The 62667-nt window shown below is 38.8% G+C and overlaps 1 protein-coding gene across 2 annotated transcripts; it reads right to left on the bottom strand.

Moving 5' to 3' along the window:
- Positions 1-7364: 7364 nt before the first annotated feature.
- Positions 7365-54492, bottom strand: YWHAE (tyrosine 3-monooxygenase/tryptophan 5-monooxygenase activation protein epsilon). Of its 2 annotated transcripts, XM_049859082.1 has the most exons (7): positions 54310-54486; positions 32332-32518; positions 26817-27016; positions 22985-23091; positions 22093-22299; positions 19187-19323; positions 7365-14706 (listed from the first exon to the last, which is right to left on the bottom strand). In XM_049859082.1, exons 3-7 carry the CDS (start codon positions 27012-27014, stop codon positions 14654-14656), a joined length of 702 nt encoding a protein of 233 aa, XP_049715039.1. In that variant the 5' UTR covers positions 27015-27016; positions 32332-32518; positions 54310-54486; the 3' UTR covers positions 7365-14653. The 2 variants fall into 2 exon arrangements, with proteins under 2 accessions (XP_049715039.1, XP_049715038.1); XM_049859081.1 differs by lacking the exon at positions 32332-32518 and having other exon boundaries at positions 7385-14706; positions 54310-54492.
- Between the last annotated feature and the right edge of the window lie 8175 nt (positions 54493-62667).

Below are 62667 nucleotides of genomic sequence, written 5' to 3'. Positions count from 1 at the left end.
TAGTGGTGTTAACTATTTTCATCACATTTTACAAGCATCACCATTCACAATGCAATTTTAAATATTTTCTCTTCTCTCACCTTCCATCAGGCTGAAGACTTCAAGAGGCTTTAGGACACTCACGCTTGGGAGTGAATGCAATGTGAAGGGTGTATTTTTGACTGCTTCTTAGAGAGAGCCAAGTTAACAAAGGCTTAAATAAGATGGAGGTTTAGTTCTCTCATTAACAGTCATAGCAGCCCAGAGCTGCTATGGTGGTTACTCGTGTCTGGGACCAGATTCTGTCTCATTGCTCCTCCATCCCCAGGCATTGCCCTGATCCGCAAGATCCAAAATGGCGCCCACCACAGCCATGTTATAGGTGCATGTTGGAGAAGGGCATGCCCCTTCCCTTGAAGGGAATAATCTGGAAGCAGCACATATCACTTCTGCTCACCTCATTCCCTGAAATGTAATTGCATGGCCAGGCCTAACCACAAGAGAAGCTAGAAAATATAACTGTTAGCAGGACAGCCATGTAGCTAGCTAAAAATTCTATGACTGTATATTTATCTATTGCCAGAACAATGCTACATAGCAAACAACCATAAAACTTCACTGGCATGCAACTATACACATTTGTGTTCATGAGTCTTCAAATCAACCAGACAGTTCTACTGATCTGAGCGTGGCTCGGCAGAGCTCCTTTTTTCATCTACAGTCGTTTTGCTAACCTTGGCTGGGTTCCTTCATATGAGACTGGGCCTGAGTTGATAAAGCTCTGGTCCATGTGGTCCCTCATCATCTAGCAAGCTAGATCAGGCTTGTTCTCATGGCATGGCAGGGGTCTAGGAGGGAGAGAAGTCTCAGAATTGGCATACCACCCTCCTACTGTGTATTATCCAAATCAAGTCACAAGCCTGGCCCAGACTGAAGCAGTGGAGACAGTCTCTTCCTCTTGATTGGAGGAGCTTTAAAAGTTACATGGCAATGAGTGTAGACATAGGCCAGTGATTGGAGGCACCAATGCAATCAGTCTACCTCCCTATATTAAAAGGGAAGAATGGATATTAATAAACCAGTGCCAGTTGTCACCCATTAGCTACGAAGTATCAGCTGAATCAAGCTTAGAAATCAAAACAGACATGATGGGCAGATAAGCTGTGTTCTGGTTCCAAACAGAGAAAATTACATACGACTGTCAGGGAATACTTAAACATGGAAATACACTTTATGGGTGGGATTATTCTTTTAAATTTTGTTATTGTATGGCCTTCATAAGTAAAAAACAAAACCCTAGTCTAAATTGTAGGAATCTATTCTAAGGCAGTAATTTCTTAAGTGCAAAAATGACTGCACCAAAGATGTTCATTGGTTTGTCCTTTATAGAACAACTGGAAATAGTCTAAATGCCCAATTGATGACTTGTTACATCAACTATATAAGCTACAGAACATTCAAAACACGGATAGTGATGTAGATCTTTATTTATAAAAAGGAAAAGATGTTTACATCATATAATGAAAATGCAGATTATGAAACAGTATGATTTCATCACTTCTACAAACATATTTGTGTGTGTGTGTGTGTGTATATATGAACCCACGGCAAGCCCATGTGTTGCAGCCTAGAATTGCTCCACAGGGTTTTCCAAGCTGGGACCTCGCAGAGGCAGATCATCAGACCTTTCTGTTGAGGCACATGTGGATGGGTCCAAGCCGCTATTTCTCTGCCAGTGCTTCTTGGCGTCTTTAGTGTTACAGCGCTCTCTGTCTCCTCATCCAGGAGTTTCTCAGAGCAGGGATCCCGCTCTTCACTCTTCTTCCTTGGTGGAGGTGAGATCCTCTTTTTGCTCTGGAATTGGTTCTTTTAAGCCTAATGGGATGACAAAACTGACCAATTCCCTTGGTGGGCTACAATTACCTTCTTTGCACATGCCCACCCGATCACTTGGGTGGGAGTTACAAGACTATGCGAGAAAGGCTACACAACAAAAGCGATTCATCACACAGCACCTACCTTGTACCATCCGAAAAAATTAATTCAAAATGGACCATGACCTAAATATAAGACCTAAATCCATAAAATCCTTAGGAAAAAAACACAATAATCTTCATGACCTCAGATTTGGCAACAGATTTTTGGATATGACAACAAAAGCATGAGTAACAAAAAAAACAAACTGACTTCATAAAAATTAACTTTTGTGCATTCAGGAACTTTATCAATAAAGTTAAAACACAGCCTACTGAATGTAGAAAATAGTTGTAATTGTGTATCTGATAAGGGTCTAAGATCTAGAATATATAAAAAAAACTCTTAAAACTCAACAAAAAGACAAACCGCCCAATTAAAAAACGGGCAAAGAATTTGAATAAACATTCTCCCAAAGAGATATGCAAATGGTCAAAGTACATGAAAAGATGCTAAACATCAATACGGAAATGCATCAAAACCACAATGAAATACCACTTCACACCCACTAGGACGACGTCCACAATAAAGAAGACTGACAATAACGAGTGTTGGTAAGGATGTGGAGAAATCGGAAACCACATCCATTGCTGGTGGGAGTGTAAAATAAGGACAGCCACTTCAGAAAGGTTTCACAGTTCCTCAGAAAATTAAACATAAGACTTACCATATGACCCAGAAAATTCCACTCTTAGGTATATACCCAAAGACTTGAAAACACATATTCAAACACTTATACACAAATGTTCATAGGAGCCCCATTCACAATATCCAAAAGGTAGAAAACCCAAATGTCCATCAATGGATCAATGTATAAACAAAATATGCTATATATATACAATGGAATATTTTTCAGCCATAAAAAGGAATTAAAGTTCTAACACATGCTACAACAGATGAACCTCAAAAACGTTACGCTAGACACAAAAACCATGTATTATGATTCCATTTGTATGAAATGTCCAGAATAGGCAAGTCTATAGCAAGAAGGTAGATTAGTGGTTGCTAAGAGCTGAGTGGCGGGGCGGGGGCAGGGGGAGCAGGGATTATGGGAGGATGAAAGCTAAAGGGTTTTGAAGTGATGGAAATATTTTAAGATTAATTGTGGTGATGGTTGTATAATTACTCTGTAAAAATACTAGAAACCACTGAATTGTACACTTTAAATAGGTGGAATTTTTGGCATATGAATTCTCTCTCAATAGAACTGTTATTTAAAAAAAAAAAGTAATTCCTGCCAGCCTTCCAATAAATGAGAGGGCTTTGATGGAAAAAAAATTGATGAGTTTCCAGGAACAGCTGCCCTAGGTCCTCAAGGGCAATTTCATGTGAAACTGGCTGGTAAGCTTGTTTTGCTCAAGGCTAACTGAAAATGCAAAGTGTTTCTGGTTTTTGCTTTTGTTTTTTGGCTAAGTGAGGTTGGGTTTTAAATCCTCAACTTCCAAATGAAGTAATTCTTTTGGAATGTCTACGTCAAACTTGGTAAGACTTGTTCTATTATTAAGTGGAAAACTAAGACAATATTCCATTTTCTCAACATTTTTCTTATTTCTGACTCCTTGGGGATGAGGACAATTTTGACATAAAATTGAAATAACTGAAGCAGAAGTATTTGTATGTACATGGTGGTGGTGGTAGGTAGAACTACTTGAACATACCAGTAATTAGCTGTTTTCCACTTTTGTTACTGATTTCTAATCTAATTATACTGTGGTCAGATAACATTCTGATTATTTCAGTCATTTTCAATTTCTTAAAATTCTCTATGGTCCAGCGTATGATCTACCTGGTTTAACAAACCACGCATACCTGAAAACAACGTGTCTTCTGTATTTCTGAACCATTCTGATCCATTCAGTGGAACTGTACAGGGTTCTCACCTTGCCAGGATGCTGAACATGCAGCAATTTGTTGATTAGATGTTCACAGTAAAAAAAGCAAAATACACAGAATGGTAGACGCTCCTGAGGTAATCAGTGCTAAAAATTCTAAGTAAAAATTTCCACTCCTGGCCAAGATGGAGTAACGGGGACCAAATTTACCGTATTTTTACACAAATAACGCATGCCCTCTACACTTGTTTGCTGAGGGCACGGCTGGCAAACAAACGTCGAAGGTGTGCATTAATTGTGTAAAAATATGGTATTCTCCTGCCCGAGATGACCAAAAAACACTGGACAAAATACATGTCAAGATGCTGGACATCAGACAAAAAAGGACAATAATCCCTGAGAAATAAGGTAATCCCTACAACTGCCCCAGTTTACTGCCTTGAGAAAATTTCTACGCCACAATGCGGAGAAAAGACTGAGGTGGAGGGCAGCAGGCCCCGAGTTGAGGAAACAGAACTGAGACAGAGTGGGGAGACCAAGGCAAACAGAGTTTATAGGAAAGTGTATCGAAGAGAAGGGAGCTGCAGAAAGACAGAAAACCCAGAGATATACAGATGGTCCCACTTAAGTATTCAGTAGGGTACCGATCAACACATGCCCGTGAAGCCTACCCGAGGCTGGATAAATAACCATCGGAAAAAACTAGAGGGAAGAGAACCTGGTGCTCACACAGGGCTGGGTACAGTGTCTGCTCCCACCAGCCAGACTGGAAAAGCTCATAATTCATGGGGCTTTGGTAGTGTACTCCAGAAGTTTCTTCGCAATATAGGGGAATAATTAGCTGTAGTCTGAGCACTACTCCAGGCCTGCCTAATTATAAAAGCAATACCCAAAAGAATCAAACTATCTCCAAATAACTTGACTGCATCCTAAACCAAAGTGCAAGAAGATTTTTATTAATAAAAAAATATTCAGCGCCCAATAAGGTAAAATTTACGTTGTCTGGCAGTCAATCAAAGATCACTAGGCATGCTGAAAAATGTAACCCATAAGAGGAAAAGTCTATCAACCAAAACAGACCCAGAACTCATACAGATGTTAGAATTAACGAAGGACATTAAAAATTACACAGAATATACAGAAAAGAATATAACTATATTCCTTTATTTTCCTAAAGTTTAAATACATGGAAGAGGCAGTAAAACCTGTGAAAGCCAGATCCTGTGTAAGGTGGAAACCTGTGAGAGAAGGAAAACTCAAATATTAGTGGGAACACTAAAACAAGTGATAGGAAAGTGGTTTAGACTGCATCCTGTCAAAGGTGGAAAACTTGCAAGACCCACAAAAATAAGGCAATCCCATCAAGTTCCGGCTCTCACAGGTTTCACTGTTTGTGTGTGTGTGTGTGTGTGTGTGTGTGTAAAAATGCACATTAAACCTGTAGAGATGAAAACTATTAAGTCTGAGATGAGAAATACACTGGATAGGATTAATGATTAAAAATTACAAAAGGAAAGCTAGTGAAGTTGAAGGCATGGCAATAGAAACTATCCAAAATAAAAACACCCAGAGGGGAAGAAAAAAAAAAAAAAAGCACCAGCGAAGGGGAGACATGACAGACCAGAAAATGTATTTGAAGAAATCATGACCAAAACATCCAAAACTTGATACAAATTATAATCAAAGATTTCAATACTTCTCTTCCCATAATCGATAGAAATAGCAATAGCTATGAGCAGACAGAAAGTCAGTTAAGATACAGATGTCTCAAACTATTAACCAACTTGATGTAACTGATATTACAGAACACTCCATCCAGCAACAGAGAACACACATTTTTCTCAAGTGTATACAGAACACTTACCAAGGCAGACCATATTCCTGGCCATAAGATAGCCTCAATAAATTTTAAAAGATTCAAATCACAGAAAGCATATTCTCCAACTACAGTGAAATTAGAAATCAGTAACAGAAGGATCCTTGGAAAATCCTCGAATGTTTGAAAACTAAGTAACACACTTCTAATAGCCCATGGGTCAAAGAAAAAAATCAAAAGGGGAATGAAAAAACACCGTGAACTGAATGAAAATGAGAATACAACATATCAAAATTTGTGGGATGATACTGCAGCAGTACTTAAAAAAAAAAGACCCCCGTTGCCAGAGTCAATTCCGACTTATAGCCACCCTACAGGACAGAGGAGAACTGCCCCAGAGGGTTTCCAAAGAGCAGCTGGTGGATTCAAACTGCCAATCTCTTGGTTAGCAGCCGAGCTCTTAGCCACTGCACCACCAGGGCTCCACAGCAGTACTTCGGGGGCCATTAAATGCCTATATTAGAAAAGATGGTTTCAAATAAATTACCTCAGCTTCCACCTTAAGAAATTGCAAGAGTAAATGAAACCCAAAATCTGCGGAAAAAAGAAATGATGAAGATCAGGGTGGAAATCGATGAAAACAGGAAAACGACAGAGAAAAATAAATGAAATCAAAAGCTGGTTCTTTGAGGCCATCAATACAACTGCTAAACTTCTAACCAGAGTGAACACGAAACAAAATACAAATTACCAATAACTTGATACAAATAACCAAAGCTCACTCAAAAACAAAAAATAGACACATAACCTGACTAGCTCTACATCTATTAAAGAAATGGAAATTTTAATTTAAAATCTTCCCACAAAGAAAACTCCAGACCCAAATGTCTCTACTGGAAAAATCTACCAAACATTTAACAAAGAAATACTAATTCTACACAAATTGTTGCCAAAACATTTTAGGAATTCATTCTATGAGGCCAGCATTACCCTGGTATCAAAACCAGACACAGATATTATAACACTACAGATCAGTATCACCTCACGAACACAAATGCAAAAAAATTAAAATTTAGTAAACTGAATCCAACAACCTTTTAAAAAAATACATCATAATAAGCGGAGTTTATCCCAGGAATGTAGTTTTAACATTCGAAAAGCAATGTAATTCATCATATTGACAAACTGGAAAAGAAAAACCATGTCATCATCACAATAGATGCAGGAAAAGCATTTGAGAAATCCAACTTCCATTCCTGACAAAAATTCTCAGCAAACTAGGAAGAAACTTTTTCAACCTGATAAAGGGCATCTTAGGCAAAACTTACAGCTAACATATTTAACGATGAAAAACTGAATGTCGTCCCCCTGCCCCCACCATAAGATCAGAACAAGACAGGGATGTCTGCTCTCACCATCTATTTTCAACATTGTACCGGAGGTGCTAGTCAGTGCAATCAGGCAAGATAAAACAGATCTACAGACCGCAAAGAAAAAGAAAACTGTTCCTATTCATAGACAACACCAATGTCTACGTAGACAATCTGATGGAATCTATGAAAAAGCTTCAAGGGTAGTGAGTTTAGCAAGGCTGCGGAATACAAGATCAACGCACAAAAATGAACTGTATGTATACTAACAAGCAATCAAAAATTAAAGTAAAAAAAGGTATTTACAATACTATCAAAAATTAGAAAATACTTAGGAATAAACCTGATAAAGGAAGCAAAAGACCTGTATACTGAATACTACAAAATACTGCTAAAATTAAACAAGGCTTAAACAACTACAGAAATAGAACTTGTTCATGGGTCAGAAAACTCGGTATTGTTATTCGAACATACACTTCACCAAAGAAAATATACAGATGGCAAATAAGCACATAAAAAGTTGATCAGCATCACTAGTCATAAGCGAAATAAAAACTAAAGGCATGAGACACCACTACACACCTACTAGAATGACAAAATTAATGACCATACCAAGTACTGGAGGGGATATGGAGAAACTGGAGTTTTCATACATTGCTGGTGGAAATGCACAACCACTCTGAAAAACAGTTTGGCCATTTCTTAAAAAGTTAAATATACACCAACCGTATGATCTGCTATTCCACTATTTATCCATGAACAAAAGAACTATATGCCCATATAAAGACTTGTACACAAATACTCATAGCAGTTTTATTTGTAATAGACAATAACTGCAACCAACCCAAATGTCCATCAACAGGTGAACAAATTGTGGTATATCATACAATGAAATACTTCTTCAGCAATAAAAAGAAATGAACTATGATAAAATCAACAACATGGATGAATCACGTAATAATTAAGCTGAGTTAAAGAGGCCAGAACCCCCCCCCCACAAAAGAGTACATACTGATGATGCCATTTATATAAAATTCTAGAAAATGCGAACTAAAGTAAGGGAAAGCAGATCAGTGGTTGTCTGGAGATGGGGGGGCGGGGACAGGGATGGATGGATGGGAGGAATTTACAAAGAACAACAAGGAAACTTTTGAGGTTGAAGGATATATTATCTTGATTGTGATTACGGTTTCACAGGTGTATACAAGTTCTCAAACCATACGTTTTACATACATGCAGTTTATTATATGCCAATTATACCCCAATAAAGCTGTTGCTAAAAGTTTGGGGAAAAAAAAAATTCTAAGTACACCCTTCAGAGATTTTCTAAGCATGTACAAGTACACATATAGGTTAATATTTTTCCAGTTTTATACATGAGATTATGCATGTTCTATACCTTATTTTCACTTATTATACTGAGACATCGTTCTATATTAGCAGAAATAGTTTACTTAAGATAGTATACATAGTAAGGATGTACCATGATAGACTGGCATTTAGGTTATTTCTAATGTGCTATTATAATGCTGAAATAAACATACTTTGGATATATTTGTGGGCAAACACAAGCAATGGAGCATACATTTAAAATTTTTATTTATATTGTCGAATAATCCCCTGAAACACATGCCCCAGGATCTACATCAAACATTAAAATAAATGAATTTAGCAAAGTCACTGGATACAAAGTAGATATACAGTATTTCTAAAAGTATTAACAATTTGAAAGTTAATTTTTAAAATACTACTTAAAACATCAAAAATCAAGTGTCTAGAAATAAATCTAACATACGCTATCGGATCTCTACACAGAAAACAGAACATTATTGAAAGAAATAAAAAATATAAATAAATGAAGGGATATGTTGATGGATTAGCAGACTTAACTATGTGAATGTTAATTCTTCCCCCCAATTCTTCTCAATTCAATAAAATCCTAATCAAAACCTCGGCAGGTTTCTGTTGTTCTGTTAACTGAAGTCCCAGCCGATTCTAAAATGTGTAAGGAAATACAAAAAGCCAAGAGTAACCAAAGCCATCTGGAAGAACAAAAAAGATGGAGGGCACGCACAACCAGATACAGAATTATTTTAAAGCTACAGTAAGTAAGGCAGTGTGGCACTGGTGCTAAAACAGACCAACAGAACAATAAATAATGCTGGGTCAACTGGATATCCATATGAAAATATTAATATGTACCTCAAACCACACACAAAATATTCTAGATGATTCTAGACCTAGATAAGAATGGTAAAACAATGTTTCTAAAAATAACATAGAAGAACCTTCATTTTCTTGAGGCAAAGATTTCTTAAATAGGACTTAAAAAGGACACTTACCTTAAAGGAAAAGATGGCAAAATTGGACATTAATACTTCTGTTCATCAAAAGACACTGAGAATGAAAATGCAGGACACAGAATGGGAGAAGACAGTTACACAACACATATAGCCAAAAACTAAGCTGATACATAAAGCCTTCCAACAAACCAAAAAGAAAATGACAATAAGAAATAACAGGCAAAAGTGGCCCCTTAACGAGAGGATATCGAAATGTCCAATACACATATTTTTATGGGGCTCAACCTCATTAGTCATCAGGGAAATGCAAATTAAATCCAGAATGAGACATGACTACAGACCCAGCAGAATGGTTATAATTAAAAAGAGAGACTGTAATAACAAATGCCAGTGAGGATGTGGAGCAGCTAGAGCTCTCACGCTTTGCTGTTGGGACTGTGAATTAGTACCACCACTTTGGAAAACCGTTTTGCAGTTTCTACTAAAGCTGAACATATGCATCCCTTATGGCCTAGTTAATTCCATTCTTAAATATGTAACATAAATGTATACATTAAAAGACAAGTACAAAAATAACACTAACATCCAAAAACGAAGAACAATCCGAATGTCCACCCAGAAAACAGTGCAACATGAAGGCAAAGGCACACCGTATTCCAGCAACGGAAGCACGTTACCACCTAAGCAATGACGTGGACGAACCACCCAAGCATATTAAGAAACCAAAAAAGAGATTCCATCTATATCAAGTCCAAAACCAGGCGAAACTAACTGATGGTGATAATCAAGATACTATTTTCTGTTGGGGGAAGGGGGACAATGGCTGAAAAGGGGACATTAGGGAATCCTAGGATGCTGCCCTGTTCTTTGAGTGGTTGCTAAATAGTGTTCTTTGTGAAAACTCACTAGGTTGTACACTGGCGTTTTACTCTTCTGCTGTACTTGAACGCAAGATTTACCTTAAAAAAAAAAAGTCTCATCAACTTACACATCCACCGTGTTTCTCTACAACAGGGCATTATATAAATCTAATTTTTGCCAATTATAAGTGAAATTGGCATCTCATAATTGTTTTGGCTTATATCCCCCTTAATAATGAGGCTGAGTTATTAAAAAAAAAAAAACAAACTTTTTAAAGGTTGTTTGTTCCTAGAATTCTGTTCAAAGCAAATTACACCGGAGTTCGGTAGTTTCTGTGATGCTATCATGGCTACAAATGTTCCAAAAGCCTTAGGCGCTGAGATCAGCCCTCTCCCAAACCTACAGCACCACAGCTTCACATGAAGAAGAAACGGTCTTTGTGGAAGACCCAGGAACAAGAAATTTGGGACAGAAATGTTAAGTGCCAAGAAAATAGGAGTTTCAGGACAACTGGAAAAATGGTCAATGACAGCTTTAGACAGGGGAAGAAAGCTTCTGGACATGATTCATACTGCCTGGGCTGTGTAATTTTACACATTAACTTCAACTATATGAGAAACACTTAGCCAAAATGCAAGGGGCTTATCTTAAAAACAACGTTCAGCCTTCCCACATACATAGCTAATACAAGAGTGAAGATCGAGGGTCTTCCCAAAGCAGTAACTTGAGACAGTGCAGGACCTGTTTCTTAAAAGGCAGGTAAGTAATACATGGCAGAAATGGTTCCACCAAAATTTGCTGAAAATGACTTTGACCTTTAAAGACTTTGGTTATCTAGAAAACTCAAGTCACAGTACCGAGGCAAAGTGACATCCCATTATCACTGGTTATCTTTGTGGATTTTGGCTCTACTTGTCTAAGCAAAACTACTTTAAATTGGAAGAATTGTTCCAACTGTAAAAAAAAAAAAAAAAAAAAAAGATTTCCAAATAAAATTTAATTGCCAAAACTTAACCAGTTTTAGAGAACATTTCAACAAAACACTAAATGTTTCAATGAAACACCACATGTTCCGATGAAGAACAAAAAGCAGAGCGGCTTAATGGTTAAGAGCATGCACTTGTAGTCACACACACCTAACTGAATCCTGTCTGAATCTGACTGTGGCTCTGGTCCAGTTCCGTAACTTCTCCCTGTTTTCCTATTTGCAAAATATTTAAGTGACAACTCATCTAATTATTACTGAGCACCTACTATGGGCTAGACTCCAGACACAGCTTAGTAATGAGCACAGTCCGTGGTACATAGCAGATACTCAACGTTAGCTAAGTATTACTTTTTACCAATATAAATTATAAGCCTAATAAAAAAGAAATGAAAGAAACACAATAGGGCTTCTCTTGGCTAGTAGGGGTTGGATCCAGGTATCACCACTTTCTCTTCAAGAGGTGCTCAGAAAGGATTCCTTTAATAACCCACCCTAGAAACTTCCCAGGGATTCGTGAACTTGTCACAACTTTCAAAACAAAGTTGAGGTTCACTTTCATCTCCATCTTTCAGCACGCTCCCTCTCCTCTCTCCTGTTCCAGGATCAAACAGCAGCTAATGGAGGGTTTTTTTAGCCACCTATCACAGACCCCAAGCACAGCCATAAATTCGTTTAATCGCTACTCTTACATTTTAGAAAGCCTAGGTAGGCTCCCTTTGGGTTGAAAACCTTTCTTTTTCAAGGCAAGATACTATGCCTTGTAATTAAAACACAAATTAACTACATTCAAGCTGTAATAACTCAGTTTCTTTGAAGTGAACTGATCAAAAGATGACTGAATCAAGAGCTGGAACATAAAGAAAACCCACCTTTCCAGCCCACAGAACTAGGAAGTAGGGGTGACACTGTGCTCACAGGGCTAAGCCACCTTCCTGCAGTCTCCCCTGTAACAGGGCTCTTCCCATCTGTAACAGCAATCTTTCTAAAGACCTGTACTAATCAACTCTTCCCTTCATAATCTCCTTCACCTGTTTCTCTGGATAGCAGGTTCTTTTTTCTCCTTACCAAGATTACTGACCCCTTGAAAATACTCATGGCATCTTGAATTTCCATACATACAGTCACGTCTACAGTTAACTAAGGACCCCTTTCTTTTGATTTCACAAAGCAAACTTACGCAGCCTAACTTGGACTGTACTTAAGTTTTGCACTCCCTCATTACAAAAAAAAAAAAAAAATAGAACTACGTTCACAAATCAGCCAGACTATTTTGTAGACGCATTATTACCTAAATGTTTACTGGGACTCTTCAAGTCTATGGGTTAGGGTTTAGTGGCCTGCAAAACCCTGCATCCTGTGAGTGGTTTTTTAAAACTGATACAATTTTATGAATTCTTTTAGTTTTGAACTGAGATGTGGCAGGCATCTACCCACCTTGACACTGGAAATGGAAGAAATCAACCTGAGCATCTCTTAGAGATAGCTTCATATGTATAGCAACGATCTACAATCATCTCCAACTCTTCACATGCTGGAAAAGCAACTCACAGAAACCTAACTGGTGATCCTAATTACTGACATGCACTTAGACTAATGTAATATTTTAGTAAAAACAAACAAACAAACAATTACATCATTATTAATCTGTTAACTACCTAAGTCTTTGCTACTGAGAACTCAAGCCCAGGGTATACATTCCAGGGTCAACATCTCACTTAGAAATTAGTTAAGTGCAGGGAGAAAAGTGGTATTGTAATATACTGCTGATGAGGCTATAAAGTGGAACGGGCTCTTCAGAGGGAAATACAATATTTACCAATTTAAAAATGTATGTTTTCTGACACAGAAAATCTAGAAATACACAGAAGCATTATGAAATATTTAGGCCAATTGTTACAAACATATTCACTGCAGCATCATTTACAATAGCAAGGCTGAAAACCTGAATACACAAAAGTAGGAAACTGGTTTAAAAAAAAAAAAAATCAGGGGTACATCAATGTTAGGTAGTCATTAGAATGAAACCCATCTATATGCCTCAACAGCGAATGACCCACAAGACACTAGCCAGCTATACACACTAATATACAGAGTATCTCTGGAAGAAACTACTTACATTGGTTCTGATAAGGGGGAATGCTATACTGAACATTTTACTGTGCATGTATTACTGAGAGTGAATTTATCCATCTCTGCTTCTGTCACTGACCTTTCATAAAACAATGGAGAACACACAGTTTTACCTCCTCCTAAGAATTATTTGCACACATTCAGACTTAAACTTGATTGTACAATCCAAAATCCATGCTATAAAACGATCCATCATTATACCTTGTATTAAATGTCCACCTGAATGACTAAAATACCGTGTTGCTGCCTGGTGCAGAAGACATACAAGGTATAACCAACTAACTGACTTGGACTACGTAAATGTTCTTTACGACCAGGTTACAGGTAATTGTTTTTCAAAATAAACAGCAGCTTTGGGACAGACAAATAATTTATGTGGGGGAAAAAGGGATCTTCCCATTCAGGCAAACATAATACTGTTGACTTGTTTGGACTAGAGATTTTATTTTAGAAGTATAAAGGATGGAGGCGCAATAATATTTGGCATTTTTAATTTAGGTTTGTTTTATTTAAGTTTAATGTTAATTCCATGCTGTGTTTCAGTAAGAACAATACAGATTCTGTATCTGTGGCTCCAGTCAGATATCCAGTAGTACAAATTAGCTTCAAGTTACACATACTGAAAGAAAGAGGTTGAGCGAGCGAAGAAGGGCAGGAGTGGGGGGCCCCAGAGGGAGAGGGAAGGAGAAGAAACAAAGAATTGAACACGCATGCAGGCTTTTCCATACCACCTTCAATGCTAACCTGCTTCAGAGGGAGTCAAAGTAGGCAAGAATGAGCAGCCACGGATTGTTGAACTGTTACCAGCACCATGCTTTTCAGCAACATCTCAGCATAGTTTTAAACACTTTTTACAGCAAAATCATTATAATAAACTCCCCAAACAACCTTTAACCATCTCAAACTAATACCCAATTAATTTTAAACATTGGTATAAAATTCAATTTAAACAATTAGAAAAAGGAAAAATGTTACCACATATGCCCTATAGTGTGATTAACCTCTCTCTTAGATGCTTGCATCACCTAGAAGTCTAATGGCTTTCGAATGCAATTTCCTTTCTAATGGTGACCTTGCCACATCTGGCACGGAGACAATACAGTAATGCTGAAAAAGCCTCTCTGCAGTCCTGTTAGTGTCTTAAAGAACCTAAAAGCTGGGACCAGTAAAATCCACAGAAATTCACTCTTGCCTTTAAGAACTTTTGAAAACTGGTTTTTTTTTTTTAAAAAAAAAAACAAAAAAAACAAAAAAAACCCAACAGGGCAGGAACCTAAATTCTGAGACCAAATGTAAAAGTCAGATTTGGTGGTTCTCAGTGACAATGGGGGAATTTCCAAGGGATGGGATGGGGAGGAGTGGGGTGGTCAGAGATGGTTTCTCTTGTTGGCTTTTGTGTCTCACTGATTCTCATCTTCCACATCCTGCAGCGCTTCTTTATTCTGCTCTTCGCCTATAGAAAAGAATGACAGTTCATCAATTCATACTAACTTAGGCTGTGTGGTCACAGACAAAGGTATCATTCCAAGCATCAGACTCCTTACATTTGCCACAATTTGTATTGAACACACAAAGGCAAAGAACTTCTACCATCCTGCACACCTGAGATGCCTAAGCCAAGAAGGGCTGCTTGATCAAGGCCCTGAAAGTACGGTCAAGAGTCAGGATAAAAAAAAACCTGATGCACGGTAAAAGTCAATGTACTAATGCTAAATAGCTTTTTAGAGTGGACAGCCAAGGTAACTACATTGTTAAAATGATTTTCAAGCATTCACATTATCTTGGGTCAAAACACTCTTTCTCAATAACCTCACCTCCAAGAACCAAGAGTATTTTACCACGTTTTTGCAAAATCGATCTCAGAAAGCTTAGTGAACTGAGCAGTAAAATGCTCCAAGGGAGTTTTGGCAAGGGGTGTTCCGCTGTTGTAAATGGCAATTTCACATTTTGCATCTTTGGCCAGTCACACCAAACAGTAACCAGACTTCTCACTCCAGGTGAAACAGCATGCTCAAACCAGACCACTGAGGTTATTAAAGAAGGGCATTTGGACCAGTTCTCTCATGCTATTTTTTCCCCTTTGAACGTGATGATTAGCCTGAGGAGTTCCAACTGCACTATGACATGCAAGAGAAAGCCAGCCTCTTCACTAGAGGGTCATCTACCTATTAATAAGCATTGAAGGAGTCAGCCAGAATCAAGATGCATGCAGGCTTTTGCTAAAAATGATAATGAAACAGGTTAAAGTTACATTCTTTTGTGTTTTAACAACTTATAATTCTATGCAGTTACTAGTCTCAATCAAAATAAATGAAAAATCAATTAATTAACTCAACAATCATAATATGCGACAGTTCAGACAATCCACCCGCACTACTTGTGAAATCACCTAATTGGGATGGACAAATGACACTAAGACTGGCTGCCTACAGGCATTAAGCTATTTACACTAAGAACAGCTTTTAGACAGCCTTTAAGACCTCGCTATGATAAATGATAAATGCTGCCATAGCAACAAGGGTTACACAAAAGACAGTTTTAGTAACTTTAAATTTTCTTTTGTAATAAATTAGTTAAGGTACACAAGGATTTTTGACTCATTAAAAAAAAAGTCAAGAAGGACAAAAATAGCCATTTAGTAAAGAACATAAACACTCAATTGTTCCTCACAGAACAATAATGTATTCAAACTCAAGAAACACGATAGGAACATTCATTCATTTGTAACAGCAATGCACTGCTGAAGTATAGCTAACACACTGCACTAGAACACGTTCTCACTCACTCGTAAGCAACCATTAGATCTGCCAAAAGTCCCAAGTAACTCTGGCATAAAAATATCATTGTCATATAAGTCCATCCAACCAGAAGGAGACAGGGTAACAGGCCATAAATGTCTTACAAGGTTTATCAGCGCCCTAGAATGTAGAACAGGCAGTTTTGTAAGCGACAGAACAATGATATGCAGGCATGATTAGTTAAGAACTGAAACTAAAATAAAAGCAGAATTCACTGTGCCATGGTAATGACTTACAAAGTAGAGTTTTTAGGAAAGGAAGAGTTGGATTTTCCTTTAGGAATCTATATTGCAAGGAGAAAGGGAGGGAGAACAATCATATGAAAGCAACATTACAAGAAGAATAAACCAAGAGAGCAGGAAAAAGGGAAAGATCAATGATTTAAGGAGTCAAATTTTGGTCCTTTGATTTTTATAAACCTCACTCTAAGAAATCACCTGTCTAATCCTTCGTTTTATCCTTAAGAGAATGTCATATTATCCTCCTGAAAGGTACACAGAAGGAAAAAAAAGGTTTCCTAGGGTATGGATTTCTTTGCCTATTATTTCTAGTTGGGGGAGGGGTGAGGGAGGATGTAAAATGGGCAGAGAGTATATATACATTTCCTCTATGTTCCAACACACTCAAGACAAACATACTATGTACTTAAAAAACACAAAAAGGTTATCAGTAAAAGCCTATGAACCACATACATTTCTTCCTTTAGAAACTCTTGATGTAGAAGTTTTATGACACTTTTCTATAGCCAGTAAAAAACGAGAAATACATTTAAATAATTCTTAAAATAAATACAAGTAAACACTCTGGAAAACTGCAAATTCCATGACAGCAATTCTATTATATTCAGCTTTAATTCTAAGTCACGAAACCAATTTAATAAAGCATATGATATTGTACCTTGTAGAAAAAGTTATTTTTTAGTGTATGTAATTTAATTCAGGTATTTTCTATTATTTTTGCTAAAATCTCAACAGACTACCTGATTTTTTCACTGTTAAAACTATTATGTTCCATGATTCCTAATATCTTATGACAAAGAAATAGAAACTAGTCTGTTTCATCCAAATTTAATCAATTATGCCATTTTACATAGTGAATAAGGAGCTGAAGCAACTGTATTTCACTAGATTAAAAGAAAAAAATTGTTCCAGGATTAAAGAGAAACCTGTGCTGAAATGTAACAAAACATCTTTGTACAAAGAATCTTCCCAACTATGAAAAGTTTTAAAGAAGGTATTACCCTAAATTAAAAATGACTCATTTAATAAAACTATGCTTGATAACCAAGAGTAGCTTGGTTCTGTATAAAAATGGAGTGTCATAATCTACTCCAATTAAAAGTAATAATGAATGAGAGTACACTAGAAAATATAAACTTTATTTTCTATTTAATTTTATAATCTGGTCAGTTATAAAAGCTGGCATATACTATCCTAAACAAATAGCATTTTAACCCAGGTCACCTTCTTTCATACTTTCACCCTCCAAAAAATGTGCCCTTAGGGTGGAAGGGTATATCTTATGTTATACCGCTTACCCAACTCTCCACATGCTTTCCTTTTATCCCCTCAAACAGGCAGAGATACTAGTCTTCTCTGAGATGGGAGTAACTGTGAAGAGTCCACAGCTGTATGGCCATTCTTCTAGGTTGTTATTGTTAGAATAGAATTTTAGAGCTGGAAGGAACCTTAAGTCATTAGTTCAGAGTAAATTGGCTTTGATTACCACAGACTGGTAGTGGCTGCCTGAAGTGTGCTGTGTTGGAAAATAGTCTGTGGTTCCATCCGGCTTTGTCGTAAAAGCGTGCAAGTAGGTCTTATGTATCACGTATCTCATGCCAATCCTCATGTAGCCAAATACCTAAATACTTCATAGAGCAAGTGAGCTTTAAAAGCTGAGTTGCCTAATTCTCACTTTAGTTATCACGTTGTTGTTATGAGGTGCCATCGAGTCGGTTCCGACTCACAGCGACCCTATAAACAACAGAACACTGCCCAGTCCTGTGCCATCCTCAAAATCGTTGCTATGCTTGAGCCCATCGTTGCAGTCGCTGTGTCAATCCATCCTGTTGAGGGTCTTCCTCTCTTTCGCTGATAAGTCAGAAATCTGACTCTACTCTTCTGGAGTAAAGAAATTGACAATATACATGTTCCAATCCCCACTTTCAAAGACATCTTAAAAAAGTATAATGCTTCCAAAGACAGTACATCATGTTGGTGACCTGAGCCTAGAGCTAAGCCTTAAGCAATACAATACATATTTCAGTGTCAGTAATGCATCTTTAATGAACAGCAGCTAAAATCACTAATAAATTTTTGGTTTCCAGTCCCCACATCACACAAGTGTGTTCTCCTCCCCCCGTTCAATGATCTACCCTAAACAGAAATGATGCCTTGGAAATGGGCAGAGTAAAATCTCCTTTACAATTAACAGATGTGACAATTTGGGCCTTTAAAGTAAATATTAAACAAACAAGATCAAATTTTCAAAGTTATCTTGGTAAATGCTTGCAATTGAAAACTAAAAAACAGAGTCCTCTTAAATAATGACCCAAGGGCTGGAGATTCCATTTGGACTACAGAACCCAGAGGGATATGAGTTCCTTTTTAGTTTAGTTTTAGTTTAGGTTTTCACACAGAGAAGATGCTTCATTAAGTGTCTCCTGATACTATCTCGTTTTAACCTGAGGGTACTACTCAGTCAAAACAGTAATCACGACATTCAAATACAAAATTAACCACAGCCCTCTAAAAGGGAATCTGAAGAAAATAAAATGAGCTGCTTCCTTTCTATCTTTCTTGCCCAACCTTCAAAATAGTTTGAGGTGAAGAGGTAAACTAGTTAAACAAAGCATCATTAATTAGAAACAAATCTTTGAAACCTCTGAATATTAACAAAAGGCCTCCTCCCCTTTTTCCCCCAAAATGGATTATATACTTGATTGTCTTACAGCCCGAAATGGAAGGCTATACTTCAGTAAAATTTCCTGTAAAGGCATTAATGAAAAATGACAATTTGGAGGCTAGGCTATGATCCCAAATTGTACCTTACTGTAAAGAAATACCAAGGAATTTCTGAAAGAACAAAAGGGGCCAAGAACTGAAAAAGATATGTTTAACTTCAGAATTTGCTTACCATCACCCTGCATGTCTGAAGTCCATAGTGTCAGATTATCACGTAACAACTGCATGATAAGTGTAGAGTCCTTATAGCTTTCTTCACTCAGAGTATCCAGTTCTGCAATTGCATCATCAAAAGCTGCTTTTGCCAACCTACAAGTATTTAGATAAATGCATTACAAAAATGAACTCAAGTCCAAAAACAGAGTTAGAAATGACAGTAAGTTAGCTATCAATCTTCTTCAGTTATCCCAGTGTGAAACACTGATATCTGAGTAAGTGGCTTAGGCAGGCACTGCTATAAGGGAAAAGCAGAAACAACTCGTGAATATTAACTTGGAATAAAAATATTATTTGGAGCACCACTTCTTATTAGGGCTTCTACAAGGCTATCAATAAATACACAGAACATACAGACCAAATTCCATCCTAAATCACCACCAAAATATATGCATAATAAAGGTTATTTCCAAGTTCTCGTTAATAGCTCACTTATTTAATAAAATTTTCATGTAAAAAGGGAGACTTTTGGACAATACCTCAGGGTTTAATTCAACAGAATTTAATGTTAATGGCAGCAAGGAAGCAAAAAAATGCAATACAGAACCCATGGAAATGTGATCATACAACCCATTCACAATAATTTAAACGAAACAAAATCCACACTGAGTGCTGCACGCCATGCACATAGAACGACACTGGACACTAGGGGGAGACTAAGAAAAGAGAAGACATAATCTGAGTCTACAATATATTTAAAAACATCTCAAGACAGTGGGCTGACACATAAATAACTATTGCAAAAGCAGAACGGGGGGAAATAGGAAGGTACTGCTTAAGGGGTACTGAGTTTTTCTTAAGGATGATAAAAAAAATCTGCAAATAGGATAGTGGTTATGGTTACATAACATGGTGAACATAAAGTCTCAGAACTGTACACACAAAGATGGCCAAAATAGTAAATGTCTTACTATTATATGTATTTCGCCACAGTAAAAATAAAGCAAACAAGCAGAATTAATTACTATCCTGGAGACAGTACTTCAGAGATCCAACAGGAGTAGCAATCAGTGGGGAAGTGAAATTTGAGCTAACCCTAGTGGGTAGGGGGATCACAAAGAGCACGCCAGATTAGAGCAAAAAGCTTGTGCAAAGGCATGGAAGTGACTTGAGTTGAAGCTATGTGCCAGACAGAGGGACATGGAGAATGACAAAGATTAATTCGACCAATGCAATCAACTGAACAGATAGTTATAACTTCTTCAGTCTAGACCTGTATCTGTTTAGACAAACTCAACAAGCCATTCAGAATCATTTTACATGAACTGATACCAGTTTGTATTCAAAGGAATCCACAGCTGGAAATCTCTCCTTTCATGGAATATCTGATTCCAAAAGAATACTGAATTTATAATTTATTAGTTAATTCCTCTTCTACAATTTTTAAAACTTTCATTTAAGAACCAAAAAAAAAATTTTTTTTTTTTTTTTTGGGCCAACAAGCACATGAAAAGATGCTCAACATCATTAGGGAAATGCCAACCAAAACCACCACGAGATACTACCTCACACCCACTAGGGTGGCTATGATTAAAAAACAGGTGCTGGCGAGGATGCAGAGAAATTCTAACCCTTACCCACTGCTGGTGGGACTGTAATATGGTACAGCCTCCATGGAAAAGTTTAGTGGTACCACAGAAAGTTTAACACAAATTACGATATGATCCAGCAATTCCACTGCTAGGTATATACCAACAGAACTGGAAGCAGAACACCGTACACCAGTGTTCAACTGCAGCACTATTCACAATAGCCAAAACTGTGGGAACAGCTTAAGTGTCTTTCAACAGATGAATGGATGAACAAAATGTGGAATATACACACAATGGAATTATTACACAGCCATAAAGAGAAATGCCATGACTTGGATGAACCCTGAAAATGTGCTGAGTGAAATAAGTCAGTCACAAAAGGACAATTTATTGTATGAACCCATTTATATGAAATAGCTTGACTAGGTAAGTGTATAGAAACCAAAGTTTATAAGGGTAGGTGGGAGGAAAGGGGAAAGGAGGGCTCACTGCTTAGGCAACACTGAGCTTTTCTTAAAGGTGATGGGAAAATCTGGGAACAAATAACAGTAATGGTTGAACATGATGAATGTCACTGCACTGTACATGCGAAGAATGTTCAAATGGCAAATGTTCTGTTACATATATATTTACCACAATAAAAAGAAAATTAGTTTTTTGCTACTGTAATATTTATCGTAAACCTATAAAGTAAAATTTCCCACAATGTCATCAAAAAGACCTTATGATTAGGAGTACAATAACATACCTACTCCTGAACGTATGCGGAAGACATAATTCAACAAAAAGAAAAAGCAATATGCATATATGAAGATATCCCTTAAATTTCTATCTACAATATAAAAAACTGGGAAAAACAATCTGAACTACAAATAGGGGAATGGTTTAGCATGTATCGATGAGATGAAAAATTATGATATATTAAAACAGAAATTACAAAATACATTCACTAGGAGCCTAGCTATATTGAAAACATACCTATAAAGACTAAAAGCTAACATACAAAAATTGAAATTATTGTCTTATAATTCAACTCATTCTCCTTCCCCACTCTCCAGCATGTAACATCTTTTCAATCTGCCCCGCACCCCAAAAAAGTCTTCCCAGCAGTCAGCAAAATTATCCTATCTGGGTAAGTGGGCAAATGGGCTGAAATAAGTCTACCTTTATGCTATCCAAAGCAGGTTTACTAACAGCCAAAAGAAACTCTTTGTTCACAGCCAAGCCTGCAAAAGCAGTTCCAGAAAACAAGACAGAGAAACAAGCAGCTCTTCTCCTTTGTAACCTTTTTCACTGTCACAGAGAACTTTTATTTTCTTTCATGACTTACCTGCAGGCACGGTCAGGGGAATTAAGAATTTCATAGTAAAATACGGAAAAGTTGAGAGCAAGTCCTAAACGAATGGGATGCGTTGGTGGGAGTTCTGTCATTGCAATATCACTAGCAGCTTTATAAGCCACTAGGCTGTTCTCCGCAGCCTCCTTCCTGTCATTCCCTGTAGCAAATTCAGCCAGATACCTGTGGTAGTCGCCTTTCCTTAAAAACAAATAAGTAAGTAAGAACAGAATTAGCTTTTTAAATAAAGGAAAATAAACTATTTGAAATTTTTTCTATATTATAGAAATGAAATGTGTGATTAAAAATGTATCTAATAAACAGATACACTCAATCATTTTTAAAATATTCTTTCAGGAGTCATTAACTCATCTATTTGGTTTTCCTCTTTAAGAGAGCTCATATTACCAAATATAAGCAAAATCCCAGATAAATTAACTGAAACCCCCCCCCAAAATCTGTCACTCAATAGTTTAGAATTAAATAAGGTAAGTGTTCGGTCCTAACGAATGGCACAACAGTTTGTCGATCATGAAATAAAATTTCTATATAAAATGTTAAGACTAAACTGTCAATGCATGGCTGTAGCTTGGGGGGGGAATTCACAAACACTAATAAGTATAAACAGGTAAGGAAAAATGCAGTACCCGTTGTAATAGTAACAGTCTGCTATCTTATACTGTAACAATTATGTTCTTCTTCCATTAGCAGTGAATTTGCTAGTATTATTCAAAAATTAATTCAAGTTTGAGAATCACTCCTCCCATATAGCTATTCTTCCAACGTTAAAAAAAACTTATTAATAATTAAAAACCTACATAGAAAAAGTCATGATTCTAAGAAAGCCAACTTTTAATCTTACATTTTCCCTTCTAGTGGAACCTACATTTTATAATAGAAAACCTTGGACTCGCCAGTGTTAGCTGCTGGGATGAGGTGTTTGTCCAGTACATCCAGAATGTCACAACAGATTAACTTTAGCTCAGTCTCAACCTGAAAAAGCAAACAGAGCGTTTAAGCCTAAGAAATAAATGATCATATATATCCCCCCACTCCGGACAGAGCATACATCCCTCTCCAAATCCTCTTCCCTCTCTTGATACAAAAACAAAGGCTGTCTTCAGGTTATGGGAAGTTTTCTTTTCTGTATGCTGTTTGTTAACTACTTTTAAAATAACAAAAACACCTAGCTCAACTACGGAATTATCAATGGATGGCACTGATTGGATTTTACTGAATGTTTGCAATTTACATGCCTTCTTTAGTGAAGCAGTTATAAGACCTAGGATCCGAACCCAGGCAGTTAGGTTGCATGCCTAACGTCACAGGTTGTAAGGCACAGAATCAAAATTCAAAGCCAGGCAGTTTGCCTCTGGTGTTCACATTCTCAACTGCTACCATGCTTGATAAACCATAAAAAAAATAGCTACCATCAAGTCAACCTTGACTCATGGTGACCTCACGCATGTCAAAGTAGAACTGTGCTCCACAGGGTTTTCAGTGGCTGATTTTTCACAAGTAAATTCACCAGGCCTTTCTTCCAAGGCACCTCTGGGTAGACTCAAACCTCCATCCTTTCAGTTAGGATTAACAGCTGGCATCTCCCAGGGACTCCCCGTGCTTGACAGTTAATCACTTTGGCGGTAAAGATCCATAGCCAGTTTAAAAAAAAAAAAAAACCAAACCTGTTGCCATCGAGTTGATTCCAACTCATAATGACCCGATAGAACAGAAAAGAACTGCCCTGTAGGGTTTCCAAGGAGCAGCTGGTGGATTCAAACTGCTAACTGAGCTCTTAACCACTGCACCACCATAGCCAGTTAGGTCACCATAAATCTACATACAAAGGTAAACATTGCCACTCTTCTCTAGATCATCCATTTTAATGTTGAAAATGCACACCACCTCTAAACACACATACATTCTACTCTTTATTTTCTATTTACTCACGGTGACGCTGCTGAACCTTTCCAACAAGTTCTCTTTATGCCCTCTGGAACCTCCTTTCCATTTTAAGTAATTTCCCACTCCCTCTTCTCCAGTCTTGTCATATCTTCATTGTGGCTTTTCAAGTAGACTGCTCTAGAAGGAGGTTTCTAAAGTTCTAAATTCTCCCAGGAATCCCTGAGTGATGCAAACAAGTTAACATGCTTGGTGGAGTGCAAGTCCATCTGGAGGTGACTTGGAAGAAAGTCCTGCCCGTCTACTTCTGAAAAAACCAGCAACTGAAAATCCACGAAGCACAGCTCTACTCTGACATACATGGGGTCGCTATGAGTCAGGATCAACTTGACAGCAACTGATAAATTCTCCTACCTCCTCCATACTGACTCCTCAGGTGACTGCTCTCACATTACAAGTCCATCCCTCCTCTGAAGCTCATACTCTCTACATTTTATTTCTTAATTTCTGTCATCAGTAGGTCTCTAGGTTCCTCTTCTACCTTCACAGCCTACCTCTCTAATTTCCAGTATCACATCAAGGTAATTTCATCATCCATGTTGCAGTCAACACAGTTACTTAATCTCAACTGCATGACCTTCACTTGTCAACACCCTTTAACTATACTGCTCTATCCTACAAGTCTTAAATTCTAGTACTATACATCCTTCTTGGACTACAACTTCCTTTTTTTGTTCCTTCACTCCTGTTATGCCTATTTAGGGACACATCAAGACCTCCAGCCTCATGAACCTTTAATATTCTCCCAATTCATCAGTCCCTCCCTTTGCCTACTGCTTCCTTCTCTACCTAGAGCAAATTCTACAATTTAACACATGGACTTCTTTCTCTCTCTTCAGAACCTTCAACTTTTTCATTTCCACATTCCCCTGGGACACCAAACTTGTCTGCTGACAATCCATTTTCCTTGTTGCAACATTTTTGAGGGTAATGATCTCATCAACAGCAGCTCATCACCTTCTGTGTGGCCTCAGATATATTACTCAACCTCACAGAACTTCAGCTTTCCTACCAATAAACTGGGATAATACCTACCCCTCCTGAGGATAATTTTAAAGATTACAAATACCTTGCATAAATATAAATATATACATACACACACACACACAAAGTATCTTCCCACTTATAACAGCCCAGTGGAGCTGGAGACAGTCAATAATTATGGCTTCTCCTCTCTCTCCCCCTACCAAGTTCACACCCCTCCGTGCTACTTCATGCCTTCTTCTGTAATTCCTCTCACTGTATTCTTAAGGGTGTTTATATGTCTGCCTCTTCAAGAGTTTCTCGAAAGCAACACTACTGACATTTTGAGCCAGATAATTCTTTGTGGTGGGGGGCTGTCCTGTGCATCACAGGATGTTTAGAAACATTCCACTAGATGCCAGTAGTACCCTCCAAGTTGTGACAACTAAAAATGTCTCTAGACATCACCAAATGTCTTAAGGGGCAAAATCATTGCTGGCTGAGAACCACTGCACTAGATCAATGGCTACCAAACTTCTCAAGACCCACAGTAAGAAAAATATTTTATACACGTATACGCACACACCTAAGATCTGAAACAAGAGCTTCATGAAATAATTCTGCCCTTACAGTGTCCAATGCCTCTGATATTTTCTATTCTGTTTAAAAGAGCAGTGACTACACTGAGCCTCCATAAGGCTATATCTATTTCGTCACTGCACCCAAAGCACCTAGCAAATTGTGCTGTAGACAAGATGCAAATACTTGTTAAGTTGACCTGAATGTTCAAATCATTCAATGAAGTATTTTACAGTTCCCACAATAAAAACAAAAATTCCATTAGTTTTCTACTTGTGCAGTGATCAAAACTGAACATGACCCGCTGCAGCTTCCAAGGGGAAAATGTTCTTCACCTCTGTCCTGAAGTATTGTATAGCCCATAATTCCTAATCCAGGTGAGTAACAAGCTCAAATCCATAAAATATAAAACGTATATTACATATGTATACATAACATGTGTGTACTAGGTTATAACATAAAATGTCCAACACCTAATAAATTGGTTAAATGCTTAACAGCTCTAGGACTAAAATATAAGCCAAAAAAAAAAAAAAACACCAAACCCGTTGCCATCGAGTTGATTTCGACTCACAGTGACCCTATAGGACAGAGTAGAACTGCCCCATAGAGTTTCCAAGGAGCGTCTGGTGGATGTGAACTACCAACCTTTTAGCTAGCAGCCATAGCACTTAACCACTATGCCACCAGGGTTTCCAGACATGGCCCTCGAAAAAAGCCAGCCTCCTCTCCCTTGGTGGTAATTTTTAACAATAAAAATTAAAAGCAAAAAGTAGGACACAGCATCTCCTGTCTGGAGGAGAGATGGGAGGGTAGAGAGGGTAGAAACTGGCAGAACAGTCACGAAAGGAGAGATTGGAAGGAGGGACCGGGCTGACTCATTAGGGGCAGAGTAAATGGGAGTATGGAGTAAGGTGTATATAAGCTTATATGTGACAGACTGACTTGATTTGTAACCTCTCACTTAAAGCACATTAAAAAAAAAAAAAAAAGGACATATTAAGGCAACAGCAATCCCTCCCCCCCCCAAAATCATTTATTTCTGTCGTATAAAATTCATACACAAAAAATACAACGTGGGATGTAAAAACACGGTCTTTCAAAACAAGCTCTGCACATTCCCCCCGTCAAAAAAAACCCAAAAGTTAATGCCTGGGTTTGAGTCACTTATCACCTTTCTTTAAAGAAAAATACCTAGAATACACCAATCTCACCATTTGCCGATATTCCCGAATCATTTTTAGTTTGTCTTCTCCTCCCTTGTTTTCTTCTTTCTGTTCAATGCTGCTGATTATTCTCCAGGAGGCTCTTCTAGCGCCAATCACATTTTTATACGCAACTGAGAGGAGGTTTCTTTCTTCAACTGTCAACTCCACATCCATCCCTGCCACCTTCTTCATTGACTCCACCATTTCTACCACGGAAAAGCAAAATCACACCTTACAAACTGAATGTTTTATTAGCACATCACTTCACAAGAGTTTTTTCCCCCCGTCAAGCTGATGGAAAGAAAAAATCAAAATTTTAACAACAAAAAATTTTTTTTAATAAAAAAGATTAAAAAAAATTTTTTAACAGTCATTAAAGCTAAAGTGAGTAAAAAAACTGAAGACATGTAAAAGAATCTAAGAGCCAAAACAAGAGAATACAGACTATAAACTGTATTAAATCACGAAGACTTCATCCGGTGCCTAGTGTAATTTAAAAGTATTTCTTTCACATAAAATAAAGGAGCTAGTAACACACATCTAATCCATTTTCCAGTAAGAATGAAGCTGGCAGTTTAAGATAAAGATTTACAGGCTATAAATGCATTTCCTTGCTTGAAAAACAAAATCCATGGAGGAAAGGGGAATTTATTCATACAGCAAACATACACTGAACATTTGGTTCATCACAAGCACAAACACATCTTTGGGTGTTTCAATTTTCCCTCCTTTAAAAAGGCCAGGCCCCTCCCTCCAAGAATTCACTCATTGGTAAAACCTTTAATGGTTCCTCCTTGTCACCACTAGGTGGCGAGCAGAGAAAGGGGCACAGACAAAGCATGGGAGAATCTAAGAATAAGAAAAAATAAGTAATAAGGGCATATGAATGCAAAGACACAAAAAGAGCTCAATAAATTCTAAGTGAATAAATATATTAATGAAAACCATGTTTGTTTGTTTGTTTTAAAAAAACAACGCCACACTACCATGTGGTTCTCTAGATGCAGAATCTTTGGCAACGATACCCAAGAATCTGCATTTTAACGAGCACTTTGGATATGTGACTTCATGAAACACTGCCCCATGGTCTGCTAAGTAAGAGCAGTCTTCTTAATGTGTAACTCCAGGGAAATGGAAAATATTTGTTACAAAAATTTTTCTTTCACATAATAAAAATATTAAGATGGTAAAGCATCTGGAAAAGTCTGGCAGTTTCTCATACAATTAAACATACACTTTCCCATTCGGCTCAGCAACCCCACTCCCACCCAAGAGAGAAGACATTTTCACAAAGAATTTTATACAAATATTCATAGCAAATGTAGTCACAATGGCCCGAAACTGGAAATAACCCAAATGACCATTAAGAGGGGAATGAATAAGTTATGATACATCCATACTGCTCAAGAATAAAAAGGAACAAATTACTTATACCAGCAACAGCATGGATGAACCTCAAAAACAACAAGTGATAAAAGCCAGACACAAAAGACTATGACTCCATTTGTATTAAATTACAGAAAATACAAAACTATAAACACAAAATAAACCAGTTACCAAAATACGGGGCGGGAGGGGGGAAGGTGCTTGTGTCCCCAAATGAGCACAAGGGAATTTTGGGGGGTAATGGAAATGTTCTACTGTGGTGGTTACACAAGAGTATATATTTATCAAAACCCACTGAATTATACACCTAAAAGTGATGCATTTTATTGTATACAAATTACAAGTCAATAAAGCTGATTTTTTTTAATGCAATTCTGAAGCATTACAAAACATGCTGAATTAATAAATGGTCTTATTACCATTACACTATTTCTGAAATCCTGAAACCATTCATTTGGAACATGTCTTTGTTGTTGTTGTTAAACCACGGTCATAACACAAACATAACGTATCCCACCTATACCAAAGACAGTACCACTGGGATTCTTTTAATTGTATGGCTTTGCAACATTATATACTGAAAAACCAGAAACAATATAAATATCTTAATACCACCAAAATTTAACAGGGATATATCTCTGGGTACTATACCAGTTCGTTCAGATTTTCTTCACTTTTCTGTTTTACAGGTTTTCAAAACAATGAATATTTAACAGTATTATAATATGAAGGAAAGAAAACATTTTAAACACTAAGTGATATTCTAGATTCCGGTGAAATACCACTATTCCAAATTCAATTAAGTATAAAAGTCCTTCACTTAGACAGTGACATAACAATGCACAGAGGGACTACGCAGCGCAACTATGAAAGCAGCAGTTATCTACTTTTTAAAATAACAGCTTTATTGATATATAATTCACATACCATACAATTCACCCATTTTAGGTGTACAATTCATTGGTTTCTGGTATATTCAGAGTTGTGCAGCCATCACTACATTTTCATCACCTTACCCTTATTTCCCCGCAACCCTAGGCCATTGCCAATCAATTTTCTGTCTCTGGGTTTACCTTTTCTGGGTATTTCATATAAATGGAATCATACAATACACGGCCTTCTGTGAGTGGCTTTTCACTTAAGTGTGATGTTCTCAAAGTTCATCCATGTCCTAGCATGTATCACTACTTCATTCCTTTGTATGGCTGAATAATTCTCCATTGTACAGATATACCAATTTTGTTTCCTCATTCACCTGTCAATGGGCATCTGGGCTGTTTCCACATTTTGGCTATTATGAATAATGCTGCTATGAACATGCACGTACAAGCTGTTGTGTGGACATATGCTTTCAATTCTCCAGGAGTAGAACTGGTGCAAACAGTTAACACACTTGGCTGCTAACAGAAAGGTTCGAGATTCAGGTCCACCCAGAGACACCCAGGAAGCGCTGCTGATCTACTTCCTATAAACCAGCCACTGAAACCCCTACAGAGCACAGTTCTCCTCTGACACACATGGGGTTCCATGAATCGGCATCGACTCCACAGCAACTTGTTAGTAGCCTGAGTTTCCTAGTCACCCTAAAAGTTCCACAATCAGTGCTTTGCATGGCAATTTGTATCCATTATGGCTATAATGAAACATAACCACTGCCTCACCAGGGCTCCTATGGTAACATTCATGTCACCCCTGTCCTTGTAACACCAGCAAAAGAAACATGACACTTACTATAATGTATTCCAAAACTGTGTGACAGCTGTAATTTATCCAAAACTCTAGTCACATTAAAACTTCCATCACTACAGGATTAATACCACATTATATATTGACAAATTCCTCAACACAACCAGTAATTCATGAAACGTGATCTAGGCATATTTCTATGGGACGGGGGGGTGTCAAATGTGTTTGCTACAGGTTATGATCAGGAGCCAGAGAGAGCTGCAACTCATGGTCAAGTCATTTATCCGTGGATGCACAGGCAGACTGGTACATGAAGTCTGACAAAGAAACACACATTTTGGGACTTTTGATAGTTTGGCAACAATGGATAGTTTTAACTAGAAATCACCGCTGCTAAACTCTGACGAGCCCTGGTGGCGCAGTGGTTAAGAGCTCAGCTGCTAATCCAAAGGTCAGCAGTTCAAATCTACCAGCCGATTCTTGGAAACCTTATGGGGCAGTTCTACTCTGCGCTATAGGGTATGAGTCAGAAACAACTTGACAGCAATGGGTTTGGTTTTGGTTTCTTGCAGAACTCTGAAACATATAATCCGTAAAAGTCACAGGAATCTTAATGATCAAACATAACAGCCACTCTTGGTTCCAGGTCATTTTCCCTTCATTGAGTCATTACACTCAAACAGCTTGGCTCTGAGACACCTCGATTTGTAACTCAACTATCCTGCCGGACAGAATGAGAGTGAAATGTTTTTCAAGCTGACTTTAATTTAGATTTGGTCCCTGGTTTTATTCTTTTAAGTACTTACACATTCATTCAACAAACTCATTCACAAATAAAACATCCATGCCAGGCATTGTCCCAAATACCTTGCATGTATTAATATTTATTCTTCTTAACAGACCTTTGAAGTAGGTACAAGTATTACTCCCATTTTATATGAGAAAACTAAAGAATATGAAGGTGAAGAAACTTGCTCAAGACCATAGTCAGTGGATTCCAACCCAGGAAATCGGACGCTAGTTGTGCTTTAATTTAATCACATTACCTCAGATTTGGCCATTTATTTAAATTTACCTGTATGGAGATCCCTTTGTTTGCGTCTATAACAACAGATGAAAATTACTTTCAATGACCATGAAAGAGAGAGATGCTTCATACATTAAAAATGTAGTTTATTTCTACCATAAAGAACCATGATGAGTCTGTGAAACATATGGACAGAGGGCATAATGCTAAGTGAAATAAAGTCAATCACATTAAGGACAAACAAAGACTGTTAGGATTCCACTTTTAGGAAAACAGGTATATATTCAGAGACTGTAAATGTCTGGTTACCAAGGGTAGGTGGGGGGATGGGAGCATATTTTTGATGACAGGAAAAGTAGCACAGATGTGGGTATAATCAGCATAGCATGACCAAAGTAAAGAATGCCACTAAGAAATGGGAGAAAAAATGTGGTTTATTTCTGCTTAAGACATCTTTTTCCATCTAGACGTTAACCCCTCCCCCAAAACATTATCTCCAGAAACCTTACTGCCAACACCTAGTAGAGTGCCAATACTCCCCATGCCCTTAACATCTCTACATCAACATACGACTAATCCGGATTCTCCCAAGACTGCTCTTACCAGCTGGTAAAACAAGTCTCTGAGTTTCAACAGTCTTTTAATCTTATAAAGACAGAGAATACAAAATACAAGAGGGGGAATGTCTCTACCCATCAGACTGACTACAAGTTCCCACAAGGCCCAATTCTGCAGTTCCTAATGAGATCCAGAATCAGGATGGAAGCGAACTGCTCAGGCTCAGTCCTGGGAAAAAGAAGAGGCTCTGTTATAACTGACAAGATTAACGTACCTCCCCCCTCCCAGCAACGCATAGGGTCATATCCATAATTTCTCCAAACACAGAAATTACATCCTGTAATTATGATTTTAAAAACAGTGAACTAAAGCTAAGAATAATCTGCCTTAAGTCAACACAGCTAATAAGTGTTAAGAAACAGATTTCAAACCCCAACACCTAACTTCAGAGCCTGAGCTTTTTTTTTTAATAAATTTTTTATTCTGAAAGAATTGTAGATTCACATAGTTACAAGAAATACTAGAATGAGATTCCATGTACCCATAACGCAGTTTACCCTAATGATGGTGCTGCTGTTATTAGTTGCCCCTGAGTTGGCTCTGGCCCATGGCAACCCCATGCATAATAGTCAAACCATATGGATCCTTAGGATTTTTGGAAGTTGACTGCCAGGCCTTTCTTCCACCCCAATGGTAACACCTTGCAAATTTAAGTAAAATATCACAACCAGGATATTGATACTGACGCGATCAAGGTACAGAACATTTCCATCACCACAAGGTTTCCTCAAGCTGTCCTTTCACAGCCACACCTACTTCCCTCCCACTTCTACCCCCCTTGTTTAACCCTGGGCAACCACTAACCTGTTTAATTTTTTCATTTCAGGTATGGTTACAAATGGAATCATACAGTAAATAATCTTTTGAAATTGGTTTTTTTCACTCAGTATAATTCTTCGGAGATTCATCTAGGTTGCTGCATGTATCAACAGTTCATTCCTTTTTATTGCAGAGCAGGTTTCCATGTGTGAATAGTTTCTTTAACAATCACCTGCTGAAAGACATATGAGGGGTTTCCAGTTTTTGGCTATTACAAATAAATAAACATCCAAGTACAGGTTTTTCTGAGAACATGTTTTCATTTCTCTGGGGAAAATGACCAGAAGTGCAATTGCTGGGTCATATGGTACCTGTTTAGTTTTTTTAACTGCTAGACTGTTCTCCAGGGTGGCAGTACCAGCTTACATTCTCAACAGTGTATGAGCAATCCATTTTCTCTGCATCCTCACCAGCATCTGAATTTCTTCTGGCAATGTTTTGTAGTTTTCAGTGTACAAGTCCTTTACTTCCTTAGTTAAATTTATTCCTACGTATTTTATTCTAGATGAGATAGTAAACTGAATTATTTTCTTTACCTCCTTTGTGGATTTTTCATTTGCTGGTTTATAGACTCACACCTGATTTTTGCATGCTGACTTTGTAACCTGCAACTTTGGCAGACTCATTTATTAGCTCTAGGGGTGGGTGGGTGGGTGGGTGGGTGTGGGTGTGGGTGTGGGTGTGGGTGTGTGTGTGTGTGGGTGTGGGTGTGTGTGTGTGTGTGTGTGTACACGTGTGGGTGTGTGTGTGGATTCTCTGGGATTTTCCTAGAATGTCATCTGCAAATAAAGATGGTTGTACTTCTTCCTCTCCACTTTCGATGCCTTTTCTTTTTCTTGCATAATTGCTCTGGCTAGGACATCCAGCACAATGTTGAATTACAGTGGTGAAAGCAGACATTCTGTCATGTTCCTCATCTTTGAGGGAAAGCTTTCAGACTTTCACTACTGAGTATAATGTCCGCTATGGGTTTTTCATAAATGCCCTTTATCCTGCTAAGAGCCTGCACTCTTTACCACCACACTAGACTGACTTCTCAAGCAGAGTGCTCAGAGAAACAAGAAATTCTTCAGCCCAAGAACACTGAAGGTAATTACCCCAAGAAAAAGAATATGACGTGCATCAGAAACTGCCTTAAAAAAGTTCTGTCAATCACGATTCTGGTAGATGCCTCTTTTTGTCTGTGAAACTTTCTTGTGCTTTCCAAATCCATATTCCCATTTCTCTGTATTAAGTACCAGTGTTTGTCTCAAAAAATATTATCTCCCTGTGCTTTTATCTTGGTAGTCCCAGAAGAGCACAGTAACTAATGTCACAGAAAGCACACAAATACTTGAGGAGAGAATGAAGATGCCAGGACAAACTATTTAAATAGAGACTGAGAAATGTATTTTGGTGGGCTTGACTGAATATGTCCTAGGTAAATGAAAATCTATTTAAGAATCCCCTCAATACAGAGCCAGATTCTGTAGTCCTTTCTAAGTAATTTCAGCAGCTCATTTTATTTAATGGAAAATGTCTGTCCTAAAGAAGTCTCTGAGACCCCAAGAATCATCCTGAAAGACTGAGGTTTGTTCATCAAGTATAGAATTAAACGGAAACTGAGTATAGACATTCTGTGTTAAATTTTAACAAAGTACCTATACAGCCAATGATATTTCTAATCAAAAAGACTACGGCATCTATGTTGTTGTTGTGTACTGTCGAGTTAACTCCAACTCACAGTGACACCATGTGACAGAGCAGAACTGCCCCATAGGGTTTTCTAGGTTGTACTCTTTACAAGCACATCACGTCTTTTTGCCCTCAGAGCCATTGGGTGGGTTCAAACCACCAACCTGTGGGTTAGCAGCCAAGCACTTAACCATTTGCATCATCAGGGCTCCTTATGACATCTATACCCACTGTCGTCTAGTTAATTCTGACTCATAGCAACCCTACAGGACAGAGTAGAACTGCCCCATAGGGTTCCAAGGCTGTAATCTTTATGGAAGCAGATACGTCTTTCTCCTGCAGAGCAGATGGTGGGCTCGAATCGCCAACCTTTCGGTTAGTAGTCAAGCGCTTAACCAATCCACCACCAGGGCTCCTTTACGGCATCTACAAAAAAAAAAAAAACATTGCCGTCGAGTCAATTCTAACTCCTATTTACCCTATACAACAGAGTAGAACTGCCCCACAGTTTCCAAGGAGTGGCTGGTGGATTCCAACTGCCGACCTTTTGGTTAGCAGCTGAGTTCTTATCCACGGCACCACCAGGGCTCCGTGATAAAAAAAAAAAATATTAGGTGCTGTGGAGTAAGTTCCAACTCATAGCGACCCTACAGGACAGAGAACTGCCCGCTGGGTTTCCAAGGAGCAGCCTGCAGATTTGCACTGCCAACCTTTTCGTTAGCAGGCAAGCTCTTAACTACTGCACCACCAGGGCTCCACAGATGACATCTACAGGACCTTGTAATATGAAGCATCTAATCTTGAATCATGTATACAAAATGACTGAAGTAGAACAAACAATGTTTCCTAATATCAGAGTCATTTGGGGATATTCTGAGAGCCTAGTATACTACAATCTATAAGGCTTACTGATTTGTGTGCCATGGGTTATCAAGAAAAGGAAGCCATAGTGTGTAGTTATAACTCGTCTTTTGTATGAAAAAGTATGAAATGTAAGAAAAAAAGGGGAATACATTCATCAAATCAATCTAAAACGTAGGACCAAAAAATGCTACTTTATAAAATGACCAGATTTTATTCCCACTCAAAGCCACCAAGGCTCATTTAGAACCAGATAGCTAAGGAAAAAACCTAGCTCTTTTCTTTAAGGTCTTTCTAAGCAGCTCTGCCTCAAACTCTGTAGTCTCTCCTTCTCAATGAAGGAAAAGTCATCCAGATCATAGACATGATGATGACAGTGAAATTCTTCAGACGACTGGGGAGGGAACACTGAAAAGGAACACTTCCAAAGATGCAAAATGAGAAGAGGTCTAAGATAATAAATTTATCTCTGGCTTGCATGAAGGCATGCTTCCCACATCACTGTATGTCAAAGTTATCTTAGGGATGACTCAGAATCATCACAAGAAAAGTCAGGTAAAAAAGCAGAGAATATCTCTGTAATTGAATTTTCTCCCTAGGCCACTTGTTAGTTATCAAGCCCAGCTGCCTAAAACTATTGTTTGAAATCTATCAGAATGTATTTTAAATGCATACAACTAGCCTGACGTATAAAGGTGTCCTTATTCCCCTGAGATCAACTAACGGAGTACCTCTATTAAATGAGATGGTCCCTACATGGTGCTAACAGTTTGCTCTCAGCTACTAACCGAAAGGTCTGTGGCTCGAAACTACCTATGGCAGCACCATGAAGGAAAGCCCTGGCAATGTACCTCCATAAAGATTACAGTCAGGAAAACTCTATGGGCCTCAGTTCTACTCTATAACACACGGGCTTACGAGCTGTAACTGACGCCATGCGATGGGTTTTTTGGTTTATTAAATACGCAATTCTTCAAGTGAGGAACCAGATCCATTGTTAGACAGGGGTAGCAGTGTAAGACCTGCACTTTTCAATAAAATGTTGTCATTACTCCCTCACATTGTATTTTCTTTTATCTCATGAAGATTATTACATCACAGACACATCACAAAGTAACTACAAACCGGAAAATAGGGATAAATATGATAAGAGAGTGACCACCACAGAAAGCCATTCTGCATTAGAGTACAGCAAGAGGAAGAGAACAAATACCTTCAAGTATTTTCCCAGTTCCTGTGTGGGGGAAAAAAAAAAGAATTATAGCCTTTGATGGTAAGGAAAGGTGAGCTAAGGAAGGAGGAGGGTGTCAACAGTCTAAATTTTAGGAATCTCCCCATCTTAGGATAATCAGAGAAACCGCTAACACTGAGTGCTGGAATCACTGTATGAAAAGGAGTGGCCGTTGAACTGTACACGGGAAAAACATTTGTTTTCTGCAATACAAGGGAGTAAAAAGTACAGCAGCAAAAGCCAGCCTGATGTTTGAGTTTGGTGGATTCCCAAAAGAATAAAAGAGAAGCTCAGACCTATGCCAACAATAAAATTATGAGACTAGCTAGACTGAGGACCAAAGGGAAAACTAAAACATCTAAAGAAAGGCTCAGGCTGGCCAGAGAACTTTATAAGATAGAATGCCTCCCTTAAAATCTCAATACCCAGTTCTGGAGAAATGTGATTTAAAAATTAAGGGATTAAAAAAAAAAAAACTACCAGAGAATTAATCTGCACATTACAGGAAGAATGGAAGAGAGGAATGTGAAGGATATGCCTTTTCATGACTCATTCATATGCTAAGCACGCCATGAAATCACAATGTCCTTCTTCATATGGCATTCACATATTTAATATACCAGCTAGGAGGATGCTTTTATTCATCTTTAGAGAAAGTGGCACGTAATTTTCACATAGTCCTGCCTCCTCTGAGATTTTAGAAGGCAGAGAAGACTGGATGTATTTAGCATCTCAAAATTGAGATCACAAAAGAGAAAAACATTGTTTTAAACCTTTTCTAAAGCACCAATAGCCCTGAATTGCAAGTGGAAATTCCATATTCCAAAGGACAGGCTAAGTGTGCTTCAGAATAAATTACTCTCAAAATATCAGTGGCTTGACACAACAAAGATTCATCTCTCGCTCACATGGCTAAGTGAGGGCCCATCATTTTGTAGCTGCGCCATCTGGTACCTGAGACTTCCCTGGTGAAAGAAGCAAGGGAGAACCAGGAAATGGCTTTTCACTGCCTCTGCACGGTTACAGCTGTAATTCATGCTCACATTTCATTGGCCAAAACTAGTCACATGACCCTGCCATACAACTAAAGGCTGAGCAAACCATGCTTTTAAAAAAGGGCATCATTTAAAAGGACAGATAGAAAGTACCAGAAAGTAGAATACAAATTTTGGCTATGTTTAATGGCAATAAGGCAACAATAAAATGTTCTGAGTTAAATTGCTTCACTGTATTTTGCAAAAAAGAATTATCCAAGTTTACTGGGAAAAAAAATTTCCAAGTACTAAATTCTAAGAGAAATTTACTATGTGGACCTTTATGTAAAAAGGAATAGTCCCAGAAAAAGTCTAACTAGATTTACAAAAGAGAAACACTGACCTCATTAATCAGTGAGACCGTTAAGTGCCCAGGTGTTGTGTTACTTTCTGATAAAGCTTAGACAACCTCCAAGGTGTTAATGAAGTAATTTTATCAGCTAGGCTAAATTCTGACAAGCATTAAATATAGTCAATTCCTAGATAAGTCAAGGACAATCAACGTTCTTCTTTATGGATTTCTAAAAGATCCGAAAGCTTGTTAGTGAAGATGATTATGTCAGCGCCTAGGAGCATACAGACAGGGACCAAATTGTTTCTCAAGTACCAAACGCCTTCTCTATCACACTGACGAATATTCTTTTGGAACCATCAGTTCTGTATCACGATGCAGAGGAAAGGAGTTTCACCTGAAGAATTTTAAGAGCAGGTAGTATCAATTATAAGACATTCAAGTATGATCCCTATGGAACATCTGATTTTTGATAGAGCTGTACTCTAATGAGCCCATCAGGTGAAGCTAGCTACAAACAACTCTGACTGCTAAGCTGACCCATACTGGTAGTTTACATACTAAATCCCTGCTAAATTTGACTATTTTAGTTTTTTCATGGTAATTCAGCTGCTTACTTTGGCTCAAAGTTGTGATGTTACAGTATGTCATCACCTTAACATCACAACTTTTAGCAGGCTGACTATTTGCACTAATGTGAGTGTGCTTCCAAATCACTTAAAGGGTTCTCTGGGACACTAAGACACAGCTTACAGTGCTCAAAACTGTAATTCCATTTTTGAAAAAAATTCCTAACTACTTTAATTCTAACACTAAATAACATGGAAAAGATCTAGCAATGCGATGAATACCCGGGGTTTGTAACTTAAGAAATCTTACATCACTTATATTTTCTTACAGATACAAAGTGCTATGATAGTAATCACTAGCACAACAGTTGTGCATAATTAAAACTACCACATATGATGAGATCAATCTTCGAGTATGTTAAGAAAAGTTATTCTAAAGGAAGGAATAACTTAAGGTAAACAATTTGGCAAGACCTAGGAACCACTCCTGGGGTTTGTTTTTCTTTAAGCAAAGTTTAGAATGGAGAGGGTAGTAAACAAACTGACATACAATCATGATGTGTGCTGACAAACAGGATGATGCAAGAGATATAATGGAAGGTCTGTAAAGCCTCTTTTTAAGAGGTCCTATTCTTTTATTTCAGGAAACCCTGGTAGCGAGCATAGCGGTTAAGTGCTACGGCTGCTAACCAAGAGGTTGGTAGTTCAAATCTGCCAGGCGTTCCCTGAAAACTCTATGGGGCAGTTCTACTTTCCTATAGGGTCGCTATGAGTCGGAATCGACTCAACGGCACTGGGTTTGGTTTTTTGGTTTTATTTTATTTCAGTAACTAACGTCTTCACTACTTTTGTCTTATCTACTTGCCACTTGTACTTATATTAGGTGGACGAAATGGCACACACCACACTTTGGGAAATACTGTGGTAGTGAAAACACCACCTGAAGAGCCAGGAAGATTCAATAAGGTTTTCACTCTTATTTATTTGCACGCTGTTTGGTCTCAGGTGTGTCACTTCACCTCTCTGAGCTTGTTCCCTCACCAATGACATAGGAAAAAATGATGCCCACCACTCTGTGGGCTTCGAGAATTAAAATGAGGTTGAGCAGTAAATTGCCGGGCACATTGCAGCAGTTTAGTATGTTAAATTCCTTTTCTTTGCTAGCCTCTCTTCCCAGGTTTAAAAAAACAAAAACAAAAAGCAGGAACCCATGAGGATCTAAGCACTCAGGAGTGTTAACAATGTGCTTAATGCAGTAAGGAGCCAAATAAAGAACACAGAGCCTGGAATCTAAGTCTCTAATAAGGCCTTCCATTTATTCTGGTTCCAGTTTTTCTTTCTAACCCAGATCTCCCATTCCTAGGCATCACAGGCTTTAATCCCCTATCTGTGCCTTTGATGATATATCTAAAAGAACCTCCCCTCTCCACCATCCAAATCTTTTCCATCTTCCAGTAACGTTTCCCTGCCAACTACAGTGCAGTGCCCTCATTCTCCTAAACCAAAAAACCCACTGCCGTCGAACCGATTCCAACTAATAGCGACCCTATAGAACAGAGTAGAACTGCCCCATAGAGTTCCCAAGGAGCGCCTGGCAGATTCAAACTGCTGATCTCTTGGTTAGCAGCCGTAGCACTTAACCACTACGCCATCATGGTTTCCCTCGTTCCCCTACTGATCTATTCCAGTGGTTCGCAACCCTGGCTGCACGTTAAAATCTCCTGGGAAGTTCTTCTCTAAAGGTAGACTGATCTACACAACTGGACTAAACCAAAAGCAAAGCAGTTTCCTGAATAAACTGAACACTTTGATGACCAGTGTAGCAGGGGTGCGGTTTGGGGACCATGGTTTATTGGCATAATAAAATCCAGGTCAACTGGCATAATAAAATCTATTAAGAAAATATTCTGCATCCCACTTTGGTAAGTGGCGCCTGGGGTCTTAAATGCTAGCAAGTGGCCATCTAAGATGCAACAATTGGTCTCAGCCCATCTGGAGCAAAGGAGAATGAAGAACACCAAAGACACATGGTAATTACGAGCCCAAGAGACAGAAAGGTCCACATAAACCAAAGAAACTACATCAATCAGCCTGAGACCAGACGAACTAGATGGTGCCTGGCTACAACCGATGACTGCCCTGACAGGGAACACAACAGAGAATCCCTGAGGGAGCAGGAGAGCAGTGGGATGCTGACCTCAAATTCTCGTAAAAAAGACCAGACTTAATGGTCTGACTGAGACTAGAAGGACCCTGGAAGTCATGATCCCCAGGCCTTCTCTTAGCCCAAGACTAGAACCATTTCCAAAGCCAACTCTTCAGACCGGGATTGGACTGGATTATAAAATAGAAAATGATACTGGTGAGGAGTGAGCTTCTTGGCTCAAGTAGACACATGAAACTATGTGGGCAGCTCCTGTATGGAGGGGAGATGAGAAGGCACAGGGGGACAGAAGCTGGCTGAATGGACACAGGAATACAGGGTGGAGAGAAGGAATGTGCTGTCTCATTGGGCGGACAGCAACGAGGAGTATATAGCAAGGTGTGTGTAAGACTTTGTGTGAGAGACTGACTTGATTTGTAAACTTGCACTTAAAAGCACAATAAAAAAATTTTAATTTTAAAAAATAAAGGTAAACTGATCTAGATGAACAAACCAGACTTTTAGTCTTCCTATTAGTCTAGCTAAAAAGTTCCGATTTTTGTCTTTGAAGTGTTTTTTAAATACTCACAATATCTTGTTTAGAGGAAAAGGCAAGCAGCAGAATAACAATGTTATTTCTATGAAAGAATAAACTGTACATGTGTACAGCATCTATTCTAGGAGTTCTTTTTTTCACATTTTAACTGTCAAGGTACAACTGGTAGCACTTTTCTTCATTAGTGTTACATAAAATAATGAAGCATCTAACATTGATGGCATATTAGTCAATAAATAAGGGGTGTTTGTGTGCACTTGCACAAAAAAAGTGGTTCTGGAAAAATACTATTAACAATAGTTACTTCTGGCAGGAATGAGTAACTTTCAGTATTTACTTGATACGGCTGTGCTTTTTTACATTCTCACATGTAATTCTTGCTTTTGTAATAAGAAAAATCAAAACAAAAGTGGGAAAAACTGAATTTCTCTTTTAACTACATTTTTAAATCTTAAGATACACGTTTTTGTAGGTTAAAAATTCTACACTGTACACTCGAATTGTTGATACCATAAACTGATAAAATCTTTACAGAAAACAATTGGATAACATGTCAAATGCTTAATATTCATTCATTTTGACCAGTGAATCAACGTCAGAATCTCTAAGTAAATAAATCAAGTTACAGTAAAATGATGTATGTGTGGATATAAATTCATTGCAGTGTTGTTATACTAGACAAAAACTCAAATCAGCTTGTTATTGGATATATTACATAGCCAATAAAAACAGTTACAGTTCATAATGTAATAAAATGTTCACATTACAAAATTAAGTAAAGTCAGATGTAAACAAACACACACACAATATAAGGAAATCATATAAGAACTCAAGCCCAGAAAACATTGGGTAATATGAGTACTTTTCTTCCCAGATAAATTGTTCAATGAATATATAAATACTTCTATAATTGAAAAAAATTTATAGGAAATACATCAAATAGATACATCACCTGGAAAATGTCCAAGATGCCCAAACTGATCTTAATGCAATTTAACCAGCTACTGTTCTTGGTAATGACTTGTGCTCCTAATAAAAGGTAAACATTATCTCTCTATACACACAAAGAATTCGTCTCTATTTCACAAGTATCTCTTGGTAAATCAGCTTCCAGTTTATTTTTAAATTTAAAAAACCTGGATGATATCAAATAAGGATAGAGGTATATTTTAATATATACAAATATATAAAACAGAAAGGTTTTAATATTTTAAACCACATCTTTCTGAGTAAAAACCCAGTGCCGTTGGAGTAGTAAGGTAAATCTACTTGCTAATATATCCAGACTTGATCTGAGGATCACAAAACAGGTGTAAATTAAATAGTCTCCTCATTATTTTCGGAGTCATGCTGGACTCAAATATACTGCTGAAGAGTACTATTTATGTCCCAAAATTATTTTAGGTTTTAAAATAGTTGAAACAAAAACACCTCATCAGATTTGGTTCCTTGGTTTGGAGGTTTAGGGTCATAGCTACATGGGACATTCCAGGTAACTCTCCGAGCTAGATGCATAGTGTCTGGGGTCTTAAAAGCTTGCAAGTGGCCATCTAAGGCACAATTGGGCTCTACTCACCTGGAGCAACGGAGGAAGGAGAGTCAGAAGTGGGAGGAAGATACTGAATGTGTGGCTAACTGCCTTTATGAGTAACTGCCTCCTCTGCCATGAGGCCAGAACTGAATGGGGCCCAGCTACCATTACTGAACATTTTGATCAGAGATCCCACAGAAGAATCCTGATCAAAAGGAGGGAAATGTAAAACAAAATCTCAAAGTCTCATAGAAGCCAAACTTACTGGAGCCGTGGAGGGTTGATGAACCCCTGAAACTACTGCCCTGAGATAATCTTTAAACCTTAAACCAGAAATATCCCCTGAAGTCTTCTTAAAACCAAACAATAGTTCAGCTTCATTAGTAAAAAAAAAAAAAAAAAAAGGTCTGCCTTTAGCATTATGCTCTTTTAAGATCTATATGGCATTAACCTGACAACAGCAATTCAAAAGATTAGATAAGAATCTTAGGGGACAGTGAGTTTATGTTAATAGGGAAGAACAGCTTAGAAAGGGAGGGTGAGAATGGTTGCACAACTCAAAAAATGTAATCAATATCACTAAATTGTACAAGTAGAAAATGCTGAATCGGTGTATGTTTTGCTGTGTGTATTCTCAACAAAATTAAAAATTCTTAAAACAGAAGAAAGATAAAACCTGTTGCCATCGAGTTGATTCCCTATAGGACAGAGCAGAACTCCCCCATACAGTTTCCAAAGACCGCCTGGTGGATTTGAACTGTCAACCTTTCTTTCAGTCAGCAGCCATAGCTCTTATACGCTTCACCACCAGGATTTTCACGCAGTGTGACAGACAAGGATAAATGGTAAAGACAAAATGAATAAAGAAATGTCAGCAACAGAAGAAAGGTGAAGGTCAAGAAAGTCGTAAGAAAAGTTATAGAAGCAGAAAAGTAGTTACAGAAGTAAAAGTATAGGGAACAAGTTAGTGGTGTACATTTATTAATTGTTGGAAAGAGGAAAAACATTTAACAGCAGTTGGTCTAGACGGAAAAGCCAACGTCCTCTGTTGCAATTTCCCCAACCTCCCGATCGACATGTCTGAAGAAGCCACTAAAAAAGTACATAAAGAAAAAGTAAAGGGCCATATCAACATGAGTATCACTAAGTTCCTAGAGCTTCTTATCCAGCCACTTCTAAAGCTTTTGTCCCACACCTCAGGGAGTTACACTGGTGTTTACCTTGTGCTCTACATTGTTTAATTTCTCTATTCCTTGATTAAACAGAAGAATATCTGAACATGTTAAATGACCATGCGAAAAAGCTAGGGTATTGAAGAATAAGAGCAAGCTCTATTTCAAAGCCAGAAACAAAGCATCTCACAAAGGGGGGGGACAGTTCTTAAATACAGAACAGTAAGAAAATTTCCACGTTGATGAAATGGGAATCTACCAGTTACAGCTGAAGAAGGGTATTACTATTAAACCCAGACATTTTCTTACAACTGCATTTTACAAACTGTGAAGTATACCACTGAGACCAATTCTCTAATGGACAGAAAACAAAGAAGTAGCCTTTTCCATTCTCTTTATGTCAATTCGGACAACTAACAAAACGGATAAATTCCATTTGTTTGAAAACAAAAAGTACCTGAGGGTCCCTATGTTGCACAGTTCCAGGGGTCTGTACAACATGATGACCCTAAAAGTGCTGCATTAAAAAAAAACTGCAAATAATTTTTTTAAAAACAGAACTGCAAAAATAGCAAATATGAACCCACTATTCCAGGGGAAGGCGGGGAGGCAGAAGATAGACCCGAAAAGTGAAATCAGGTAAAAAATCAAAAAGCAAAACCAACAGTATTTACGTACAGTCTGTCAAAAATCCCAGTGTTTCCTAAAAAGCCTTGAGGCTTTTATGGGTGTAAATGAATCCTCACCTTCTAGCTCTCACCCCAGGACAAAGGTAGGTCAAAAAAATGATTGAAACTGGCAGTTTCATATATTTCGACCTTTATAGTTCATTAAACACAATGGGTTTTTTTTTTTTTTTTTAAAAACACAAGTAGAAATATGAACACAAATTTGAAGAATGGAAGCTTCTCTATTATATGGACCAGTAGCTGAGTTGGCTGGAGTAGAATCCAAAATTGTAGACTCAATCCACAGCTGAATTAGATTTGTTTTATAGCCCTCCACCCTTGTAGTATGTACTCAAAATGTTTCAGCCTGTAAATTCATAATAGCTTTCAGAAATCTCTGGTTGTACGATGAGAAAACAGTCCTTGAAAGATTAAGTGGCATGTCTAAAGCGACAGAAGTCAAAGTAAAACTTGAAATAGACAAGACGCCCCTCCCTCCTAAAATGACTCCTGATCCAGTGCTCATTCCACTATCTAACATTTCCCCTCCACTGGAAAATACACTCAGCCTACCTATTCTTTTACTGTCTTCATACATGAAAGATGGCACTTTATTACTTAATAATTTAACAGAGAGAAATTAAGTCAAAAGACTGGTCAAAGCAACCTTTTAAAAAATCATAAAATTAAAATCTACAAAACAGAAAAAAACAAGGCTATCAAAAATTTCTGAATCACATCTATGTCTCTGAAAAGGGAACAGTTTAACAGGCTGATGACTAAGATTTAAGAGTTACCTAGCTACAGAAACGAGGCTGAATGATTCTAAGACCTGTTGGTGATATTTTTAAGATGCAATAAAATTCATCTACCGAAGGAAAAAATCTAAGAACAGAAATAAAGTTGCAAGCTGTCTGAATTGTTTACTGTTAATAGTATATACAGCAAATATGAAAGTGGAAGGAACACAGGCTTTGGAATGAAACAGACGTGCATGAATCCCAGTGATGTTACCTATTTGTTGTCATTTTTCCTAAAGTACTTAATCCGTATCTGTCAAATAGGGTGGTACCAATTTTGCAGGGTTGTTTTGAGGATTAAGTGACACTGGTAAGCACCTAACATAGTACCTAGCACAGTCTCCAAAAAATAGTAGGTGCCATTATTGTTGCAGGGTTTTATTATCAATGAAAATAATTGCTTAATGGTTTTTCAACTTGTCAGTACCACTTTAGGCTAATACTGAAGTAATGTAATCAATGTAGGCTTCCTACAGCCTTTGATATGGAGCAGGGACCAGCACCTGGTACAAACCAAAGCGAAATCCATCACTGCACAGTTGATTCCAACTCACAGGGACCCTATATAGTGCCCTCCATACAGCAGCCACCATTGGTGCTATTGACTAATTCAAATTAACTCTTAATTACACATACTAACGGAAGAGTGATTTTAAAAGCATTTATACATTCACTAGACTATAAACTCAGCGAAGAGATCTTTTGTCTATTTTCTTCACTGATTCCCCCAAAGAGCCTAGAACAGTGCCTAATACATGGTTGGCACTGAACGTATGTTTGTCAAATGTGTTTGGAACTTCCTTTTTAATCCTTCACTAAGGCTTTTCAAAACACTATTTTGAGACTAGTGTTATGTTTTGTTGTATATATTTTCATCACAGGAATTACGTAAAACTTTCTTCTTCACATACCAGCCTGAATAGAGATGCCTCTCCTCACTCTAAAATTAACTCATACCTTCCCTAGAAAGAGGAAAAATAAATCGTTTGGCCCTCTAATGAGCTTTAAAACCTTGCAAACTAGCTACTGCTAGGTTAAAAAAAAAAAAAAAAAAAAGACAATTTTTTATCCAAAGCCTACAATTTTGCCTACAGAAATGGATCTCTCCCATCAGACTCTATTTAAGGGGAGAGGGGCCTCTTACTCCACCAAAACAGAAGACTTCTCTTAGAATTGAAGACATTCCCTCAGGAAGTCAAATGTGTCTAGCTGTAGTAGAATCAAAAAGGCTCCACTGGAAGTAGACATGGAAAGGAAGAGGCTGAGGAAGTAAATGACCCAAAGCACTGAAGTATGGGGAAAAAGAGAGATCAAAGTCTAAATTTCTTTTTCCATTTTTTGTGAAACTAGAGAAGACATTAAAAAAAAAAAAAAAACTTAAAATTATGTTTTGGAATACATCAGGAAATAAATGACCAGAAGCAACAACTGCACTGACACAGCAAAAGCATAATACTATCGATTCAGATTTATTAATTTGACTTTTTTCCCCTAAGTCTTTGAATGGCCAAGAACCTCTCATCAAAATTTCAGTGCTTCTGTAGAGATGTAACCAGTCGCCATGGTGTCTGCACACATTCTGACTCATGGCGACCTCCTGTGTGTCAGAGCGGAACTGTGCTCCACAGGTTTTCAGTGGCTGATTTTTCACAAGTGTACTACCAGGCCTTTCTTTCAAAGCACCTGTGGGTGGACTGAAACCACCAACCTTCCAGTTAGCATTAAATGCACCACGCAGGTCAAGCCAGTTCACTGAAAACTCCATGGAGCACAGTTCTACTCTGACACGATTGTGAAGGCCACCGAGTCAGGATGAGTACAAACGACGACAACGGGTTGTTTTTCTTTATAAAGATGTACTTTTAAAGTAGTGTAAAAAAAAAGTCTATTTTGCCCAGAAAAAAATATTTCACATTAGTGAATATCTTTTGAAAGATCTATAAAAGCGAGGGCATTAGTGTCATAAAACAATGTTTTCTGGTCAGAAACACAATGATTTTGAGAATTTCAAGGTAATTTCATTATAAACTTTTAGTACCTAATTTAATTTACATTTTAACCTGTTATAACCAAATACAATTAATACCACAAAGTCTTAAGTAGAGCACTTTACATTTTAACACAGTGGTGTCCACCACAACCATGCCAAGGCCCTACAAAGTCCTCAAAAGACTAACCACCAGGGAGTAAGTAGCACTGTAGCTTTCTATTAATCGGAGCCCATTCACTGCCCAAAGTTTACACTAAGCCTTTGGATTCACATCTCACAAAACTCATCACATGTAACACCGTTTCTTTTCTTAATCAGTAATCTGAGACTGCTAACCTACAAATATTTTAACATTTATTCACTTTTACATTTTCATACTGTGAAACCGCTCATCCAAAAACCCATACACAAAAGATGTTATATTTGCTTGGGAAATAGGTATATTCTCCCAAATGTTAACCTGGAATTAATATCAAAAGAACTGCATACTCACTCAACGTGACAAAAGTGTAAGTTATATTGCTTGGGAGTAAACAATGTGGACAATTTTCACTTTCTGGGTATGCAAATTTTCAGATATGCTAAAATTAAGTATTTTGAGAATTATATCTTTATGCAAATGTTACTTAGTTGGACTAAGACCATGAGAGTACACTTGCTAAGAATAACTCAAAAAAGTAGGTTTATTTTCTCCTAATATGACCCTAGTAGATAGGTAGCAAAGACATTTATTTGACCTTTCACTTCAGCCAGTAAGAATTTTTCACAGTAAGTACTACCTGACAAGTATTACATTTTACAGTTTCCAGAAGCCCTCGATTATCTTAACCAACTTGTAAATTAGTAGGTAAAGCAGACATCATTAATCCCCATTCTACAGATGAGAAACCTAAAGCTCCAAGAGGTTTAACTATTTGTTCAAAACTACAAACTGGAACACATCTGCCAACCTATGAAATAGTGTCATAACTCTTGTTCATAGTGCCTCCTTCAAATATTACATATAAATGAAGAAAAAACTGGATAGGTTTCTACATAAAATCGTGACCTGACCATAAATTAAGCCTACCAATGGCAGATCTATCTGCCCAAATACTGCAATCAATCACTGGAATAGCAATAAATTCAAGATTAAATTTCAGAAAAGCTAAACTGGGTCAAATGTTTTCTAAACTATACAGGACTCAGTAGTCTAAACAAAATGATCGTAACAAGCTGTAGGTGAGACTTCTTTTTTAATTGTATAGAAGGAAAAAATTATGAATTTAGGACACTGTTGCTAACACCAAGTGTATTACTTTTTTAAATACAAAACTAGCTCAAAGCTGACATACATAACAAAACCAACATACCTGGCTTTGACACTATCAGTACAGATTCACTAACTGGAAGGCCAGCGAGCTCTATTTTCAGCAACTACCATATCCTTGACTTTTCCAGTTCCCTGTTGTTGGGGAGGGGAAAATCTTTCACTTAGCCTTTAATCTGTCTGCCAAACGCTAACTTCATTTGAGAAAAAAAGAATTATCTTCTGGGAGCTTAGAGCAAAGCTACCTATCTCAGTGGTAGAGGGATGGACAAAGTTTAAAAAAACTTTCATATAATCTAAGAAAACTAGCAGTAACAAATGGTCTTAGGTAGGATGACCATAAGTTTGCCACCTAGGATAATCTTAGTTTGTACCTGCTGTCCCAGCATAATTATTAATCAGCACCCCTTCCTTTCACTGATGTCCTAATTTGGGCAATAAATCACCATGACGACTCTTTTATTAAGGCAGTTGTCGTTACAATTCAGTAAATTTAAATGAGCTTCTGAAATCATTCCTAGAAGCATGACTAGCCTGGATATTTAGTTATAAGCATAAACCAAAAAGTTGTGTAGACAACCCAATTTGTCAAATATATCCATATTCAACTACCCTATCACACTGGTAACTGACCACTTCAAAAGCAGTAAAAGTAATTATTTCTTGTTGCTAGTTTCTCATTACTCCTTAATAGATTCTGTTTGACAGCTACCTAGGTTACTATTTAGAACATCTGTGAATCATTTGCCAATCTCTCCCCTCCTAAAAGTTTAATAACCACCTCATTAACTTAACCCTTACATTCGTGAAGACAAAAGGGAAAAAAAGCCTTAAAAAAGTACTTTACAGAAATGCATGCCACTAGCCATACTCCAGTACAGACACTGTGACAACCATGGTGTTTAAAGAAAGTAGGTCTTAGGACCTGTATGTAAACACACAATTCTGAGATCCCCTAAAGCCTTCATTCACCGTGCCTTGAGTTGGGGTTTACGTTTTGAAAACAAAGAACCAAGTTTCTTTAGAAAAGTGAGACGTGTTACTTATTTGAAACCACTGCTAAAGAAACTAGCATAAGCCTCAGGAAGTACCACCTGACTTACAGGTAGGTCTTCTGCCAGTGGCTAAGGAGCAAGAGGATTGGTCTAAAGGTCAGCAGAAAGCCAAGTTCTGGCTTTGCCATTTACTAGCCAACCAGTCAAGTGATCATAGAGGAAAACAAATTATTTTATCTTTCCAAATTTACTTTCCTGAACCATAAAATGAATGTAACACTCTACTTCAATGTTGTTACATGAAATAAAAATTTCTGTGAAAGTGTACTGGGAACTGTGAAGCACTATATAAATGTGGCATTACATAATGCATAATTTAAAAACTCAACCTACACATACACTCTGTTTTCTGAGATATAAGGTAAAAAATTCCTGCAAAATCTGCTTACAGCTCTCCTTTTAAGTCAGATCAGCTTCTTAAAGTATTTAAAACTCACTTGTAAAGTTAGATACATTAATTTACTGGGCTGAAATTTGGATTGCTATACCAGATTAAAACCAGGACATTTAAAGGTATTTTATAAGCCCTTGACCAAGCTACAAAACAATTATGAAAAGCCAGCTTGTTTGTACAGACTTTCAATGTGCTTGCTTGTATTTACTAAACCCAAAATTTGCTCAGCTTAATACCTGTCATAAGTACTCTTCCCCATAGCAGAGTTCAAACTGAGACCTTTGTCACAGGTGAAAAAGGTGCCAAAGAATGCTCACAGTAGTAAGAATTTACCCAATACCCCCAATTGCAGTTATTTCATTTTATTCCATAATTTTATAACACAAACCAGAATGAAACATGTTCAATGTACACAATACTGTGTACAAGTCTGACGTGCACACAGAAGAACATCTAATTTAATACCTAGGCTAAAACTTGATTTTTTAAAGCTCTTTTTAAAATGTCATTACCCAATTCTGTGTACTTAGTTAAGCAGGAGAAAAATAAAATTTGTTCAACAAAGCTAGTCTACTAGCTGAAATAGCAACATAAGAATTAACAAAGATTTGGTGTTTATTCTTAATATTTTTAAACTCATTATTAAAGTTAATCTACTATTACTCACTTTTTCCCAACAAGATATGTATTAAGGAGTTAATTCAAAACATGCCCCCACCATTCAATCAGAATAAGCTGGAAGTGGGGCTCTGATGTTTGAAAATGACAGCTTTTACTGAACAGTCTCAGAACAGATGCATTCCTGGAACTGACACATTCATGCATCCAAGTGAACCAAAAGTGATCATCAAAACTTTACCCCTACTTCCCATGGAGCCAATTTTCACAGGGAGTGGAGAAAAGGAAGGAACAAAACCATCAAGTACCCCACAAGCCCAAAAGTAATTTATGCTGACCCCTCTACTCCCCAAAATGGGAAAAGTACTCATTCTTTTTTCCTTTCTAATATTCTCCACTTTTCTTTAACATGGTTCATATACACAAAAGGTAAGACTTGGTTCAGGAATGCTGAGAGATGGATCAACTTGCTTAACATTACTACTACTAAGATAAAAACCTATTCCTTAAGACTGTTGCCATCAAGTGGATTCTGATTCATGGTGACCCCATGTGTTATAGAGTAGAACTGCTCTATTTCTTTTTCTTGGCTGTAATCCTAATGGAAGCAGGCTACCAAGCCTTTAGCCTACCAGTCCAGCATTGCACCAGTAGTTTATTCCTTAAGCTACTGACTTGTTAAAGTGACGGGATGGGGGATTTGATCTCCAAGGTGAACAATCTTATTGGCCCCAAACTTCAATATTTTCTAACCGCAACCCGAAATTGTCCTTTTCCTGTACAAAGCTTAGCTCCTCCTCTAGTATCGTTAAAAAAAAAAATATATATATATATATAAATTGATTCCAATCTCCCAGGATAGGTAAGTAAGGCTAAAAAGGAGTTTAGGCATTAAACTCAACACAGCATGCAAAATACAGAAACGAGGAGAAAAGCACGGACTATTGGGAAACCAACATTTATATCCAAGTACCCAGAAAACAAATCACTCAAATGCATCCTCATCTTTTCCTACTCCCCACACCTGGTAGTAAACTTTGTTTGGTGACCAGGACTATGGGATCATTTTTTGTTACCAGACACAAAACTGAATTCACTGCACTCAATAAAGGAAACCTATGGCGCTACAGGAAACCCTGGTGGTGTAGTGGGGTTAAGTGCTACGGCTGCTAACCAAAGGGTCAACAGTTCGAATCCGCCAGGCGCTCCTTGGAAACTATGGGGCAGTTCTACTCTGTCCTATAGGGTCGCTATGAGTCGGAATCGACTCGATGGCACTGGGTTTGGTTTTTGGTTTTTTAGCCTCTAAAGGGAAAGCCTGGTGGGATAGTGGTTAAGAGCTGCTAACCAAAAGGTCAGCAGTTCAAATCCACCAGGCACTCCTTGGAAACCCTATGGAGCAGTACTACTCTGTACTATAGGATTGCTATGAGTCGAAATCAACTCGACGGCAGCGGGTTTGGTTTTGGTTTTATGACTCTCTAGAGTCCCTGGGTGGCAGAAACACTTAAGCACTATTAGCTGAAGGTTGGCAGTTCAAACCCACCCAGAGGCTCCTTTGAAGACAGGCCCAGCATTCTGCTTCTCAAAAGTCACAGACTTGAAAACCCTATGGATCATTCTACTCTGCACACATGAGGTCCATCATGTGTCAGAACCAACTCTACAACCAACAACAACAACATGCATCTGTGGATACAGGTAAAGACAGGCTTACTCCTGTTGCACCTTCCTCCTCCTCTTCCTTTCCACTGATTCTTAAGCTCCCAATTGTCAGAGTTCTCTATAGTTCTTCTCCACATTGTAGGTCCTATGTCCCTCCCCTTTAGATTCTGAAAGGGAAATCTAACATTTGAACAACGTAATAATGTGGCTCTATCAAAAGCATTCTATGTTGAATAACCAATAAAGATCTTGCTTTTAAATCCTCAGCACTCAACTCCAAAATACAATTATCATTAAACTATGATTTGTTTGGAAACTACAATCATGAGTTTCCCAATCCGTTTCAAAAAAAAAAAAAAAAACCTCCACATTCTTTTTGTTATCACATCAAGTTTACTCACAGCCTAAATCTCTATACAACCGAAAGTATTCAAATATAATGTTAAGTTTCCTCGCAAGGGCACTGGTAGATTAAGGGTGAAACCGATCTGGGGCACAAGGCGGGAAAAAACAACTCCGTTACAAGTACACCTACATTTGTTTGAATTTTAAACACCGAAATAAAGACAAACTGACCTTGAGCTGTACTTCTCCCGTTTTATTACCCCTCCCCCTTCCAAAAGGAACCTCGTTCAATACCAATAACAACTTAAAGATTTACAAGAAAAAATTCAGTGCAGTGTCTTTCCTAAATTTGACTTCTGGAGGCCTTCTCCCTCTAATTTTTAAATCCCTGATTTCTAATTTCTAATGACACAGGGGGACTAGCCCTGACGCTATTCAAGAAACCAAGGGCCCTACCTTACATTTTAAAAAATAACTGGCTTAAGTACTTGAGAAGAAAATTTCGAAAAATCAGTAGCTTAAGTAATTACGAGATGGGTCAAGGCATTTGACTCCAACCACGTCTCACCCCGCCACACGCCCCCCCGCGAAAAAAAAACATTAGAAATAACCTATTTGTGTAAGACCACGTAATGCTGGTTTTTAATACAGTGCAATTTAATGGATGTACGGGTAACAAGTACCTAGGTCCAATGTGTGATATGTGGGTGTATGTGAAGGGGAGGGGTGGGAAGAGGAGTTATGTTGAAAAGGAAACTGCCTGGGACTAACTGAACAGACACAACGGCCATTCGATAAAGTTCTGAAAAATTACTAAAGAACCTTTCAGGACAAAGAAGCAATAAACAGAAGAGGAACTGTTCAAAACTGTGCATAAAACCATTTAATTCATATGCAAAAAAGAAAATACAGACTCTCCTGGAATCGCCTAATTCAAAGACTCAAGCCTCAGTTCTGCGCCTGAATCAGGTTAAGATTTCCAATAAAGTAAAACACGCATTCCAAGCTTGGGGACTCGACCAAAATACGGCTACTACACATCATTTTAGATAATTTCGTTCAACAGAAGATCCTTCCATTTGTCATAACGGTGCGTTCGTGAGAACGGGGAAGCCATCATTTTTACAAACTGGTAAATCGAGGCACAGGCATTACAAAACCTAAAACTGACAGTCATGATCTCCTCGCCTCCTGTTTAATGTCCTATCCACTAAAACCCAGTGTTTCTGGAGCCAAATGATACCAGGAAACTTCGAGCTCTGAGGGATAAGCCTGAAAAAAGAGAGTATGAGTGAGATTTTTCTGGACCTCCCCAGAACAAGAAGGCGAGGCAGATCGTAAAGCCCAAAAAACCCTCCTCCAAGGTGTGCCAGCCGACGGGAAGAAATCCGATCGCAGCATCTCAGCTTGTCTCCGCCCAAAGATGAACTGCAGTGATTCCCATCTCCCCCTACTCTCACTCTCATCCAGGACTACACCCCCCACCACAAGCCCAAGGAAGCCCTCCACTCGCAAAGGTTCTCCTTTGTGAGACTCCACAGCCGCCGCCCCACACTGGGCCTCCGGGGAAAAGCCACCGCCCCCACCCGCCATATTTCCCTCAAAGGCGCCAGCGCTACAGCTCCCAGTCTCCACTCTCCCCCATGTGGCGGGCGTTTCTTCCCCCATCACCCCAACCAATTGTTCTCCACATCCCAAGACTGTCCCAAAAGCTCCCCTGGGGACTGCACGTCCGGAGACAGCACCCGAGATCTCCTCCCCCTCCCCCGCCCCGAGACTCGCCCTCCCCCAGCCGCCATTTTACAATCAACTCCTCCACCCTATCGCCTCGGCCTCCCGGTCCGCGAGTGGCTACAACTGAGGACGCCGAAGGGGTCAAATTCCTGGGCCTGGAGCCTTCCATCGCTCCAGGAGCCCATAGGCCATTTCCTGCTTCCCGAATCCACGTCCCCGGGCCAGGCGCGGAGACGATGCCGCCATTTTGTCTCCTCCCGGCCTCAGTGGGCGGCGGCAGAGGGTCCGAGAATTCCAGCCCTCCGCTGCCCCACCAACTCACCGTCGTATCGCTCAGCCTGCTCAGCCAGCTTCGCCTGGTACACCAGATCCTCCCGATCATCCATAGCGGCGGTGGCTCAAGCAGGGTCTGCGCGACGGATGGAAGCGGATAGCGTCTCCGACTCTCTCAGCCTCTCGCTCCGCGTCCGGGCAGCAAAAATGGCGGCGCCTCAATCCGGGACTTCCGCCTGCGCACGCGGACAACTGCTCAGCTCTATGGTAACCGCTCCCTGGCAACTGGCGCGGGGGGGCGGGTCCTGGAGATCACCGCCAGAAGAGGCTGGAACCCTCGAGACGGCACACCTCTGTCGGCTCAGCAGGCGCTGGAGCGCAGAGGCGGGAACGCTGACTGCTGGGAGGGAGGACGGTCCGCGGGGATGTAGGGAGGCGGGGGTCGGGAGGCGAAATGGGCCTGGACCGCACCTCGAGGGAGCCGAGGGACACGAGCAAGTCGAGGCCTGGACTACGGGCAAAGAAAACGAGAGGCCATAATGGTTTTGATCATTGCAGGCCTTTGTCACCGAAATAAATATGCCCTGTCCTACATTGCCACTCCTACATTGCTCCGTCCCAGAGCTTTTGAGATTCCTTTAATCCCAGTGTAAAGAGTTGGGCCCTGCTGTGTTTGGCCATAGGATCCCTGGTGGCACAGTAGTTCAGAACTTGACTGGTAACAGGAAGATAGGCAGTTTGAATCCACCAGCCGCTCTGTGGGAGAAAATGTGATAGAATCAACTTGACGGCAATGGGTTTGGTTTGGTTGGCAATAGGCGGAAGGGCTTCCAATTCTCACGCTGCTTGGAAGTGCCTAGAGAGTGCATATAGAGCTAGAAAAGGACCAAACACAAAACATTGGAGAATTCCTACATTAAGGTAAGTGAAAGCAGAGAGGAGCCAGCGAAGGAGACTGGGTGGCTCCCTATGCATTCCAAATTATGTCACTTCACACTCTTACCCTAATTTATCAAATTCCAATGATAAAAGACTGAGGCTCAAAAGACTTGGGTTCTAGTACTAATTGTGTTGTTGTTACTAGGTGCCCTGGAGTCCGTTCCTACTCATAGCTACCCTATGCACAACAGAACGAAACACTGCCCGGTCCTGCGCCATTCTTACAATCTTTGTTATGCTTGAGCTCATTGCTGCAGCCACCCTGTCAATCCACCTCGTTGAGGGTCTTCCTCTTTTCTGCTGACCCTGTACTCTGCCAAGCATGATGTCCTTCTCCAGGGACTGATCCCTTCTGACAACATGTCCAAGTATGTAAGATGCAGTCTCGCCATCCTTGCCTCTAAGGAGCATTCTGGCCGCACTTCTTCCAAGACAGGTTTGTTTGTTCTTTTGGCAGTCCATGGTATATTCAATATTCTTCCCCAACACCACAATTCAAAGGCGTCAACTCTTCTTCGGTCTTCCTTATTCATTGTCCAGCTTTCACATGCATATGATGTGATTGAAAATACCATGGCTTGGGTCAGGCATACCTTAGTCTTCAGGGTGACATCTTTGCTCTTCAACACTTTGAAGAGGTCCTTTGCAGGAAATTTACCCAATGCAATGCGTCTTTTGATTTCTTGACTGCTGCTTCTGTGGCTGTTGATTGTGGATCCAAGTAAAATGAAATCCTTGACAACTTCAATCTTTTCTCCGTTTATCATGATGTTGCTCATTGGTCCAGTTGTGAGGATTTTTGTTTTCCTTATGTTGAGGTGTAATCCAAACTGAAGGCTGTGGTCTTTGATTTTCATTAGTAAGTGCATCAAGTCCTCTTCACTTTCAGCAAGCAAGGTTGTGTCATCTGCATAACACAGGTTGTTAATGAGTCTTCCTCCAATCTTGATGCCCCATTCTTCTTCATATAGTCCAGCCTCTCGGATAATTTGCTCAGCATACAGATTGAATAGGTATGGTGAAAGAATACAACTCTGACACACAGCTTTCCTGACTTTAAACCAATCAGTATCCCCTTGTTCTGTCAGAACAACTGCCTCGATCTATGTAGAGGTTCCTGATGAGCACAATTAAGTGTTCTGGAATTCCCATTCTTCGCAGTGTTATCCATAGTTTGTTATGATCCACACAGTTGAATGCCTTTGCATAGTCAATAAAACACAGGTAAACATCCTTCTGGTATTCTCTGCTTTCAGCCAGGATCCATTTGACATCAGCCGTGATATCTCTAGTTCCACGTCCTCTTCTGAAACAGGCCTGAAATTTCTGGCAGTTCCCTGTCAATATACTGCTGCAGCCGTTTTTGAATGATCTTCAGCAAAATTTTGCTTGTGTGTGATATTAATGATATTGTTCTATGATTTCCACATCCGGTTGGATCACCTTTCTTGGGAATAGGCATAAATATGGATCTCTTCCAGTCAGTTGGCCAGGAAGCTGCCTTCCATATTTCTTGGCATAGACGAGTGAGCACCTCCAGCGCTGCATCTGTTTGTTGAAACATCTCAATTGATATTCCATCAATTCCTGGAGCCTTGTTTTTTGCCAGTGCCTTCAGAGCAGCTTGGACATCTTCCTTCAGTACCATCGGTTCCTGATCATATGCCACCTCTTGAAATGGTTGAGTATCGACTAATTCTTTTTGGTCTAATGACTCTGTGTATTCCTTCCATCTTCTTTTGATGCTTCCTGCGTCGTTTAATATTTTCCCCATGGAATCCACTATTGCAACTCGAGGCTTGAATTTTTTCTTCAGTTCTTTCAGCTTGAGAAACGCCAAGCATGTTCTTCCCTTTTGGTTTTCCTTCTCCAGCTCTTTGCAAATGTCGTTATACTACTTCACTTTGTCTTCTTGAGAGGCCCTTTGAAATCTTCTGTTCAGGTCTTTTACTTCATCAATTCTTCCTTTTGCTTTAGTTGCTTGACACTCAAGAGCAAGTTTCAGAGTCTCCTCTGACATCCATCTTGGTCTTTTCTTTCTTTCCTGTCTTTTCAGTGACCTCTTGCTTTCTTCATGGATGATGTCCTTGATGTCATTCCACAACTCGTCTGGTCTTCGGTCACTAGTGTTCAGTGCGTCAAATCTATTCTTGAGATGGTTTCTAAATTCAGGTGGGATATACTCAAGGTCATATTTTGGTTCTTGTGGACTTGCTCTGATTTTCTTCAGTTTCAGCTTGAACTTGCATATGAGCAATTAATGGTCTGTTCCCCAGTTGGCCCCTGGCCTTGTTCTGACTGATGATATTGAACTTTTCCATCGTCTCTTTCCACATATGTAGTCAATTTGATTTCTGTGTGTTCCATCTGGCTAGGTCCATGTGTATAGTCGCTGTTTATGTTGGTGAAAGAAGGTATTTGCAATGAAGTTGTTGGTCTTGCAAAATTCTATCATTCGATCTCCGGCATTGTTTCTATCACCAAGGCCATATTTTCCAACTACTGATCCTTCTTTGTTTCCAACTTTCCCATTGCAATCGCCAGTAATTATCAATGCATCTTAATTGCATGTTCGATCAATTTCAGACTGCAGCAGCTGATAAAAATCTTCTATTTCTTCATTTTGGCCCTACTGGTTGGTGGGTAAATTTGAATAATAGTCGTATTAACTGGTCCTCCTTGTAGGCATATGGATATTATCCTATCACTGACAGCGTTGTACTTTAGGGTAGATCTTGAAACGTTCTTTTTGACGATGAATGCAACACCATTCCTCTTCGAGTTTTCATTCCCAGCATAGTAGACTGTATGATTGTCCAATTCAAAATGGCCAATACCAGTCCATTTCATCTCTCTATGCCTAGGATATCGATGTTCATGCGTTCCATTTCATTTTTGACTATTTCCAATTTTCCTAGATTCATACTTCGTACATTTTAGGTCCTGATTATTAATGGATGTTTGCAGCTGTTTCTTCTCATTTTGAGTTGTGCCACATCAGCAAATGAAAGTCCTGAAAGCTTTACTCCATCCACGTCATTAAGGTTGACTCTACTTTGAGGAGGCAGCTCTTCCCCACTCATCTTTTGAGTGCCTTACAACCTGGGGGGCTCATCTTCCTGCACTATATCAGACAGTGTTCCACTGCTATTCCTGAGGTTTTCACTGGCTAATGCTTTTCAGAAGTAGACTGCCGGGTCCTTCTTCCTAGCCCGTCTTAGTCTGGAAACTCAGCTGAAACCTGTCCTCCATGGGTGACCCTGCTGGTATCTGAATACTGGCGGCATAGCTTCCAGCATCACAGCAACACACAAGCCCCCACAGTACGACAAACTGACAGACACGAGGGGAAGTACTAATTCTAAAAAAAAGAAAAAAATTCTAGGACTGAATAAATGTATGACCTTCAGCAAGTCACTTCACCTCTATGAGCTTCGAATTCATGTGTAAAGTGAAGGAACTGGATCTGCTGACCTTTTCCAGCTCTGTAGAACACGTCCTAGCAATTAAGACTATGGCCTCTGCTCTTGGATTCCTTGGGTTCAAGGGCTACTTATTGCGTGTGCAATGGAGGCAAGTCACTCACCTTCTTTAAGCCTCAGTTTTCTTACCTATAAAATGGGAATGATATTTTCCTCATACAAATGAGAATCAAGTGGGCGGTTACCTGGAAGATGCCTGATACTCAATGAATGTTAACTATGTATTATTAATGTTTCTGTGGCTCAAGTTTGAGTGAGAATCAGGAGACATTAGTGTCATAAAACAAGTGAGAAGAGTTTCAAAAATAATGAGGTGGTCCAAACCAAACCTGTTGCCATCGAGTCAATTCTGAATCATATGGCCTCTATAAGACAGAGTAGAACTGCCCCATAGAGTTTCCAAGGAGCGCCTGGTGGATTCGAACTGCCAACGTTTTGGTTAGCAGCCATAGCACTTAACCACTACCCACCAGGGTTTCCAAGGGTGTGGTGAGTAGTATTAAATTCTGCAGAGACATTAAGTAAGACTGGCACTGAGGAAAAGCCATTAAATATAGCAATTAGGTCATTATTGACCTTCAAGAGCAGTTTTGAAAGGGTGTTGGAAGCTAGACTACATTTGGTTCAGACCCAAAGAAGGTGAGGAAATGAAAGCAGTTAAGTGTAGAGCTCTCTTGAAAAGCATAGCAGTGAAGAGATACCAAAAAAGACGTTGCTGTAGAGTTGATTCTGACTCAAAACCCAAAACCAAACCAGTTGCCGTCCAGTTGATTACGACTCGTAGCGACCGTACAGCATAATTTGGGAGAAAGTGGCTCTGGTGGAGCAATGGTGCAGAGCTCAGCTTCTAACCAAAAGGTCAGTGGTTCGAATCCAGCAGCAGCTCCAAGGGGAAAAGACCTGGAATTTTGCTCCCACAAAGATTACAGCCTAGGAAACCCTATGGGGCAGTTCTCTGTCCTAGAGGGTCACTACGGGTCAGAATCAACTTGTGGACACAGCAAAAATAATTTGAGAGAAATGAGAATGAAGTCGTGGTGACCAATAAGGGTGGCCAAATAATGAAGTTCAGTCACAGGTTTTGACCCATGTGTTCACATATGTCACCCCACCTAAAAAAAAAGTCAGCTTTGCTCCTAGATTAACGACAGGACATGCAGAGATTAGGAGGTAACCTTCTTTTATCCACTGGGTCTTCTCTCCCGGCAGGGAACTCCTGACCAGTGTCTCCCAAGACTAGCTGAAGTCTATCTGAAGGTGTCTGCTCCTAAGAAATGACTGAGAATGCAGAAATCTTAAACCAAGATTGATTTTCTGAGTGTACTGCCTGTTCTCTCAGTAAACGGTACTAAAAGGGATGGAAATTGTTGATAGGGCACCAAAAACAGAAACATTTCTGGTATAGCATCAGGGATTACAAACAGATGTTTTAAAAAAAAATTATGGTGCTGTACTGGTTGTGCCTCTCACAGGTTTGGTCCTTCACTTCTCACCAATGATGTGTTAATGGATCCTTCACAGTCCATTGAAAAGCCTCTGAAACAATCCCCAGGTCATTAGGTCACACCCTGAAGTATGTCTCCAAACTTAATTGAAGAATTTGCTTTAGTACAAACAAGAGCTCACTAGACCTGCGGAGTAGAGTGTCTACCACGGATACATGGCGTACTAAGCCCCACAAGAAGGAAATGTGATGTTAAAAAATATGATTAGTCATTGTCCCTAGGAGCTTACAGTTCAGTGCTTTTAAAAACTTTTTTTTTAATCCATATTGAGTTTTTGTTTACAAAAATAGGCTCATTTTTTATTTTTTTACCTTTCTGTAGCCATTTAATTTTCTCACCGTGTATATGTGCTTCCTTTGTAATTTAAATGTATTCATGAAAATAAGCAGTCACATGAAAACTTCTCACGGTATGTACCAAAAAAACACAGAAAACAAAAAACCCCCGCTGTCATTGCGTGGATTCTGACCCATAGCAACCGTATAGGACAAGGTAGAACTGCCCCATAGGGTTTCCAAGGCTGGAATCTTCGCAGAAATAGACTGCCACATCTTCCATGAGCGGAGTGGCTGGTGGGTTCCACAAGCCAACCTTTCGGTTAGCAGCTGAGCGCTTAACCACTACACCACCAGGGCTCCTCACAATGTATGGTTAAGTATAAAAGCCAAGAGATAAAATGACATATTCAGTATTATTGCATAGTTAAAAATAAAATTATACTTTAAAAGATCAGAAAAATACATCAAACAAATGTTAAAATAAGCTTTTTTTTAGGTAAGGGGACTATTTTCAACTTTCTACTGTTTTGTATTTTTTAGAAATGCCTTTAATTATCGTATTACTTTTAAGGTACAAAAGTGAAAAAAAACGAGCTGTTATACTACAATATTGTTCTGCAGATTGCTTTTTTCACTTAATATATTATGACATATCTTTCTAATAATACCTATAAAGCTACTTTAATCTTTTTAACAGCTTCATGGTGTTTCCTTGTGTGGATGTTAAGTTATTTAATCAACCCTCTATTGATGGACATTTAGGTGCTCTAAAATTTTTTGCTATTACAAATAACACTGCAACGAACCCCTTTATATCTTCACATGTGGATAAGCGTACAAGTAGGGAAAGTATTTTCTAGAAGGGAAATTATGGTCAACAGTATGCACATTTTAACAATTTTTAAAGTATGCACACTTTTTTGGGGGCAAACTTTATTGAAGCGTAACATACAAAGAGAAAAGTGCAAAAATCGTAAATACATAGCTCAATGACTTTCTACAAAATAAACATAGCTCGTGTAAACTACATCCAGTTCTGGAAACAGATCGTTACGCACAACCCAGAAGTGCCTTTGTGTATGCACACTTTAATTTTTATGATCGCTGTGAAATTGCCTTTCAAAAACATTATACTAATTTATACCTAGACCAACAGTATTGGAGACTGCCAGGTTCTGGACTTTCTCTCCGACGCAAGATACTAACAATCTTTCACTTTTGACGACTTGATAGGTGAGCTAAGATCGTTGTCTCTTTTGCATTTCGTTTAATAAAGTTGAAGCTTTTATTGGCCATTTGTGTTTCTTCTGTAACTTGTTTATGTCTACCCTTGTTCGTTTTTCTATTGAGTTGTCCTTTTCTTATGGTTTTTTAAGAATTCTTTGTTTTATGGACGTTACCTTTTGGCTGTTACGTATGACGCATATATTTTCTCCTTTGTCATTTGTCCTTTAACTTTATGATGACCTTTAAATGAAATAAATTTTTCATATTTTATAATCAGATCCTTTAGTATTTTTCTTTTGGGTCTCTCAGTTTTGTGCTGTGCTTAAAAAGGCTTCTGGAAGAACACCAAGGTCACGCAATAACTATGAGCCCAAGAGACAGAAAGGCCCACATGAACCAGAGACACATCATCCTGAGACCAGAAGAACTAGATGGTGCCCAGCCACAACCGATTACTGCCCTGACAGGGAGCACAACAGAGAGCCCCTGAGGGAGCAGGAGATCAGTGGGATGCAGACCCCAAATTCTCACAAAAAGACCATACTTAATGGTCTGACTGAGACTAGAGGAATCCCGGCGGTCATGGTCCCCAAACCTTCTGTTGGCCCAGGACAGGAACCATTCCCGAAGACAACTCATCAGACATGGAAGGGACTGGACAGTGGGTAGGAGAGAGATGCTGATGAAGAGTGAGCTATTTGTATCAGGCGGACACTTGAGACTGTGTTGGCATCTCCTGTCTGGAGGGGGGATGGGAGGATAGAGAGAGTTGGAAGCTGGCAAAATTGTCATGAAAGGAGAGACTGGGAGGGCTGACTCATTAGGGGGAGAGCAAGTGGGAGTACGGAGTAAGGTGTATATAAATGTATATGTGACAGTCTGACTTGATTTGTAAACATTCACTTGAAGCTCAATAAAAGTTAAAATATATATATATATACAAAAAAAAAGGCTTCTGGACTTGCAACAATATAAC

The sequence above is a fragment of the Elephas maximus genome, chromosome 19, assembly GCF_024166365.1.
Source record: "Elephas maximus indicus isolate mEleMax1 chromosome 19, mEleMax1 primary haplotype, whole genome shotgun sequence".
NCBI classification, from domain to species: Eukaryota; Metazoa; Chordata; class Mammalia; order Proboscidea; family Elephantidae; genus Elephas; species Elephas maximus.
The sequence above is the reverse complement of the archived record's forward strand: the minus strand, read 5'-3'. Positions and strand labels throughout refer to the sequence as shown.

Excerpts from the sequence above, each read along its gene's own strand:
- YWHAE (XM_049859081.1), bottom strand. The coding sequence starts at position 54,373 with ATGGATGATCGGGAGGATCTGGTGTACCAGGCGAAGCTGGCTGAGCAG. Across the intron at positions 27,017-54,309 it reads GCAGGCTGAGCGATACGACG|AAATGGTGGAGTCAATGAAG; the intron begins GTGAGTTGGTGG and ends TTTCCGTGGTAG. Across the intron at positions 19,324-22,092 it reads TCCCCTGACCGTGCCTGCAG|GTTGGCAAAAGCAGCTTTTG; the intron begins GTAAGTCATGAA and ends AAATACTTGTAG.